The 72,089-nt window shown below is 40.9% G+C and overlaps 1 protein-coding gene across 1 annotated transcript; it reads left to right on the plus strand.

The window, feature by feature from the left end:
• Positions 1–755: 755 nt before the first annotated feature.
• PDXK (pyridoxal kinase) lies at positions 756–48,342 on the plus strand. The gene is made up of 11 exons (XM_085209287.1): positions 756–1,086; positions 18,712–18,766; positions 25,205–25,309; positions 28,943–29,026; positions 30,392–30,438; positions 32,491–32,576; positions 33,410–33,455; positions 36,047–36,158; positions 37,483–37,619; positions 38,143–38,209; positions 38,970–48,342. The coding sequence occupies exons 1-11, from the start codon at positions 994–996 to the stop codon at positions 39,080–39,082; spliced, it is 945 nt and encodes a 314-aa protein (XP_085065413.1). The 5' UTR covers positions 756–993; the 3' UTR covers positions 39,083–48,342.
• The last annotated feature ends 23,747 nt before the right edge of the window (positions 48,343–72,089 follow it).

Consider the following 72,089-nt stretch of genomic DNA (forward strand, 5'->3'; position numbering starts at 1 on the left):
GAAGAGGAAGCTCAGAAGAGACATTATCACTCTCTACAACCACCTGAAAGGAGACTGTGGCAAGGTAGGAGTTGGCCTCTTCTCCCAGATAACAGTGATAGGACAAGAGGGAATGGCTTCAAGTTTTGCCAGGAGAGGTTCAGATTGGACATTAGGAACCATTTCTTCTCAGGAGTGTTGAGGCAGTGGCACAGGCTGCCCAGGGAGGTTGGGGAGTCCCTGGAGGTGTTCAAGAGCCATGTGGATGTGGCACTGAGGGATGTGGGCAGGGGGCATGGTGGGGATAGGTTAGTGGCCAGACTAGGTGATCTTAAGAGGTCTTTTCTAAACTAATGATTCTATGATTCTATGACGTGTGCACTGTCCTCGGCATGACAGTGCGCTGGTGAAGCGTCAAGCCTTGTGCTTTGTGGAGTGCTGATCGCAAATGGTGGCTGGCAGGTGGAAATATGGTGTGAAGGGCAGAGTGGCTGACACCAGCGTGCTGGCCAGTGTTTGGCACAGCTATGGGCGCTGGAAACGTTCATGAGGCACCAAGTGCCTTGTGCTACCCAGTGAAGCAATGAAGGTGGCTAGAATGAGGGGTACAGAGCCATGGGCAGCTTGCACTGCTCGAGAAAGGGCTGTGGGCTCAGCGTGCCCCGGAGTCGTGTGACAACACTGCAGGAGGAGTGGGCGACCGGGTGACACTGGGCTGGCGAGAACCTGCGGGCGTCATCCGGCGCTGACAGCCGCGCACAGCAGACCACCGCCGGCGCCGCCATTTCGGCGGCGCCGCGAGAGGCGGCCCTTAGGCGTCCGCACCGATCGCCTGACAGCCGCGGCTCAGCGCGGCCACAGACCCCCGCGCTCCTCGCCTCCCTCCCCCGAGTAGGGTGACAGGAGGAGCGGGCGAGCGCGTGACGCCCGCGCCCCGCCTCCCGCTGCCGCTTCTGCTGCTCCCGGCGCCGTCGCCGCGTCGGCCCAGCGTGGGCTGGCGGCGGAGCTGCAGTCATGGAGCCGGAGCGCGAGTGCCGGGTGCTGTCCATCCAGAGCCACGTCGTGCGCGGCTACGTGGGCAACAAGGCGGCCACCTTTCCCCTGCAGGTGGGTGAGCGCTGCTCGGTGCGGGAGGCTGCGGGTCGGCCTCGTCCTGCCGAGGGCGGTGGGTAAGGTCGGGGGACGGTCGATCTCCTCACAGCGGGGCGAGGGAGAGGGGCCGGCGGGTGCCGCTGGCGGGCGGCTGCGGGAGCACCGGCGCGGCGTGCAGGGCGCCCGTGTGGGGTCCCGCGCTGAGACCTCTGCTGGCCGGGGGGTGAGCCCCGCACTGGTGGAGTTTGGCAAAGCTTCGCCCCTCCATGGAGTAGAAGACCCCCTGGGGGAGTGTGTGAGGTTCGTGTGGGTGTAAGTGAATCTTGTCCTTTTATGACCGTCAGGTGCCGACTTCCTGCTAAGGTCTGGTGGCTGTTGGTGTGCTCTGGGGTGAGCTTTGGTACGTGGCTTGTGAAATGCCTTCGTGATATAATCTGGCTGCTTACCATAAAGAGATTCTTGCACTGATGGGGTTGCACGAAACTTCCTGTTTAAGAATCTCATTACCATAACACAGTGTTGTGACATGGGATATCTGTGTTTAATAAACGCACTTGATTATGCACCAGAGCTGATAAATGGTGTGCTTGAGACCAGGCCTGCAACAAGCCACACATCATGGAATCACAGAATGGTTTGGGTAGGAAGGGAGCTCAAAGCCTTCAACCCTGTTATGGGCAGGGCTGCCCCCCACCCCCCCAGCTCAGGCTGCCCAGGGCCCCATCCAACCTGGCCTTGAGCACCTCCAAGGATGGGGCACCACAGCTTCTCTGGGCAGCTCTGCCAGCACCTCACCGCCCTCCGGGAAAGAATGTCCCTCTGACATCTAACACTTTTAGTTTAAAGTAATTCCCCCAATCTTATTACAGTCTACCCATGTAAAAAGTTGATTTCTCTCAGGTTTGTAATCTCTCTTCAAGTACTGGAAGGCCCAGTGAGGTCTCCAGTGAGCCCTTTCTTCTCCAGGGCTGAACAAGCCCAGATCCCTCAGCCTGTCTTTGTAGAAGAGGTGCTCCAGCCCTCTGATTATCTTCATGGCCTCCTCTGAACCTGTTCCAGCAGCTCCACTCCTTCTTGTGCTGGGGGCCCCAGGCCTGGATGCAGTACTCCAGGTGGGGCCTCACAAGAGCAGAGAGAGGGGGACAATAGCTCCCCTTGTCTGCTGGCCACCCCTCTACAGCCCCTTAGCAGCAGCAGCCAGCTAAGATGTAAACATGTCTTCTGAAAATTAATACATGGTTGGGGTGATGTACACAGGAAATCAACATATAGTAGAAAAATCTGTGTATGTGGAGACACGTCTGAAAGGCTGTCGTGATCTGCAGACCAGCTGTCTGTCCATCCTTTCCCAATGAATAATCTCTAAATTGTGCTCCCACTCCCGAGGCTTTTTCTGTGATAGCAAAAAGCTTTGCAATAATCTTCGTTCCAGAAATTATGAGGCTTTTCAATTGTTGTCTTCAATTTTGGTTTAGAGGATCTCTGTACTGCCCTGTTACTCAGACTTCCTCTGGCATATGAGCCTCTGTATGACTTGACAAGTTGGTCCTTGAAAGTGTCTTTAGCTCCTGGACTACGACACAATTAAATACTGTGGTAGTTAAAAAGTGACTTAGAGCTGGTTCTGCATGGGAGATTGTCAGAATTACGCGGTGGTGTTCCTCAGTGTGTAGCACAGATAGAATTTTCTAAGGTGGAGGAAAAAACAACTCTCCTATCTCTATAGGCTGTACTTGAAAATTTGTATGTTGGCAGCTTCTAATTAAGTTCTGCTTGCTAGGAAGTTATTTTCACCTTGGTATTGGTGGAAGAGCAGAAGTGGCTAGTTTCCAACAAGCGGAACTTCATTTTCCTTACATTTCTTTTTGTGTGGGATTTTTTTTTTTTTTAACCAGTGATAAGAATTATAAACCTAAGTCTATTAATTTATTATATGTTATACATGTATTATAATTATAAACCTAAGTCCAGTAATAAGGAGACCTGATGACAGTCTTGAGGATGAGTGCAAATCATCTGGCATAGTCACGTTATTTCCTCTTTTCCTTTGGCCTTCTGAACAAAATGAGGCTTCCTTCTGAGCTTATCAGGAAGCTGTCAGCTTGCCAGGAAAGCGTTTATGTAGATATATACGTGTGCATGCGTGCGGGCATGTGCTGCCTGATCGGCTGAAATCATGACAAGAACAATTCAGGAATTTGAGTTTGGACAGCAGCACTTAAAAAGAAACCCAGCCTTGGATTCATCTGCTGTTTGCAGAGTGCTGCAGCAGAAACTATCTGCTCGAAGGAGAGCTGCAAAGATGGGGAAGGCTCTGAGGGCAAGGTGTGTGAGGAGCTGCTGAGGCCCCTCGCTGTGCTCAGAGCAGAGCTGAGGGGAGGCCTCATGGCGGCTGCAACTCCTCACAGGGAGCGGAGGGGCAGCGCTGAGCTCTGCTCTGTGTGACAGCGACAGGGCCCGAGGGAACGGCATGGAGCTGTGTCAGGGGAGGGGCAGCTGGGGGTCAGGGAAAGGGGCTGCACCACAGGGCGGTGGGCATGGAACGGGCTGCACAGGGCTGTGGGCACTGCCACCAGTGCCGGAGTTCAAGGAGCATCTGGACAGTGCTCTCAATTATAGGGTTTGGATTTTGGGTGGTCCTGTGTGGTGTCTGGAGTTGGACTCTGTGATCCTTGTAGTTCTCTTTCAACTCGGAGTATTCTACAGCTCTGTAACTTTCCAGAGAAGTGAAGTGTACACAGCTATGTTTTGAATTATTGTATCAAAAAATTCAATAGCTTTTGCTTGCATGATTTTATTTATCTTTAAAATTTCTGAAGGTGATTCTGAGTTACTCTTAAAATAGTCCTAAGTTACTTCCCAGTTGTGTAACCTGAGTTGCTTTGGTATGAGGAAAAGCTTTAGGTTTGTCCAGTATTTATGAGATGAATAGTGGTAAAATGAATGTTAGGGAGTTGCTATTGTTAGTTAGGTAACTTGTTTTAAATCAAGAATGTGTCTCATACTTGACTTGTCATAGTTTTTCACAATATGAAATAAAAATACACGTGTTCATTACAACACGCATTAATCATTACTGTAGGTGTTTTCTTCCCCAGAGGGATCTCTTGTTTGTTAATTTTAAATATCATTTTGATTCCCCTTTCCTACTTGACCTTCCAGGTAGGAAGGAATGTGGGTATATGGCAATAAGCAGAGGCTGCGATGCTGGCAAGCAGAGTGAGAGGCCTCCACAAACCACAGAGTGAATACACAAGGATGAACACGTTTCTGTTTTGCAGAGGTACCTTATCCTGGTCACCAGGAACATCTCTGTCAGTAGGTGGATTTGAGATTTATATAGGGCACTTATCAGAAAATCAGCTCTTGTGAGTATTTTAGGCTGTATGTTCAGTCCTTGTGCTGCTGTGAGTTTCCAAATAAGTTTGAAAGGGCAAGGAAAAGACAAGGGAAGATCTCAGCTGATTTGATGTCGGCAGTGGACATTCACATTTGGTCCACTGGGCTAAGTAATACTGTCTGCAAGCCAGAGGCTGTAGATTTTTGTTTATGTGTAGGTAACTATCATAGCCAAATCTTGTACTTTGTTTTCTTATTCTGTGTTTGATAATGGCTAATGGAACATAATGGTGGTTTTGTTTGTTTGTTTGCTTTTGATCTGCCCTAATGCTCACAGAATTTGAGATAATGTTGTCTCTGTTATGATTTAGTTCTTGACTTCCTTTTCCATATCTGTTTACCTTGGAGATGGAACTAAAAGCATGGAGAAATACCATGTGTTGTTTGGCTCTGGCATCTGAAATTGTTTTCCCTGCATTGTATGAAACCACCAAAACAGCTTCTCTAGTACAGAATAAAAAAGCCTTTGGCTTGGTTCAGTGATTTCTGTTTTTCTTTTTAAAATTTATTTATGAAGAATGGAAATAGCTGTCTGTTTGGGTGTAATAAAGACAGGTGATTCTCATGCTTCTTAGACTGGTCCTCAGTGATTCTCCTCCACAGATAGTAGGCCTGTGGTTTTTGTTCCTTCCTTATTGTAAGAAGAAATGGTAAAACAACTTTGGCCAGCATAGCTGGTGATTTCTGTAGTATTTAAGGATAGTCTCCATCTGCATTGTTCAGACATTGATAGAATTTGCTTGCATGTGATGAGATCAAAATCACTGTAAACCCATTTCTAATGATTATCTGGTGCCACAGCAAAGAAAAGTTTCAGGCTTTTTAAATTTTTTTTAATTTTTTTTTTTTTTTGGAACAATGTAGTCAAATGTGCCAAGTATTGTACAGGGAAAGAGTAGGAATAAGAGTATCTCTGATTTAAGATGACTGCTTGTTCTGCTTTTCAAAAACTACTTCAATAGCATCAATTATATGAGTCAGAAGAAGGATGAATCAATCAAAGGCCTTTACAGAATAATAATAGGAAATGTATTTACTGTCCAACCCCTGTTTTTTGTTATAGATCAAAGGTTGAAAAAAACAAACTCTTCAAAAATAAGTGCAAAGAGAAAAGAATACATTTTCTGTTTGTAGTGTCCAAAGATTGTCCTAAATAGAGCATCTGAAGCAAGAATTGGGGCTTTACGTTCATATTATGGCCTTTCACTACAAGAAAGACATTGAGGCCCTAAAGTGTGCTCAGAGAAGGGCAGTGAAGCTGTGAAGGATCTGGAGCACAAGTCTGATGGGGTGCAGCTGAGGAAACTGAGATTGTTCAGTCTAGAGAAGTGGGACTGCTCTCTACAATCACCCAGAAAGAGCTGGGCGTGGTGTGATGGGCTGATGGTTAAACTAGGTGATCTTAGAGGTCTTTTTCAATCTTAGTGATTCTGTGATACTAATACAATAGAATGATACGCACTAGAAAAACAAATGACATACAAAGTTACTTCTCTAAAATCTCCCTTTTAGTGAATTGTCTCTTTTTATGTTTTATATTTACATCCCAAAATACTGATGATCTTTTCTTGAGGGGCTTCCAACTATATAAGGTTATTGATGTATGTAACACTCGAAGTGCACCAGGAGGATTCACTTGACGCATGATGCGTGCCTCTGCAGAAGCCAGACTAGCACATCATCTTGTAGCTTGGCAGCAGTGGCATAGCTTGTCATAGCAGGAGGGTATCCCTGAGCTGAAATTTGGCTATGCTGAACTACCTGATATTTTTCAGGTGTCTGTTCAGGACTTTGTATTTGTTGGTGCTAATTAACCCATGACTCTGAGCTCCAGTTCTTTAACATCTGTAACAATTAAAAATAGAGCAGGAGAAACAGTTACAACCTCTAACATGATTCATTTGAAAAACAACTTTCCTCTGGCACTTCTTGCCAGCGGAATGTGTTGGCTTCAGTTAGTGATTGAGGACTTGCTGAAAAATGGTAGAGCCTGCCCTGTGGCACAGTGAAAGCTGGAGGTGGAGTTTCTTAGCTGTGGATACAATGATTTCTGAAAGCATAAGTAAATGATTTTTCTGGTTGGTGGACCCTTCCAGTCTGATTGCAATTGTTCCCCTTTTCTCTTGTGGGACCAGTAGTACTTCTCAGAAGGGGATATGGGATGGAAATCTCAACCAAGAGTGACATAGCCATTATCTTTGCTTTGATGCTTCCCTTAAATGTTCTATTGTTTGTTAACTTATTTGTTTGTAATTAACACTGAATCACTGGTTTTCTTCCTGAATCTTACAGTGCTTTTTTGTAGCTCTTCTATGATTCTGTTTCTCAACTTCTGGAAAGTGGAAAGAGAATGAAAACAAGCTATAATAGAAACAAATGTTGGATAAATTCTCAAAATTTGATACTATTTTTGCAGAATGGTATGTCTGAGTTTACAGTGGTGCATTTAGCCAAGTTTGGCCTAAACCTAGTGAAATATATATATATATTTCTAAAATGGTGTCTCCATGTATCTTACAACAATCTTCCTTCCCAGCACCAGCTGGTTCTTCCACCTGTGCTATTTCTCTGCCCATGTCAATTCTTCAAGGAAAGCTGTTTTGTGAGACCGTGTGGTTAACTGCTCTGAAAAGTCATCCAGGTTATAAATAACCTTTTTTTTTTTTTTTTTTTTTTTTCCCTTCTTCATCAAGTTATTTATCTCATGAGTCAGTTTTCTGACCCAGTTCACTGCACAGCCCCACAGACGGTTCTTTTTGACGTAACTGTGGCTCAGGGAGAGAACAAGCCCCAGGCTCCTGCACCTGGTATTGACTCCAAAGGAAACATTCCTCAAAGCACACTCTGAAATAAGACATCTGCTTGTTCTGGAGGAATTGGTGAGGATGTTTAACTGTTCTTACGGAAACTTCATACTTTCCCCGTAGTGGCCTGGCTGTGATCTTTACAAATGTGACGCATTTCAGGAAATTGTCCTGTTCTGTTCTTACAGATATTTGTTATCTTGCAGATTAACATCTAAAGTGGTGGTAGGAGAAGGGGAGATCCATTCAGAGTCCACCTAAGAAGGCCAAATGTAGCGTATGTGCTGGATAAAACAAATCTCTTCTTTGCAGAATAGCTCCACTTTGAAAGCACATAATGTGCTTGCCAGGCATTGTTAATGGAGTGTTAGTGGAGTGGAGAACTAGCTATCCAAAATATGTAAGCAGTAGGATTAAAAATGAAATAAAAATCAGGAGGAAATAATATGTTGTTGGTTTTTTCTTCTGTGAATCTGATCCACTAAAAGAAAAGATGAGATTAAGTGCGTGCCTCAGCACTATTGCTGTCCGGTGGTCTGCCTCTCCTAATTAGTTTTTGTAAACTTATTTGTGTAGCACGCTGTGCATGATTCCAGTTGGCAAGAATTTGCAGTAACTAGCATGATGCTTTAGTCAAATTGCATCCAAGTGTAGAAGGAAATAGTGTGAAAAGGATGAATCTGAAATGTGCAGTGAACCTGCAGGTTCTATTCTTCAAAAGCATGGATCCGTAGAATCACAAAATGATTTGGTTTGGAAAAGATCTTGAAGATTACCTTCTGATAAACCAGGTCTCCCAGATCCCCATCCATCCTTGAAGACCTCCAGGTGTGGGGCATCCACAGCTTCTCTGGGCAACCTCATCACTGTTATTGTGAAGAATTTCTTCCTAATACCTGATCTAAATCTACTCTATTTAAGTTTAAAACTGTTTCCTCCTGTGTTCTGACTTACAGATGAACAGCAACTTCTGCATCTGAAGTTAGTATCAAAATTTACTGTTACCTAGTAAGTAAATCAGTATGTGGGAGAGAAAACATCTTTCCTGGGGGGAAGGCAGTCAGGTTTTCAAAATACCACCTCATTCTTCTTTCATATGTTTGTTCTCGACTGGAAAGAATAAAGGGAGGAGACAAATATTTCATTGTCTTCCATTACGTTAGCCCTTATAAATCACTGTCTTGCTCATCCGTCACTTGATCCCATCAGATGGATAGTGTGACCTTCTGCACATAGGAAGTTAATTGAGCATCTGTGCTACGAATCCTTTGACTCTGAGTTGGGTTGATCCCAGAGTGAACTGGTGTAATGCATAGAGTAATATTGATGGGCTTATACATCTTGAAGGCATAGGAGGTTATTTGTTTGAGTAAGCTTGAATGAAATTTTTTGGAATATGTGAAAAGGCAGCTGGCAGTGTTTTTTGCCAAGGATATGACCCTTGTTGCTCCTGAAGAGCCTTCAGAACTAATTTGTGACCTCAAGGATAATGGCTCTATACCTGGCACTCTCCTGGAAGTTGTAATGAAGTCTCTGGGCAGTGTTTCAGATTCTGAATTTGTAAAACTCGTTAAGACCAAATTAGACCCAGAAGGACTGGACATCATATTTTTAGGCATCTTTATAACAGCATTTTGCCCTGAACCAGACTCTGGAGTTTCAGTCATTCACTGTTTACCCCTATAATAGACTGAAGCAATCCAACTATAGCAAGAAAGGTCACGGGCATAGAAGGTGCAGCAGTTGTTACAGGTTATGAAGAACCAATGCTGCAGACAGATGATACTCCTGTAAAATGCTGCTTGCAAACCAAACGGCCATATTTAGAATTGCTGTGGACTCCAGATGAATCTCCTTTTTTAAACTTACATGTTTCATATGAACCCATGAAAAAAATGCCAAAATAATATCCTTCTCTTGCTGTGAGGGTGAGCAGTTCTAACTGGGTAGCTTATTTTTATGTTTGTGATTTTTGTAGTGGTAGGCTTTGTGTATTGTATTGTCTTTTGTATGTTTTTTTTTAAGTTGTCTCTTTTTTTATTAAGTATCAGGAACTATCCAAACACTATTTATTGTATCTGTTGTGTTTCCTGTGTTTCTTTCCTGTGTTTCTGATGCCTGCTTTCATGAAATAACTTTTTCTCAAGGTCATATGCTGTACATTTTTTTAAATTGGCTGTTATTTAATGATCTGTTTTTTGCTCTAGAATTTGAAGTGGCCTGTTTGGTACCTGGCTCTACATTAATGAATCATCAGCAATTACCTCCAGCACCTCTGTTTCTAAGCCAGCTTATGTGCTTTTGTATTTTTCTCTTGGCAAAATATCTCTAGTGCCTTCATGATTTGTCTTTGCAGCACTTTGTCAAATGCTGTACTAAAATACAGCTCTGTTATACCTACAGAGTTCTTGTTATTTACTTGGTAAGCTCAGAGAGAAAAGAAGGTTGGGTTAGTCAATAGTAATTTTAGTTCAGTTTATCAGCCCACGCCAGCCATTGTACCTGCTTCACTAATTGCCTTTTCCCTAGGTTTCTTTTCCCAAACTGAACTTGTTTTCTAATTTTCTCTATCCAGTACAATGTATGTTTCGTGATTCTGTAGCAAATGTAAGGAGAGCAATTAAGTGAAAGAGCTGGCACACAGCCAATGAGAGATGCAAGCCACAACTGGAAAAAACTTTCTCTTTCTCCTGCTTTGAATTAATTTGATTACAGAAATTCAGCCTTTTAAGCTATATTTATGTTCCAAGTAGTGACGTTCACTGGAATGACAGTGATGGTCACAGAAGACAAATTTCCAGAAGCTTGTACATGAGTGTCCAACGTTTTGACTTCCCTGGGCTGCATTGAGTGAAGAGAGATTGTCTTGGGCTGCATATCTGTAGGTTGCCCCAAAAGTAATGCCTCCTATTTATCTTCATGGAAAATACGACTGATACAAAGAGCATGATCCCCCTGATAGAGCAAATTCTCAGCTACAAAACATATCATATTTTATCATAGTCACCACACTGGATGTGTTTAAAACCCATTTGGATGTGGTGCTCAGGGATATGATTTAGTGGAGGGTTGTTAGAGTTAGGGTAGTATGGTTAGGTTGTGGTTGGATTCAATGATCTTCAAGGTATTTTCCAACCTGAGTGATTCTGTGATTAGCCCTATGCCTTTTTTGCCAGCAATGAACAAGAGCCTGCATGCCATGCTCATGAAAATCTGCCCCAGCCATAGTGGCCCACTGTCACTGTTGCAAAGCTGCCTTGATGGCGTGGGGCGGTGGGTAACCGCAGTGCAGGCTGGGCTGGGCTGGGCTGCATGCAGCCTGCGGGCAGTGCATTGGGCAAGCCTCATCTAGTGCCTAAGCTTCTGCCAGTGTATGAGAACCCTTGTGAGACAGTGGGTACTTCAGAGTGTATCGTGTCCTGAGGCAGAGGCTTTCTTACTGGAAAGTAGTACCCCCCTTGCTTAGCGGAAGGAAAAGGAAGAACAACACAACCAACTCAGTTAGCCTGTTTGACAGGGTAATTTTAACTGTGGCATTAATATTAATGCTGTTAATGACTTCAATTTAAACTCAGTTTTAATGTATCTGAAAAAAAATAATGGGTGGAATGGTTTTGATTTATATGGTATTGGGGTTTTGTAAACAAACACAGTTATTACTGACTAATTCAGTTTGTGATCTGTGCACACACTGTGCTAACTCAGCAGTCTGGGCACCTCCCGCAAGATTTCCTGAAAATTCTTCATTAATTCTGTCTACCTCAGTGTTGGTAACCCAGTTTTTTTTAAACGTGTCTTTACACTATAAAACCTGTACAGAAAAATCCTAACTTTATAAACCCACCATATGTGTATTTTGTTACCAGCACTAAAGCTAAATGTGCTTGAGTGAGAGGTCCTCTGAAGGAAGATGTGACCATATAGAGGGGCTCTTTGAGATTTTGGTTAATTTTCTGGTCTGTCTGCTATAAAGGCCACCTGCAGTTAATCAGATGTGCTTTGTGCAGTCTTGAGCGAGGCAGCTTTTGCATTTAGTACCTACATCTTGGTTCTGATGGACTGGTGGGTCGTGATTTTCAGGTGCTTTCCACTTGCATGGAGCACAGACCATTCTGTTAATGCACCCATCTACTTTTGCTTCTTGTGTGGCCCAAACCGATTTGTTCAAATGCCTTATGCCACTTTTCCTTGCTGTTGAATTTCCTTATGTTAACTGTACTTGTGGAGGCAAAGAAGACTGTAATTAGGCACTTATTAAATATTTGTTAATTAAAATCTGTAGCCGTAGTTAAGATGTTTTTGTTGGCATAAACTCCATATTCTTATGCTTAATAAAAATGTGTGTATATGTTTGCATTCGTATATATACATTTGATATGTAGGATTCCCTCTTAAATATTCATGTCTGTTTTTTAAAATGACACTCTGCACATAAAATAATACAAAGCAAGTATTACCCCATTACTTTGAAGGCTTAACTGGCTCTTGAATTTGAGGACCTTTTTTTCCCCTTCCTGTAGAGCCCATGGGCTTGTCATGTACTTCCAGTAACTACTGAAAATTAGGCACTATGTTTTGTTCTGAATATAGTGGAAGGATTTCATTAAAAGCCAATGTTTTCTGTGGAAAAATAGAAGGTTGATGAGTTTGATGTAGTTGCTGCAGCGGCAGGTGGCTGCAGGTGGCGAATAATGAAGTACAGTACCGTAGGTGTGATACGGCCCTGTACAGACATTGCAGCACACAGATGGAGGATGTATAGTGCAGTGTGGTTGAGTCTGAACATCATAACTTTTGCAGGCACAGAAGGGACCAGGATCTTGTTCCAAGCTGTATTCTTGGTGTGGGAGGAACAGAGTGTTGGCTTATCACATCTGAGGTCAAGTGATGCTGACTTAAGCACACAGGTTTGTAAAGTGATGGTGCCTTTTCTTATTCACTGTTGGCAGATAATATTGTTTCAGATGAATGGGATGAATGTTATGCTTTAAGGAGGGAAATGTTCAGTGTTTGGAACAGCATTTATTTTTCACAACTTCTGTCACTGAAATCTGTAGTAGTGCTGTGTTTAAGATAGCACGATTTTAGATCGAGTCCTCCATATGTCTTCCACATCCCTAGAAGGCAGCACAGTGGTTAGGAAGGGTTTGGAAATATAAATTATTTAGAGGTTAGATTGTGATGATCTTGTTTTGCTTTACAACTTGCCGTCTGGATGAGGGGCCCAGCAACTGAGAAACCCTCCAATAATGCAAACAGTTTATTTGGACCAGGAAGAGGAGTGCATACACACAAATGTCTGAACATGCCTTGCTTTTCAGCCTCTCCACAAGAATGTTTTATCTGCAGAGCCAGTCACTTAAGTTGAGGCAATGGATTTTTGTAAAGTATGGTGGGTCAGACTGCTTGCTAATGTCAATAAAGTTGCCTCCCCATCACTTCTAAGTGAAAGCAGTGTGATCTAACTGGGTTTCGTGATTTGGTAAGTCATTCCTAGGCATCCCAAACTTTTAGTTGTCAGGTTGGAAAGCAGCTGAAATTAATGACTGTTTCTGATAATGGACCTGATTGTAGAACTAGATGGACTTAAATGTCCCTTCCAACCCAAAGCATTCTATGATTCTGTGATCTTGCCAAGTACAGGAAGATAAATTAGTAGTATGATCCATTAATGGGAATTCTGCATGTAATTCACCAAGTACCTTTTTAGGCCCTGTCTGGATAGATTTGATTCAATTATCTAGTCTGTGTTAACCTTCTCACTGTTTTCAATTCTTCTACTTGGGTCTAACTCTTCAGTCTGTTACCATCCATTGGCACAAATGATAGGGTATTTGCTTTGGTGGTTCGTCATTTGAATGTTCACTGAAACAGTCACCCTTTCTATTTTCCATAAGGTTCACTTATAAACTGACTGTCTTGGTAAGCAGAAGTGCTGAAGTACAAGGGAATTAAGTATTATATAATAATGCTGCGTTTAATATGAGGAGAACTGGATGCATTCAAGTTGAATCCTCCTTTCAAAAATGGAGTCCGAAAGGTTTGCTTTAAGAATCTGGTTAACATAATCTAGTTAGCAGAATTCATAATCACAGAACCATAGAATTCTCCTAGTTAGCACAATCTTCTTTCTTCTTCTTAGCCAGTGCCATTTTCTTGTTAAATTGCATTCCCCTGGGAAATAAACTCATCTTTTAGAGATGTGAGCAAACAGTTTGCATAGTGAGATTTTCACCTGTGGTGCATTTCAAGCTCTGATCTGAATGTGAAACTCTTAATTGTGCGTAAAAGAAATGAGATACTTTACGTTCCCATTTGTGTGAATGTGAGCTTCATTTACAGCCCCGATTTAAATATTTTTCCATGGATTTGTGGTTTATGGGGTCATGTGGATTAATTGATTTTGCTGTGTTCTGGTATGATAAAACTTAAATATTCCAAAGTCAAGAGCTTTGAGGCAACTGGAGACAGTGGATGGAGGTTTCTGTTTTGCTTCATGAAATACAGGCGACAACCTGTGAAGATTTGTCAAGAAGAATCATGTTTACATAAGATTATATAATCTTTTTTTTTTTTTTCTTTACACTGCTTTTCCTTCTTATTATGCCTTTTGCATATTCTGGATTTTTCCTTTCACACGAGCTGCAGCACTGCTTTGTTTAGTTTCAAACCTTAGAATGAGATGCCACTGGAGGCATAAACCCATTGGCCAAGGAGGGTAATATGTACAGATGATATTGCAGAGTAGAGAGATACTTTTAATTGAATCTCAACCTAGCAGAACTAGGTCATTATTCTCTACAATTGCTGAAATTAAGTACTAATTAAAGTATTCAAGTTTAATTGGTCAGTTGCTCATTTAACAACAAAGGACACTGCGTCTTTAGTGACAAAGCCAGCATGGTTAATAGTATAAACACTATGTGCCACTGGTTTTTATCCTTATAGCCAAAGCTGTACAACAGGTAAAGCTTTTTGTGTGCAGACCATGTTGGTCAGAGCTTGTCCTCTTGGGTCTTGTAGGTCTCCAAGGAGAGTGGTTCCACAGCCTCTCTCTCACCTGTGTGAGAGAGCTCACGTTCTCTCAGTATGTGTATGCAATACATTGGGAATAGTTTGTTTTGCTATTTTCCAGTGTTTAGTTTGCAGGGAAGCAATCAAACCTAGTACAGTGTAGAAGTAAATCATGTGACAGGTTTCCTTTTGCGTGCTTCAGAGATTGAACAGGTTTCTCTTTTTTTTTTTTTTTCTTTTTCTTTAAACTGGATGCAAAAAAAAAAAAAAAAAAAGGAAAAAGAGGACTTTAAAATGTGATGCTTTTAAGTACACTTTTTTTTCTCTAGATTTTCAGCTCTAGATAAGGCTGGTAATGTTGCAAAACAAATTGTATGTAGAGTCAGCTACAGTAACAGCTCTTAGCATTTCTTAAAAGCATCTCTCAGAGTAAATAAAATTATTAAATGAGTATTTAAATTAGTCTTTACTCCGTGGCAAAGCTGATCTTGGAAGCTGACAGTTTTCTGTCTCAAGTGGTATTAACAATCATATAGCAAATAGGATTAGGAGCTTAAAATGGTTGCTTTTATTTGTCTTTAAACTGTCGGTACAGAATGTGGATAATACAAATAGAAAATAAAGTTTAGCAATCATTAAAACAGAATTTAAGATGCTGCATTTGCTTCAGAATCTTTTTCTATTGTTAAAGTCATGATTTTCTGTAATGTAGCTTTCCTTATCTTCTGTTTTGACAGTTCTCCCTTACACAAGAGACACAACTTTGACCTCTTGAAAGAAACGTGGATTTGTGGTCTTTCAGTTCTCATGGTCTCGGTTACTTGTTCTTGGCAGTGAAGGACTGGCATGTTTCAGTGTGTGTATGACTGAAATGTTTTCTGACAGAGAAAGGAAGGCAGAAGGTACAATTCAAACAAAGCTCTAACTCCTAACTCACCAAGAAATGCATAAATGTCAGCACATCCAAAAGATAATGAGAAAGAGTTCAGCCTCATTTGATCTCATGCGTAATGTTGGAGTACGTGTTTCATGGCAACTGTTTCTTCTAATGCACTCTACTCCAGTGTGTGTATTTTGAGTTAATCTTCCAGATTTTTTCCTGAAATCTGTCATACGGATCTGCCAGCCGTGCCTTCCAAATGCAAAACTCCTCTATTTTTGGTGTTTAGTGATTTATTTTTAGAAATGCAATAGTTCTGCCTCCTTTGGTGAAGATACTAAGAAGCTGTTGAAATTGCCCATTTTCTTCTGAGGCTTCTGTGTGACGTGATACGGGCCACGTTAGTTAGGGTCTTAAGAAGAATGCTGTTTGACACGTGCTTAGTCTGAGATGAAGTCAGTTATCTTCTTCCCTTGAAGTGCACTTATCATCCTTACCCAAACAGGCTTTGGGTTTAGATTCGCTCAGGATTTGCGGCTCTGTGGGCAAACGATATTTATGCAGACTGACAGCAGGAGGAGGGGATGGGAAGAGGAAGTGATCTCTGCTGGAGGGCCTGCAAGAGACCAGGTTGTCTGAAAACAGAGATAAAGATGTGCGTCTCTGGCAACTGCAGCCTGGACACTTGCAAAGTGTCTGCTGTCATCTGTGTTAGGACCATGAGGATAGTCAGAGGGCTGGAGCACCTCTCTTACAAAGACAGGTGGAGGGAGCTGGGCTTGTTCAGCCTGGGGAGTTGAGGGTTTTGGGGAGGCCTCATTGTGGCCTTCTTGTACTTGAAAGAAGCTTACGAAAGGAGGGAGACCAACTTTTTACATGAACAGATAGTGATAAAACAAGGGGATTTTTCACTGAGAAGGTGGTAAGATGCTTACACAGCTGCCCAGAGAAGCTGTGGTGCCCCATCTCTAGAGGTGCTTAGGGCCAGGTTGGATGGGGCCCTGGGCAGCCTGAGTTGGAGGGAGGCAGCCCTGCACACATCAGGGGTTGGGATGAGATGGTCCCAACCATCTTCACTCGAAGCCATTCTGTGGTTCTATGATTTCTAAAACCTGAGGCAGGACCATTACCTCGGGACCCTTATTACAGGGGAAAATGGGAAGCAATAGCAGGTGTGGACTACTTACAAGCTAGTATATAGAGAAGCAATAAATTAAGTATTATTGTGCATTTCTTAGTACATTCATTCATTGCTCTAATCGAATAGTACCTGAAGATGTTGGTTCAGATGTAGCCTAAATGAACATGGGGGGGATTTCCTTCAGTTTATGTACACTGAGGTGAGAGGAACATATGCATGAGTACACACACAGAGAAAAGTGACAGTTCTAAGGCCCAAAAGTTGGGTTGGTTTGAGAATGCAAGACTGATATGCAAAAAATTCAGGAAGCAGCGGGAACATGATGTGTCAGTGGGTGTGAGTTGAAACCATCAGTATCTCAGTAAAGGCATTTGTCACTCTGATGGAAGTGGCCAAGTGACACGTGTGGCTTCTGCTGTATTTATCAGGCCAAACATAGAGACAACTGCACTCTTCAGTGAACCATGATAAACCATTACCAACTTGAATTTGTTCCCTGCTGACTGAACACTGCAGAACTATTGTGTGGATCTGCCTTTGAAGTTATCTGCCATCCAACCTATGGGTTAGTAAATCATAGAATGGCTTAGGCTGGAGGGGACCTTAAGATTGTCTAGTTTCAGTTCCCCCATAAATCTCAGTAAGTCTGCTCTAAAGTGCCAGATGTTAAGTACTTGGAGATGTGTGATGTAAGTATTGTGTGGGAATGGATTAATTTGCAGTTATTGCCAAGATGATGGAAGGCAATTAGAACTTCTTAGGCCTGTTCTTTACAGGGAGAATTGAACATGGGATGACGTTTGTAGAGGCAGTTCTCTCATTCATGTCTTTGAAGAGCATGTGCAGACATCAGGGTTAAGGTCCTAACTATATTGCCATGTTCTCATACTGTTAATTTCTCTGTGCTTAGAAATAAATCCACCAAGAGAAACAAGGAACTGGAGAAGAGTAGAAGCAGAGGAGAGTTTTAACTTGATCGGGCCACAAGCCAACACTGTGCCTATCATTAATGCAAGATTACTTAGTTGTTTAGTTAAGAACGAACAGAAACCTCGATTAAATACTGGAATAGGGGACTTACTGTGTGAAGACCTGCATATTCTCTGAGCTGTAGTGTGGTAGAAATGCGGTGCCTGCAGGCAAAAGGAACTCTTCATGGCAGCACGTACCTCTATCTCTGTATAATGGTGCAGGGTTTGAAAGAAAAGGTTGTTACTTAATGGCTTTACGTGAGGAAGAAAGTACAAGCGCTAAGGAAATCTCCTCTCTGGTACAATCCACCCAGAGATTTTTAATGCATGTGAAGGAGTTGCCTTTGAGATGAAAAGGGAGAAATGTGCTGCGGAGTGAAAAAAACGTGACTGGCAAAAGCCTCCTCCATTCACTCCCCCTCCTCAGCAAATTGCCTGAAAATGGATCATAAACAGCACGGCGTCATTACTATTATCTCCTGCTATGACTCACTGAGCTGTATATAGCAGCTCTTCTTTTGAGGAGAATTCTTACTCAGAGCAAGTAGGCTGTGCAAGCAAATACAAAATGTCAGACTGTTATGTCACTGCTGCATTAGAATGTCTCTCATTGCAGATAACAGTGTCTAAAAATGGCTTCATAGGGAGTAGTCCCTATCTCTATTAAACAGGTATTGTCAGGTTAATAATCCTCATTAGTTTTTTCCTGATTTGGCACTCCTATTTTCATGATTTTTTGTCTCTTTTTGAGCAACAGGAATGCATTTCTTAATTGCACTAGCCAAATTACTTCAGAATTTGACTTGCTGGTAATGCAAGGTAGCAGATGGGTTTGGTGTGTGCCTTCTTTTTAGTTTGTCTTTTTGAAAGCTTGTTCCCTTTGATTGCCTAATTATTCTCCAAATTAATTATCTGGGATTTCTTTCAATTCTTTTAGAGCCTGTTTGTAAAATCCAAGTGTGTATCATCATGTTGATCCGTTGATTTTTTTCATCCTCCTTTTAGAAAGGTTGGCTTTCTGAAATACACACAGCATCCTCCCTCCATATTTTGCATTCTCTTAGTACCTTGAAATTCAGACTGCTTTTCTTAGCAAGGAAGACTAGCCAAGGCTTTCCTCACAGCTACCACAATTGGTGCTGATTGGGAAAACTTCTCTGTCCTTATCCCCAGATGAACTCTTGCCTGAGGATTCAGAGCTCTGTTTTGCTGATGTTGGTGCCAATGTCAGTCTTTTTCCATATCCTCTTGTGCACCAAATTACTGCATTGTTTATGTTGCGTGTGTGTTGACTCAGCTTTGACTTTGAGACAGCAGTAAAAGATTTTAAAATATGCGCTAGGAAATAAGAATTCTGCCCTGTATTTTGTGGTATTGGTAACGTTGACAAAGCTATATCAGTAAAAGAAATACTCGTATGTTTTCTTACAGGTTTTGGGATTCGAAGTTGACACAGTGAATTCTGTCCAGTTTTCAAACCACACAGGTAAAAAATTTATGTGCATCTTAAGACACTGCTCCTCAGGGATTTCAGCTGTACTCAATATGTGTGTCAGCTCAGCAAGTAACTGTGGAAAGGAATTATGTTTTATGGTTTCACTCCTGTTTTCAGGATATTGGACATAATTATAATTTTTGAGTCTATCAGAAATCCATGGATTTGGGATTAGAACATGATACAACACAGGGATGTTCAGCTCCAGGCAGCTTTTAGAAGTTTATAGGATGTTCCTATCATTTAAAAGCTTCAGTGGCAGTAGAGAAAAAGCACAAAAGTAGTAATAATTAAACAAGGACTGTGGGATCTCTCATGGCTCAGGCAAAATGCTATTTATTCTGCTTGTAACCTTTGGTACAGTACAAAGGTGTGCTTATGTTTATGTTTTAACAGAGGTTTTGATGCGACTTTAATGTATTTAGTTTGGAATTTAGCGATGTTTGTTTGTTTGTTTCATTTTTAATACCTGGGTAAAACTGTTATAATCTTCCAGAAATCAAGCAATTTTTGCATCTGAAATAATAACGAGATGCTCAGAATGGATCGATGTTTGTCTTGTCATTTCTGGGTTTTCGGTGTTAAGAATAAATCAATTTTATATGATGTTAAAAGAGTTTTAAAGAACTTTTATTAGACCATAAACTAAATGTGTCTGAAGGTAGGCAAGTTATGTTACCAATAAAATGATCAGATTCTTGAAGCAGAATGTTTCTGAGATCACAGTTCTTTAAAATATTTAGAACTCATCACAGGGGTTGGAAGGGACCTCAGGAAATGATCGAGTCCAACCCCCTGCTAAAGCAGGTACCCTACAATATACAGATAGGCATCCAGACAGACCTTGTATATCTCCATAGAAAGAGACCCCACAGCCTCACTGGGCAGCCCGTTCCAGTATTGTGTCTTCTGGTAGTCAGGAATCATATTCTCCATTTTTTTTTTTTCCCCTTAATCTTGATTGCCTTGGTAAATGTATTTAAAAACCCTCAAAGATTGGTGTGCAGTCTCCTGACTTCAGCAAACTGCTGTCGGAAAGAAAATCAGAATATGGTAGCACTAGTGAAGAGTAAATAAAAGAAGTTTGTATCTTGAAGTGTTGGTCATTTGGCTGAAAAAGGAAGGAGTGGAGAAGATAGGAAGGGGCACATTCCCTTATATGATGAGTCTAGTTTTCTGACAATAGTTCTCCTACTGGAACCTTTCCAACCTTTCTGAAATTGAAGGATAGATTCTAAGCCTAGTTTTGCAAAGCCAGAAGGCATAGAACTTCCCCTTCAAGAGAGAAAATAGAGCTGTGTTCTCATGTAGAGACTTCAGCAGTTCATTTGTGCATGACAGCACACAAGTTAATGTACGTGAGGTCTGTGCTATGCTGGGATTACTGAACATGAAGTGCAGTATTGGGCTATGGCTTGTGTCTGGAACAGTGCCACAATACACAGTGTATAATCATGTGCTGGATGAACTGGGAAGAAAACCATTGATTTTTCTTATGAGAACAACATCTTATTAGAAACTTTGCTGCAGTCAAGATTAAACTTCTCCTTCAAAGACTAGCTGTGAACATAGTTTCTAAAAGAATGTGACGTGCTGGAGTGGGTACAGGTAGCAAAGTATGTGATGTGGCAGTTTAAAACAGTGAATTTTCTTTCACATCTCCATCTTTAAGCTTAATCTTGTCAGTAAAAGATAAAACCCAGGGAGAATTCATGACTAACTTTCTTTAGTGAACCATTATTCCTTTAATAAATGATTAGGATAACACAGACCTTCTGTTTCTGCTGAGTCCTGCTCGGAGAATTCAGCTTTCTTTAGTCTCTGGTAATCCTGAGATTTGGAAAACATGTTTTAAATCAGCCCCACTGGAGAACAGTGTCGTGTTGCTCCGTGAGGCAATGTTATGCTATGATTGGAGTGACTCACCCTTGAATGCCATCGTGCTTTGTGTGGAAATAAAAGAATCTGTCATGCAACCTACATTGATTTTGGGCTTTTATTCCTTATTACTTTACTGTGTGCAAAAGCATCTACATGTCTAAGGTACAAAATTAAAAATCTAGTCTTGTCTTATTTTGATTATCAGTATGCTTTGAGGCGCACTTTTAATTTTTCCATGATTTGTGGTTTTGTTTTTAATTGGCAACTTAATGGTAAGCACGCATTGTGCTTGCTCTGCCACCCAGATTCTACCTTTTAAGCTGTTCCAGAAAAAATAGTCTGGCTTTGGTGTTGTGTGTTTTTCTTTTTTTTTTTTTTCCTTTCTAAAGCAAAGCACTTCTGACTTCTGCTTAGGGGGTTGTGTGGGCAGCTGGGTTGACTGGTAGTTCTGATATATGAGAAATTATAATTATTTCTTGTCGATGTGATTCTTCACAGTCTGCTACCTATATACAGTCATTCACAACTACAGAGCGTGGGACAAAAAGAAATAATCCCCACTTGTGCCTAACAGTGGCAATATTTTACTCCCACACTGAGCAGCTGTAAATAATGCTCCAGTTCTGTCCAGTGGAGAACTTAGAACTGCATTTCTGATTGAAGCCTTCCTTATAGCTGAAGATTAAGTAATGCTTTTAGGTCAGATTGTCTGCAGTGTTTACATGTGAATTTTTTTGCACAGCTGAGACCAGACTGCTTGTCCATCACATGTCCTAAATACCTGATCTTTCTTCCTTTTCCTCATGTGAAATACTTGCTTATTCACAAGTATCACAGAATCATGGAATCGTGGGGGTTGGAAGGGACCTCAAGATATCATTGAGTCCAACCTGCTGCTAGAGCAGGTTCCCTGCAATATGTCACACAGATAAATGTCCAGATGAGTCCTGAATATCTCCATAGAGATATAGTATCCACAACCTTCCTGGGCAGCTTGTTCCAGTGCTCCATCATTCTTACTGTAAACAAGTTCTTCTGCATGTTAGTATGGAACTCCCTATGTTCAAGTTTTAGGCCATTACTCCTTGTCCTATCGCTGCATTCCACCAAGAAGAGCCTGGCCTCATCCATTTGCCTCCCACCTCCCTTTGGATATCTAAAAACATTTATCAGATCTCCTCTCAGTCACCTTTTCCCCAGGCTGAGCAGACTCAGGTCACTCAGCTTTTCCTCACACAGGAGATGCTTTAGGCCCTTTATCATCTTTGCATTCCTCCACTGGACTCTACTAGGAGATCTGTCTTTTTTGAACTGCGGAGCCCACAACTGGACACTCGGAACATTATTCCAGGGATAAACAGAGGAAGCTCAAACCTCAGAACAGAATGTTTCTTGTTGGAAATAAAGAAATCTTACATGCCTTGCTATGCTTAAATGGTGACTTTGTTTTTGTTCTGTTTTTCTTCTGATGTGCCTGGGGTTTTTAGTCTTTTTCTCTTCATTCTTGGAAGTAATTGAGAAGCTTATAAATGCATTCCAAGGGAAAGAAAAATGTACCAGTGGAGGAAGGTTAAAAAGAAAAACACATAAATTCCTCTTGAGTGTTTTGGTGTACTACTAGCAGGTGAACAAAGAATTTCCCAGGAGAATAGTGGACAGGTTCATCTTTTTAGAGGAATGAGAGGCAAGAAGCATCATATCTCACATGATTTTTATTCCCTTGCCTACTTAGAATATATATGTAACATTTAACTGCAATAAAAGGCTATAATATAGTTAAGTAGAAGGGTTTACAGATGCTTTATAGTTTGTGTTCAACTATGTGTTTAAGTCTTTTTATTAATCCAGGAGACTAATGCAGTCAGCTTGAGCTAAGTGGAGCTTTGGGAAGCAGTATCGTGACTGGCAGCGTTCCTCTGCTTGCTTAGTCTGGCACTGAGTGGAATTATTCAGTGATTTTGTAACTGAAAGAAGAAAGATCCATCTTTCTTCCTTTTTAGAAGGCACAAGCCAAAATCTGAAACTAACATCCAAGATGTAGGATACATTTATTAATCTTTCTACTGTGCGTAGCCACCATTGGAATTTGCAAATGGGACCAAGTTTTTTTTTGCCAAGTACAAACTTGGAACTCATTATTAAGTTTTCTTGGCTGTGATTTTTGTACAGTGTGTGCAGATAACCAGATACTGTGAGACTGAGCTTTTGTGTTGCTGAGTCCCACTCTGATATGATTGCAGAGGGAGAGTCTTTAGTAAGTGGCAGTAAAAAGAAGACTTAAGTTTTTCTCTTCCTGTTTCCCAGTATCCATATGTAGTGGTATAGGTATGGGAATCATGTTTCTAGGATGCTGATTTACCTTTAGGTCTTGCCGCAGTGCAACTCTGGACCTTCAGTGCACTCATTGCTTGACGGGTATTCACATCCAGCCAAGAAATACAGTGGTTCCTCTTTATTGTCCTTAATTCTGGTGGTTTTCCACAAAGCCTTTACATGTTCAGGCTTGCTCTTATCATTCCTTGCTATTTGCAGCTGCACAGTGTATTTCTGACCTCCCAGTATCTGTCTGGATTCTTACTAGAGCTTAGCCATTCTTTTCCAGTTTCACATCAGTTCCCTTCATCTTCCTGGGACCCCAGGGTCCTTTTTAAGCAACAGTAACTGCCTTTTTCTTCTGTCTCTCTACAGATGCAGCTATTTGGCTGGAAAGTAAGATAAAGGCAGGGTCATGGGTTTATGCACTTAATTTGTTACGTTATATGAAGATACCCTGGGGAAAGGGCTCAGGGTGGTTTCCATGTCACCATCGGCATTGATTTTATTTCTTCTCACTCAAACATAGTTCAGCTCCCAGTGGAATCCGAGTTCCATGCAGAACCAGTGAAGGCATTGCCTGATTTCTTTTAAGGAGCTGTGGCTTCCTTTAGCTCTTCCCTAGAGGAGGGTGTTCTCCTCACATGCCTGGTGAATTAGTATGTTAGGAGGAATGAACTGAGCTTCTCCAGTGAATTCTGGACATAGTGGAATACAAACGCATTGTGTTCCTGTCCAAACTGGCTTTGGAGTGCCAATAGAAATACAGACTGGGGGAAAAAGCAGAGGTTAGGTTATGTCTCTCTAAAACTGTGTTGTGGCAGAACAAGCAGTTGTATAAATGGTGAGTAAGCCAAGTGCTTGAGACAGGTGTAGCCAAGAGTTCCTTTTATACTTGCAGCTAGAGGCATGCCTAGGAGTGAGATGTTGTCACAGTATCTCTGTTTGCTGGAGTGAAACTACTGTCCTGACGTGTGGGAATCTCCTGCTTAGCCCGTTTCTTTGCAAAGACTTTTAAAATCCATTTACTAAGGAGAAAATCCTAGAACTGCTGCAATCGGTCCCTTCGCCAGCTGGCATAGAGTCATGGTTTAGGAACCAGGCCTTCATGAGATGAGGAGAGCAAAATGATCCATCTGCTCACCCTGCTGTGGGTGTTTTTGCATTTATAAGAAAGGAAACTGAAAAATGTGTTTATCCTAGTCTCTGGGCACCTTTTAGCAATTACTTTAATAACACAGTTTAGAGCGATAGTCAAAGCCAAGAGTTTTTATCACAGAACTTTCCAAATCCAAGAGCAGGAATTAAGACGAAATACCATTTTCTCTTCACAGGGGTGGTGTGGAAGAAGATACTAGTGTAACATTTCACTTTTCCTAATCTCAATAAAAATAAAAGCTTTTTAAACAAACCCTGATCTTAACAAAGATTGGAAGTGTTCTCTTTTTCACTTCTCAGCCAAAAATACCTGCTTATAATTCCTAGGGATCATTCAAGGATAAGGATATTGTTCTGGTTTTTGGTGTCTTTCTAATACTCTTTTGCCTCCTCCAGCACCTTCAACATTAGAGTTGTCCTCTTTTCAGAATGCACTGTGAGATAAAATTACATGTTTAAAGAACATTCCGTGACATTATTCTGCTGTGGTCACTCTATGCAGTGTATGCAGCCAATGAAAGCTGCATCTGACTACAAGTGTGAAAGTTCTGCAAGCCTGCAGAGAGGTCTTCAGATAGACCTACAAGCCTATTTTCTTCTGGGTGAAATCTAGGCTCTGCCTAGTGCAAAGTTCATGGCTAGCAATTAAAGGTCATCCTGCTGTCTTTGTTATTTTTTTGGTTTTTTTTTTGTACTAATATGAAATAATAAAAATAGATTCCACTGATAGCCTCCCCATAATGAGGTCTAAAACATGTCTATCCCCCTCACAACAGGAAAGGAATAGTTATATAGGCTCCATGAGGAAACATAGGTGAGCTTATGTGTGCTCTACTCATTTCATTGATGAATGGGCAATCTTAATTTCCATAGTAGTGTCACTAGTTCCTCTGGGAAACAGTGGTGTTTGAGAATGGAGAAATTCTGCTGACAGCAGCCTTCATTCAACAGTAGTGCATTAGAGAAAGAAAAGCCTTTTGCTGGTGATGTCTGATACTGTCCCTCCAAGTGTTTGAAGTCTGTGATCCTGATTAGGATATCTTGCTTTTGTAAAATTACCTGTCTTTTCTTTTGCAGGTTATGCCCACTGGAAGGGTCAGGTGTTAAATTCTGATGAACTTCATGAACTGTATGAAGGACTTAAGCTGAACAAGGTCAACCAATATGATTATGTACTCACAGGTAAAAATAACTTGTTTTTTTTGTTTGTTTTTGGTTTTTTTTTTTTTTTTTTGGAGTTCACATGAAATGTAAATGAGCATAGAGATATCAATATGATAGGAAAAGGTATTTCACCAGAGGTGTAATGACAGAAGGATCGGTACAATAGAAAGGTGCTATAAGGGAAGAAGATTGCTTACCCATATTGGAAGATTCCAGGTTTGTAAAGGAAAGCTCCACCAAAGGGAGATCTCCAGAAGGAGATCCTTCTCTAGTGGCAGCCAGCCCTTAAATGGGCTAAGAGAGGTGCAGCTGAGTCCCACCCCTTTTGGTCACAGAGCTGAATTGCCTTCACCTGTGCTCTCGGGCTGACCCAGTCCTTTCCCCAGGTGATGAATCAGTGGTTCAGGACGTGATTCAACAGTTTCCATACATAATGCATATCCCTCCTTATTCCAATCCATGAAGTTACATATTTCTCCTTAGACTCCTATAATTCCAGTTGTATATTGTAGTCATAACTGCTTATGCTATTTAGTTTGAAACAGTGATTTGAATGGGTTAATTGATCCTCTTGTGTAGCTTACAGACTTGTACAGGCGAGTCGTGTACAGACTTAGTCATTCATTCACAAAATATTAACTCCAAAAAAAAAAAAAAAGAATGTCAGTATTATTTTTAAGTTCATCCTGAAGATTCTTTCTATTAAATTCTCATTAGTAGCTCTCTACTGTACAGTCACATAACTTTTATATGTAGTTATCTGTCCATGTTTTATCTACCTGATTTTCAAAAGGTTGTGTTTTCGATACAGATTTTGTATTCTAGTCTGTTGTATTTCTTGATATTTTGTTCTTGTAGGTCCTTTCATTTTCTCCAAGTAGATGCAGTTCTGTGGGGCATAATTTTATGCACCACTATGTGGAAAGTGTTCATAAATACTGCAAAGGGAACTTCATGTATAATGCTTTATAAAAACAGATTATAAGAGCATTTTTAATTACGAACTGCTTCTCATCCAATTCCTGTTTCTTCAGAGTAGAGTACTGATGGGGTTTCACCTCAGTGAGAGGTATGCATCTGGTTTAGATTACAGTATCATTTTTTATTGCAGTGAGCAGCCACTTTTTAAAGGTAAATAGAATTAAATTGCCTGATTTAATTAACTTCACAGCTTCCTCATGTAGGAAGGTGCTTTCTTTGTACACAAGGAAAACTGGAGACTTTAACTGAATGGATTTAACCCCAGAGCAGACATACTGGATTGAAGGATATGGTATATCTTAAAAGCTACTTTTCCTTCCATTTCAGGAAATCTTTCCAAATTAAAGGGGACTAAATAGATAATAGACTGAGTTAAATTTAAGAAATCAATTTCAGCATAAATGGGTTAATTAAGATTGAAAAATAAAAGAACATCCTTTCTATCATAGAATCATAGAATTGCTCAGGTTGAAAGACCTTAAAGATCATCGAGTCCAACCACAACCTAACCATACTACCCTAACTCTAACAACCTCCACTAAATCACGTCCCTGAGCACCACATCCAAATGGTTTTTAAACACATCCAGGGATGGTGACTCAACCACCTCCCTGCGGAGCCTATTCCACTGCTTAACAACCCTTTCTGTAAAGAAGGTTTTCCTGATATCCAACCTAAACTTACCCTGGAGCAACTTGAGGCCATTTTCCCTCGTCCTGTCACCAGTGAGAAGAGACCAACCCCGCTCTCGCTGTAAGCACCTTCCAGGTATTGGAAGAGAGCAATGAGGTCTCCCCTCAGCCTCCTCTTCCCGAGATGAAACAGCTCCAGTTCCTTCAGTCTCTCCTCATAGGGCATATTCTCTAAGCCCTTCACAAGCCTTATTGCCCTTCTTTGGACCTGCTCCAGCACCTCTTTCCTTGAAAGAAGACACACAGAGGACATTTCCCAGAAGAGCCAATTGTATTGCAGGAGTTTTCAGGAAATGTTAGTAGGCAACAAACAGTGTTTGAGATGTTTGGTTGTTTTTTGCTGAGGTGTTCCTTTTTTATTTTACTTTTCACTCTTGAAAATTGCCCCAACTCCTTTTCTTTTAGTGTCTTCTACTGGCAAAAATGTAGCAGATCAGAAATCTTCACCTATAGAGGACATTTTGAAGAAAAACTATTAAAATGCCTTTTAAAATATGATAGGTGTATAGATAGATAGGTTTGTGGTTTGTACAAGTTTGTTTAAAACTCCTGTTCAGTGTATTTCAGTGTAGACAATGAGAAGTGGGTGAAAATGGCACTCGCTTCCTATGATCTCATCTGTTTTAGTGTTCAGTTGATTTGTAGCTGACCTTAAAAATCTGGCTTTCTTCATCCAGGGTCAAAAGATTTTTCTCTTCAGAGACAGCGATTCACTGTGTTGCATAGCCATAGCTTGCTACCTCAGATGACCTGGAAATGATTTATCAAACAAATTGATTTATCAGTAGGTAGCATTTGACTGTAACTGCATGTCTGATTACTATAGATATCATAGCTGAAATGGAAATGATTCTCTTTAGTCTGATTCTATAAAATGACACTTCATTAGCTTTTGTGATTGTCACTTACTTGTGGATCTTCATCTCTTTGTTTCATTTGCAGTAAAGCATTCAAGGTGCCAGATAAACACGGATTCGCTGTAGTGCTTCTGAAATGCCTCTATCACCAATGTTTACTTTGTTTTTTATTAAGTCAGTCTAACATGACAGCCCATTTTAAAACAAAATCTTTCCTTGTCTTTTTTTTTTTTTTTCTCTGACTATCATTAATATGGACAGAGCATTTTGCCTCAAAATCTTGGAATTTTCTTCCATTTCTTCTCAGTGTGTAAAAATTGGAACAATTTTACAACTTAAAAAAAAAAATCTCTAAAAATACGTTTTACTGGATGAGCATTTCCAAGCTCCACTACCTTGCCAGAATAATGTTACTCCATGAACTAATGTAAATGAAAATGAAATTACTAATTAATACATGTTATAAATAAAATGAATATATAAAATAAACACAATAGTAAATATATAAATGAAGAAACAGGTATTACAAATTAATAACTATATGAATGTTGTAGTGCTACCATTGTTATTAGGACCTTGAGATGTAATAAAATTATTTTACAACTTATTTCATTGCTAAGCCTAAAATTAGGAATTTTACTGGTATATTGGCCGTTGCTCTGATATGGTCAAGATTAACTCTCCATTCAATTAATATGCTGGAAGAAAAAAATTTGCACTGTTTCTAACCAGAATATGAGAAAAGTATATGGAACTTAGAATATTTTGTTTGGTTACCATGTATGAAATATTGCTGGCTCAAACTGGTGTTTTAAAGAGAAGGACTTTTTTTTTTCTTTTGTCCAAACTGTTTTGTACATATTTCCAAGCATTTTGAATTCATATGAGCACTAAATGTATAATGCATATAGCAAATGAATTTCTGAATTGTATTTCTAGGTGAGTAGAGAGTGCCTTGATTTGTCTTCCACCTGTTATTTCTGAATAAAATACTAAAAAATGCCATTTTTTGTTATGCATTGACCCCCCCATCCCCTCCCCCAAAAAAACTTTCCTGAAAATCTACTTCAAAAGTATCTTTTTTTTGTTTTTTTTTTTTTTGTTTTTTTTTTTTCCCTAAGGATATACAAGAGATACATCGTTTCTTGCAATGGTGGTGGATATCGTGCAAGAGTTGAAGCAACAGAATTCTAACCTAGTATATGGTAAGGATGTGAGTTATAATTCTTTCTGCTTCTTTGTTCTATGTGCCCATTATTTTCATATTTTGGGATGAAAATGTCATTCTGATGTAACCCAGTATTTTGGCCATCTTGCTCTGATCTGGCTGGGACCAGCTCAGACTCCAGTGAAGTTTCATTTCAGCATTGCTGAAAATTGATTTAATTTTTGTGATATTATGCCTTTCAGTATGTTTCATATGTTATGAAATGTCCAAAGAAAAGCATGTATTAAGGAGTAACTGTATGAAAGGAAGTTTTGTGAAATCCCAGCTGGCTGTTGCTGTTTGTATTCATAAGCATAGGCTGGGAGCACAAATGGCTGAAGTCTGTTCTTGATTTCCAGGTCAGTCAAAAGTAGGATAGACTCTCCCACATTGCCGTGATTTGGTTTCTTGCTACATCCCACAGGTATATTAATGTGCCTTATAAGCTTAATAATTTAGCTTAAGCTCTGAGGCATGTTTAACTCTGGTCCCCTCTGCTAAGATTACCTGGGAATGCTTGAAGAGCAACAGACCTGTGAGAAGAGATTCCTTGAGTGTTTCAGTATGAAACTCAACCAGCATGGGCTTGAATTGAGCAAAGAATTCACAATAACACGGCAAAGTCAGTGGGATTTACTAGGATAAAGAACTGGGAATGATAGCTGAACCATCTTCAGGTTCAACCAACCGTGTTGTCAGGCATCTACAATGGTTAACAGGGTTTGCAGGGCACCATACTGATGGCAGATTTAGAGTTAACAAAGTACAGTTCTTGTTCTGAAGGTGTAGTGAAGAGATCTCCATGAACTTGATTTGCAGTATTGTGAAAGCTAAAAGCTATATTGAGGTATGAACAGAAAGAAGCACAGAATGGTGAGTAAGTGGCCAGGTGGAGAGAACTTAGCAAAACTTCTAAGACCCTTTATATTTAATAGTGGGATCATGTTGTAAGGAGAATCCGTTCAAACAAAGGACACTTGTTACTTATAGAAACTTCCTTAAATACTAATTAGACATTGATTTGATACTTTGCAATTTATTTTTTTTTTTTTATCTTGCTGAAGGCTCTCTTAATACAATTAATACTTTTTTCAAGTGCAAGGCTAGTCTGTTTCCATTCTTTCTTGGAACTGAGGACACTTAAAATACATTGTTAACATTGCTGAAGATTCAGGACAAATGCATGTTACTGATATTACATTAAATTAGAGTTTATGTCCTTTGTTCTGGATTTTCTTTTTGTTTCTTTTTAATACACGTAATTTTAATGTGTACATTTTGTGTGTATGTTGAGCAAGTATAATTTTGCACGTAAGTAAAAATAGGGCCCCATTTCTAAAACTAGATTTATCCTCTGTTACAGTGTGCGATCCAGTGATGGGAGACAAATGGAATGGAGAAGGCTCCATGGTTAGTACTTATCTTGGTATATTGCGTATTTGCGTAGAAGTTTATTAGTTTTTAAACGAAAGACTAAACCATTTTCCTCAAGTGTGGCTTTGAATCCCAGCATCAACTACATTTGTACTACAGCTACTGTATTTGCTTGAGTTTAGTATCAGGGAAGATAATGACTGCGTAGCCCTGAGACTTTTTAATTCCCTGCTGAGTACAGGTAGTCTATATACCCTGTTCAGAGGAAAATAGTCCCCTTCATCCTCTCCAGTTCTCTCATCTTCTGTCAAGATAGCAGTTCCAGCTGGTAGGCTTGCTCACGTTCTGTGACTATGTGAATTTGCATACCACCTGAGCCTAAATGAAGATGACTTATTTCATGTGAGTTGCAATGCCTGTTAGGCATTGGGCTGTTACAGTGACAGAGATGGAAAGGTTTGGTGTGCCAGTGCATTGCAAACAAGGAAACATTTCATTCTTAACATTAGCAGATTGTTTCTGTAAAAGTGGAATGTGGGAGAAGATCAGCAGTGATATTTTCTATTTTCTTCTGCCTTAGCTGGTCACACACACTGATTTTCTCTTTGTCCTTGTACCTTCTTACAGTTTACCTGCTCCTGAAAAATCACATGAAGTAACACTTAGTAATAAATTTGCCATTGATTTTTGTGGTCTCATGCTTTCATTTTATGTCTATTGCAATATTTATTGTCCTTGGCTTTGTCTAACAAGGCAGAAATATAGTAGCTGTAGATATGAATTAGCTGTAGAGTGACTTTGAAAAGCTCTTGGGAGAAGTCATAACCATGGACTTATCCATATCTTTTGGGTAGAAGACAAGATAGATGGAATAAGATGAGAAAGTTTAGCACACAACCCACCAACTCATTTCTGATGTAAAAAGTAATAAAACAATTATGTAAGAGGTCTTGATTTAGATGTGACCTAGTCTTGCATTCCTGCCTAAAATCAGGGTCCAGTGACATCATTACTTCATCAAGACAACATGAGTGAGCTCGGTCCCAAGATGATGGGTGTTCTGATATCACCTAATGGTCAATAACATAGTGAGGTTTTACCTGTCACTAATACAGCTGAAATAGGAGATGAACACATGGGTGAATCTGTATGTACGCCCTGTCCTACGTAGCTGATGTGCCTAATAGAGAAAATAAAACGTAGACAAAAGGAAAGATTAATCCTGATTTAGAAAAGGGGTGCTAATGAAGAATAGCTGCTAGTAAACAAAGAACTTTAATATAGGCTTTGTTAAATAGAGCTACAACAGGATGCAGGAAGGTGAGCTGAGGCCTGCAACTTAGCTCCTAGCTGGACTCCATTCCGTGCCAAAAGAGCTGATGCTTTTCAACTTTCTTCCAAGTCTGAAGAGCTTACAGTCTTTTAGGCTCCTGCTGCATCTGGGTATATGTCACCTGATAGAGAACCAGTCTGCCTTTGCTAATGGGCTGTATGTAGCTAAAGAAGATGGTATAGAGGTGGAACAGGAATGCAAAAGAGAGAGCATTGGCCCTCATTACTTAAAGTCACCAACGTATGTGAGTGCTTTCCCATTCCTGTGTATGAATGTATAGCATACCCTAGAAATATTGCACTGAAAAGAGGGGACAAAGTAACACAACATGAACCTTGCTTGTTCCTCAATCACTGCAGTGCAATACAACCAATGTATTGCAGTGATGCAGCAGAGAACCTCCATTCCATTGGTACAACAGCAAAGTAGTTTATTTTAGAGATATGGACAAGAAAAAGGTTTCCCATTTTTGTTCCTTATAGTGCTTTGTCATCTTGATAAGAGGGAACCCCAAAACTCTTCATCTAGACATCACTTCCTTTTAATGCAGTTTAGGTGTACTTAGTGATGGTTTCAATCACCTCCCACTGTCAGCAGCTGCAGGGTGCACAGCCGCTTTAATTCCTGCTACCTAACAGTACAGTGGGAGCTTTAAGATTACAAAGTGTCAGCATGAATGGTAGTTCAGGGAAGGAGCATGTCACTCCCATATCTGAAATAGCTGATGACATTTCATACTATTTTTTCTCCCTCAGTATGTGCCTAAGGATCTCCTCCCAGTCTATAGGGACAAAGTTGTGCCCGTTGCTGATATAATTACTCCTAACCAGTTTGAAGCTGAGTAAGTACTCAATTTCTTTTATACTCAAGTAAACCCAGAGATAAAAATGGGAGGCTGATACTCATTCTTCTATTTGTCTCAGTATAGTACTGTATGTATGTATATGTTGGGTTTTGGTTTTTAGCTGTTGCTTTAAAGTAGTGCTCTTCTTCAAACCTACTGTTCTATACTGAAACCAGGAAAAAAAAAAGGGGGGGGGGGAGATTTATTTCAGGAACACCATTATTTTATTTTCTCCAGTCTCTCATTTTACATGACTGCTTGCAGAGACTATATATCTAGGACAGGTTGAAAAAAGTACCTCTCTCCCCTCTCTTGTTCTAGCCATTCATGCAAAAAATTGTATTATATGTCATAATATAAAAACTGAAATAGTTTGACTAAAACTTCCTGATTTTGATTTAGAAATACCACCATGGCAACATCTGATGTGAAATAAGAATTTGCCTCATGTCCACCCTGTCTCTGTAACTGTGACTCTGTGGTCAGGAGATAATCTGTTATGATACATTACATGCTGTCCCCCTAAAGGGAGGGAGCAGCAATGTAGGAGATGGAGAGAAAAGGTTCGTAAAGTAATGTTAGGGTACAGAGTTTGGGTTAGAACTGATACAATCATGCTGCAGAAGCTCTGTGTATCTGTGCACGTAACTTCTAAAGACTGCAGTCTGGTACAGCAGACTGCGTAGTGAACAAATTGTTTAAGCCTGTATTGTGTAGTCTAAGCTTTCATCCTTTCAAAGAATAAACAAAGCTGTTATTGCCTGGGAGATGTGTGCTCCTTCAAGATTTCTGTTTTGTGTGCTCTTTCAAGATTTCTGTTTCATTCTCAGGTTACTTACTGGGAGGAAGATTTACACAGAAAAAGATGCTTTAGAGGTAAGTAGATAAAGGATAGGATATGCAAGATCTCAATCTTTAATTCTACCTGCAACATTTGCCACTTGTTGTTAACCTTGAAATCACTCTTTCTCTCCGTCAGTCGTTACAGCCTTGTACTGTCAGTGTGCAAAATATTCTGTGTTCTCATGTCAGACTTCTGAAGAAACTTCCTGAAAGAACTACAAATAAAGACAATGCAGTGTTAATGAGCAGGTCACTGTTTCTGCAGTGTAGGAGGGAAGCAGCAGCGTGCATGCATATCCATACTGCTGACAGTGTGGCTCCTTGTCATTGGCTGAGGTGAAAACCCCGAGGGATTCTGATCATTAGAAACCTGCATAAGTCGCTCCCTCTGCTGTCCACATGCTAGTCGTGCAGCAGCAATGCTGAGTGATAGTGATAGAGAATTTCTCATTCTCCCATTTGACACAGTTTGCTAGGAAGAGAGCTTGAAGAGGAAACTCTTGAAGAGGATTGACCAAATACAGCGTTGGCTGTTGTTCTGTTTCTTTTTTTGGAAATTGACTTGCAGGCCATGAGACCTGCATTGCAAAAGTAGTGCATAGATGAGAAAACGGATTGGGAGTGATGACCCTCAGGTAATTCCTGGTGAAAGGTGGGCAGATCTGGAATGCTGGCAGCTACTCTCATCATCCTACATTGATGATAGGTAATCTGCAAATTCACTGCATTGAGGTGTAAGGATTTACCCTTTTACACAAGTTGAATGACTTTTAAAAAGCTATAGGATATGGTGATGAAGGACAAAATAGGAATGTAGTTTTATGTTTGTTTGTTTTTAAAAAAGATCTGAGCTTTTTGTTTTGTTGACAGGTCAAGTGCTTTCATAATGGACTGATGTTATTTATTCCAGTTTGATTTTGAACTTCAAAGGAACACAAAATCTTTAAACAAACAGCAGCTGCAGAGGAACCCTGGAGAGTTGCTGGGCTCTGTCAGCCCTAATGTTTATTGTTTTTTTCCTCCAGCAATGTCATGCAGTGTCAGCTGACTACCATCTCTTCAGAGCAAAAAGCAGCTCCAAAGATCTGAGTTCTTTTTCCTTTTCAGACCAGTTTTATATTACTGCACTGTGATGGACGAGAGTGCTGAATGCTACTAGCTGCTAACTGTTAGTCATTTCTTCTATTCTCATCCTCCCAAGTGGAACCATAGTCTTCAGAACAACTCTATTGGCTGAGCACCTGTTGGTTTTTGATTTGCAGGTTACAGCAGCAAATGGTAGTTTCATTTGCTAAACAATTACAACTTTCCAACTCATGAATGCTATTCTTCTTTAAGATGGGTTTTAAAAATCTCTTGTGAAGATGGAATTAGACTTAGGAATGGAAACATTTTTAAAAAGTTGCTTGCAGGTTATTACATTTAAATGTGTCTTTCTCATTGAGCTGCATATTATATACACGTCTCTCCTTTGAAGTAATAATTCATGCTGGAATTTGTTCCCTTTGGAGATGGTAGGAGTTCTGCCATCTATTCCCAAGGTGACACGCTTTTACTGATTTCTTCAGCAAGACCAGTGGTGACGATAGAGGTTTTTTTAACAAAACATTAGGTGTAGCCTAAGTTTAATGTAGGGGAGGTTGAATCCCACAACCAGAAATAGATTAGATGCTTGTTAAATCGTAGATGAGAAGAGAAATCAAGTTTAAGGTTATTTGCAGGCTGATCATGTCAGCATATGCTGGTGAGCTCACTGCTTCTTTAAAACCCAACTGATGTCTGTGCAGAGAATTGTGACAGCTGAAGAAACTTGGAGGCTTACTAGACAAAAGACAGAGAATTTTTAAAAAGCACATATTAATCCTTACCATTCAACTGTTCATGTGTCATAGCCAGCCTGAGAGAATTTTTAGTTAAACACTTCTGGGAGAACTAATATTTTATGTATTTTATGCTAAACTCATTACTTAAAGTCATTCTTTCTTCTGTGAAATCAAAATCAGCCTTGTAACAACCAACTGTGGTGTCAGAAGTAGAGCATTAATGATTTTAAGTGAGGAATACATAGAGAGAAAAAACATCTAGAAAGGTACATAATTTACTGGTGAATATTTTGGATTTGTAACAGAATGGGAAAGGAAGATGGAGATAGGCACAGTTGTGCCTCCAACTCAGTTCTTTAAGTTGTTGTTTTTGCTAACTCCTAAAGATGTAACTAAACAATACTTCTGGGCCTGAACTTCTTACCTTTGTAGTATGTGTTTAAAGATACCAGCTCGGATGCTTATCTCTCTGTACTTGTTCTCTTCTTTTGGTAGTATGTTTTGGAAACATGATGCAGAGAAAAGTTTTGATAATAGCTGAAACAGAATGTTCTTTTCAGAGGAACATCCAAAGATAACAGAGAGATACTTGGATATTTGAACTAGTGTGTGCATTAAATATGAATGATTCCCCTATTTCAAATTAATACCTCTAATTCAAGTGAATTACTTGAGTGAAAATCATTCATTCTCTACGAAAGATGGCAAAATAATGTGCTTGTGAAAAATTGCTTTGGATAATGCAAGGTTTAGTCAACACACATTGCAGTCATTGATTCCTGCCTTTTTGCACGTGGGAAGGTAATGGATATGCTCCATGCCATGGGACCAGAGACTGTGGTGATAACCAGCTCAGACTTACAGGCACCGCTAGGAAACGACTACCTGATTGCTCTGGGAAGCTACAGGAAAAGTAAGTTACAGACTGCTTCATTAGTATGTTTGGTCTTTTTTTTTTTTAAAGTCTAGTTCAGTGCTTTCAGTCACTTTGTGAGGAAATGATTTCATCAGATCCACTTGTAGTTCAAGGAGATAATTCTCTAAGTGAACTTTTCCTTCTGTACAGTAGTACCAGGGAGCAGTAAGAAGAGGGCTGCTCAATGAGGAAAGACAGGCTGAGAGGTGGGGGTGACTATAGCATGTCTGAAGAAGGTAAGCAGAACAGAATGGTGGTGGCATACAGATCCCACTGACAGACCAGTGATCATCAAAGAAAGGTGAGACAACTTAGGTCAGAGATTGATCAGCAAATTCCAGTCAGCAATTAAGGACAGCAGGACTGGATGCAGGTACGCCTACCACACGGCTCAGGCACGGATGCTTGTGCCTCTGTGAGCATTTGTGCAGCTTCTGGGCTAGTGGGCAGAAGATATAGGAGTGGGTGTTCTATGTGAGGGTGATCAATGCTATTGAAACAAATACCCATAATAGTGGTCCTGACAAGCAGTAATGGTATAAAAGAGAACTTTTGGATGGCTTAGAGGCATTAATGAAAAGTTTAACTGTTTTGTTAACAGATTGTTCTTCCCTGATATTTGGTTGTAAAACTCCCTTCTGCTTGTTCTTTCTATTCTCTCTGTACCATCACAAAGAGTCACTGTATGTTTGGATTGTTGTAGGATGTTTCTACATGAGAAGAACAGAGTTATTGACGTGGTAGATAATCTTGGGTTTTTTGTTTGTCTTTGTGGTCTCAGTCTAGGCGCCACTTTCTGGACTGAGAAACAAACAAAAAATGTACTACTATTTCATCTAGACTTCACTAAGAATCTGTTGTTGTTTGTTAGTGTTTAGTACATGCCAATCTTGAGTAAGTTGTATAATTCCAGAGGCAATAACAATATGGCACTTGGATCAGATATTCTCTGCTGTTCCTACTCTAGAAGTTCACTAAATTCTGGTTGGGTATGCTCCACCTAGGATTCAGCAGATTCCCTTGCTCAGCATCTGAGCAAACTGCTGCTGCAGTCTAAATGAGACATTTTAGGCTCCCATTTCTGTATGAAAGTAATTGTGCTAGCTCCCTTTTCCTACAAAAGTGAAGTACATAAGTTGTAAAGGCTATCCTACTCAGCAGAGTTTTGGGACTGAACTGAAAAAGAACTTTGCAGTACTCCTTGGCATCTTTACATTCCAAACAATAGAGGAACTCAAATCTGATTATCATTTTTAAATTATAGTAAGTGCTGTTGTATTAATTGCTGAGTCTGTAACTTAACTGTGTCTCTGTGTTGCAGCTAATGCAGATGGTACCAAGATAACACAGAGAATTCGAGTCGAATCTCCCAAAGTGGATGCTGTCTTCGTTGGAACAGGAGACTTGTTTGCTGCTATGCTTTTGGCATGGACACATAAACATCCAAACAATTTGAAGGTATGGGAGAGGTTTTTCACCTGTCTGCAAGTTCAGACTTTGTTTCTTTTTTAATTAGTTTTAATCTATTATATTATTTATGGACTCTCATCTGATCAGAAATTTCTCTTGCTTCAGAGCAAAGAAAGCAGAATGTCCCTTTTCCTACAAGCTTTTAGCTTGTACAACTTCGCAAGGTCAATTTCAGTATTTTGTAGCTTTGACAAATAAGGTGCTCTGCCTCTGGAGAGTTCATTTTCACATTTATAAATACATTTTATCCTCACTTCATAATAAGCATTGACAACTGTTTATCTGTTCTGTTTCTTTCTCTTTTGTCTGTAGAGTCATTGATACAACTGTATGGTTTCTAATACTTGTATGGGTAAAGCTAAGAGAATCTAAAAAACTTTTTTTCCAAACTACCTCATTGTCACCCTGTTTGTGTCTTGCCAGTTGTTTTTGCCTGAGTAGTAGTATTAATAATATTAAACTGAGCAGCTCAAGTTTTACTACAACCTAAACGTGTTATGGTAATGTGCAGGTGGCATGTGAAAAGACTGTGTCAGCCATGCAACATGTTCTGCAGAGGACCATTAAGAGTGCAAAAGGTAATTCATTCAAACCTTGTTCTTCCTTTTCTTTATCTGGATTTGCATTGGCAGAAACATTTAGGGAGCCTTCTGGGTTTCCTGACACAGAAAAGTAGCTTTCAGTGCAGAAACTCCCAGAGAATTTAGAGAATTTATGGGATGAGAGCTAGGTAGTCTTGTCAGTGTATGTTCTTTACTGTGTCCTCCAGCCCTATTTTTGACAACACCAGACTGAAGGTGTCACTGTTCAGCTTATATTGGGACTACAGTGTGCTGACAGTGCTCGACTGCTTTGCAAAGCAGTGGCGAAAGAACTTGAGAAAATACTGAGTTTGATGTGCAGAGGAGATTCTGCTTTAAATATAGCTCACTCACTTTACTTTTTAGTGCATGTGCTTGGTACTGAGAAGGGCTTGTCAACCAGTAATAATCAGTCTGTTTGCTGTATTGGCCATGTGAAGAATCACTTTTTCAGCTTCTTTTACCTTTGAGTTCCCATGTCTATCAACTTTTAAGGAGATCCAGATGGGAACAGTGGGTTCCCAAAGCATGTCTTTGTGTCTTTCTAATTGGCAGCAGAGCTGTGTTCTTTTCTGGAGAGAGGTGCTGCAGAGCTGAGGTGCTGAGAAAATACAGTGCTGATCTGCATCTTCTATTTCAGAAACCTTTAGCAAGGGAAGTGGGAGGAGAGAGAAAAAATATAATGGGGTATCAGACATTGCAACTTGTTTACTTTTAAACTGCTGTTTTTATTGACCTTCTGATGTCATCTTTTTAGCACAAGCTGGAGAAGGAAACAAACCAAACTCAGCCAATCTGGAACTGAGAATGGTCCAAAGCAAAAAGGACATAGAGAACCCAGAAATCATAGTGAAAGCTACTGTGTTATAAAGGCTGTATGTCTCCAGCAACGCACAATGTATTGATGTCCTCATTTTTTTCCTGTAAATTGTAATATTTGCCTTAGATCTGTGACAGAAACCTGACTTTCATGAAATAGTGCCCAGCATAGGCAGATATCCACTCTCAAACATATGTGCTGGCCTTGCTCGGTTTTAAAAACAAAACAGAGTCAGTATGCATTAAAGCACATTACCAGGTATCAAAATGGCTGTCAAGTTCACTTTATGTGTGTAATTTCCCAGGGCAAGAGAGTACAATGTTCCTGCCTTGCCAAAGACTTCAGATGTGAATTTGCTAATGGAATGCTTGACTGACCGGAGAATATATTTCAAGATGGCATCTAGTGCCAATGGAGCTTGCTACAAGCTCCCTTTTCCTGGAGAGATATGGTTACCTACTCTGGTATTCAGTATCTCAGCTGCTACGAAACTAAGCAGGGTTAAACTACACACACAGCTCTGGATGTGTGTAGAGGTACTTTGCAGATGTTTGGCATTTAAGTACTCTGAAGTGACCTTGAGGTGTCTGTCATTAATGTTATTGATAACTGCTCCCGTTTCTTGTCTTATGAACAGCTGCACATTTTCGGTTTTCGCAGGTACTGGCTGCTAATTTCTAATGTCCACAGGTGCCCTCAAGTTTTTCTTCCAAAACTCTGCTCCAGAAATACTTTCATTAATAAGAGAATATATTCATTCAGTAGCACTGACTACAAGTTTGTAGATTTACCTCTGAGGCCAGGTTTGACGTTTTTTTTTTTTTTTTTAACTAAGGACAAATGTTATTTAAGGACAAAAGAGAAAGCAGCTCCTACTCTGAAGGCTGACAGCAATCGTTTTTTCTTCATGGATGTATTTACACTGTGTAGAACGCTTCCACTTAGCAATAGTGAGCACGACTGGCAGTTTATCAATGAAGCAATGTGGTAACAACAATACATGTGGCTTAGGAAATTGCAAATGTTTACCAAATTCACGACAACATACAAAATTTGTTTATAATGTAATTCTCTGTAACTTACTCTGATATCACAGAAATATGTTCTTATTTATCTCTTGAATATTTTTCATTTCATTTCATGAAATTCAGCTTCATTAGCCTTCAAAATGGAATTTTTACTAATTTCAGTGTCTAGGATATCACAGCCACATATTATTACGCCAGTAGGGAGATAGGCTGACAATACTGAACGCTCATAATTCCTGTTGATTTCTGTATGGGACTGAAGTTCTCACTTCTCCCAAGGGGAGATCTAGTGTTTTTAGATCCAAATTCAGTTGATATTTTTTCCTTAGATGTCACAGGCAGATAAAAATTTCACTTCTGCTTGAAGCAGATTTCTTCAACAAGCAAATTTGCATTAGGGGAAGGGGCAGCTCTGGGCCTTTCTTGATGATGTGAAGTTCACTGTTGGATGTCTGCCAGATACTTTTCCTGCCCATTCCTCATCACACCTGCTTAATTGTCACTTAATAATGTGGGAGTCCCCAGCAGAGCTGGTTTGGAGATTGCTTTTGCCACTGCAGACTTCATTTACCCCACCATTTTGTGGATATTCTGTCGTTGTAAAAGTTGATTGGTTTCACTTAGAAGAGGAGTAATTTATTCTTAAAGTTACTTTTAATTCAAGAGATTTTTATTTTTAGAGTAAGATTTCATAATTAATGTACTTCTGAAATCCCTCATTTTCAGTACCTCTAAAGAAAATGAAATTTAAGAGGTGAACACACTTTGCAGTGTATGTAAGAGGCAAAATCCAGGTTTTTACTCTCCACAACTAATACTGCTATTTTCTCTCATACGTTTGACATTAATCATTTAAAAAGAAAAGAGATTCGAATTTTAAGAAAAAAAAAACACACAGAAATGGACTACAAAATGTGACTCTGCTGCCACGGTTTATAGTAACCTCTGCCATGAAATAGCTTTCTATGAATAATAATACTGGTGATGTGAACAGTCACTAAAATTAGCAGTCAGTAACAGAGATGAATTCATGGCAGATGTCCAGCATGTAAAAAGACATGAACTGTCTTACCAGCGTGTGTAAATCTGATGGGAAGGAGTGAAAAAGAGAGAGCCATGCACTACTCGGTGTCTGGTGGGAAGATGAGAGGAAGATGGGCATAAATCAAAATACAGGAGATTCTGCTGAAACATTAAAAATGAAAAGAAAGAAAGAAAAAAAAAGAAAAAGAAAAAAGGACTATGAATGTGAGTGAACACTGAAGCAAGTTTCCCAGAGAGGTTGTGGAGTCACCATCCTCGAAAGATATACAAGTATTGAGATTCTGAAGCTCTTCACATTAGGGGATTAGCAGTAGAGAAAAGCTCCAAATTGACCTTTTTTTTCCTTTCTTTTTTTTTTTTTTCTTTTTAAGCAGTGTTAGCTATGCACTGTCAAAATTTGCTGTCAAAGAAACCCTACCTGTTCTAAGGCTGTACTACAGAAAAGCCCTTCTAGAAAGGGTGAGACAGCACAATTGTTTTTGGCACTAAAGAAGTAGGCTTTCAGAGGGGAATTGAGAGAAAGGCAGATCTTTATTTCATTGAAATGAGCTTGGAATTTAGGAAATATAAAGGTACCTTACAAAGAAGGTTTTATGTGTTAACCACAATCAACCTTGATCTTACCATAAAAGAGAAAGTGAGGTGTTTTCCGGAGCAGCTTATACCCATCAGATGTGATCTCCACCTACTGCTTCAAAGAAAGGAGAGTCGCTCCAGTAATCCACACCTTTCTTGAAGTGGCATAGCCATGCTGTTCAAGGGATGGACACAGTAAGGGTAACTTCAGGGGGGAAAAAAAAAAAAGAAAAAGGTAATGTTACTAATGAGCTCAACTTGCAGCAGTCCATGTTTTGTATTAGGTGGGCTCTGTATCAGTTGGCTGCTTCTGCTTGAGTCCTTGGGAGCTGCTCATGTGGTACCTCTTTTAAACTCCCACTGCCCTGATCTAAATTAGTTTGTGTTTATGTATTCTGGGAATAATTGTGCTTAACATCTCTTGCCTGGAACAAACATCAACAATCATCTGTAAATATATTCTGTAGCTGACATTTTGAAGTTACAGCAGGCAAACAGGTACTTTTGAATGTCAAGGTATACATATGTAGTACTTAGATGCATCTTTATTGATTCAGGGCTATAGAGCACTTTTCCATGATATCTGCAGAACAAAATTCAAAGTCTCAGTGCATTCCTGCCTCTCATATTATCCATGGATAATATCTGTTAAAAAAAAAAAAAAAAAAAGCCACATTCTTACTGTCTGGTGCTTCTTGAAAGTATCTCAGCATTAGACAGCTGCCCACTACTTATGAACTTGGAGAAAACTCATCAGAGTTGTCTGATGCACTTGCAGTTGCCTAGGTAAAACAAAAAGGTTAGCCTAAAGCAGGTTAGGTCCCAAACGATTACGAAAGAAAAAGCACCTTAGCACAGAAAGTGGATCTATAACTAATGAGAAGTCTTTCGTGACTGCCCTAACAGCACAAAAGGTGGCTGTAGCCCACTAGTCCGTGGCCCATGCTCAGCCTTGAGACTGGTTGGGGAATGCCAGCTTCAGTGCTGTGCATACTCCCCAGTGTCCGTGTGGAGGGCACGTGTACATGTGAAGTTAGTGGGAGGTACACATCTAATACTGAAGGGCATGTCCTCATGGGAATGGTGAGCAGTTTGTGTTTGAGTTCGATTGACTTCCCTGCCATTCTTCACTTACTTGGAAATTATTTGTGTTGGATCCTTTTTTCTGGGTTGATTTGTTCAGTGTATGTGCTCAGCCATTTTGATTACTGCACTCATTTATGAAGCCATTGTACGGAAAGACCAAAACTTGTTTACAAATGTTCTACTTGTTTCTGGGCCTGGATATAGATTACTGCATACCTAAATTTCCCTTTTACCTCTTTGAGAGACACATGCATAAAGACATTGTGCTAGAATCAATACTGTTCACACTCAATATAAACATTTAAAGAATCTACGGTATGAAATTGTTAACTTTTAATGTTTGTTTGCTAATTTATACTGGAAAATCTCTGATCAATGTGCTGTACAAAATAATCGGAGGACCAAGGTTTCCAGCTACTCGTACTGCCTTTTTGAGTATCTTACTGTATCTTGATTGGATGGCATTCTTTCGTTGTCTGAGATTGTTCTGGTGATTGTACTGATATATTTAATTTTAAACTATGTGGCAAGGAAGATTGTAATAAAAGCATCTACATTTAATATACTGTACACACAAATTGTTAGATCCTATTTTTAATATGTTAATCATTTCAGAATTAAACAAATCAAGAAGAGTTTGATAGTCTTGCTGAATAAGTGGATGTAATTAAAGGTTTAACTAGATATATCCTGGTATAAAGGATGGATAGTTAATGAAAGAAGGTACCTTTGTGCTCCACAGTCATCTCGTTGCAAGGAAATAGGTCTCTAGAGGAGAATAACATCCTTGTCTTCTTAGATTTTCTCCTGAGAAGTTTCATGGGAAGACAATTGCTGATACCTGCACCACTGCTCTTATATGCCTTGTACGTGTATATGCAGGACCTCCCCATGATGTGCTCCTTATTGCTGCAAAGGTGAGAAAAGAGGCTTGAAGTAAGCATCACAGTTCATTTTCAGGTCTGTTTCTTGTGCAGCACTTAGCAGAACACCTCTTCACACAGAGTAATTTTTATCTTTCTGCATAGCATATGAGACTATGCAGTTGGAAACAACTATTTCTGCACGTCAGAACAAGTGCTTCTGTCAGCACTCTACATTGTGTATGCTGTGGCAGTTTGCAGGAGGAGGAGAGCAGGTATCCAATTTATGGAGAGCACTGCTTATTGGAGAAGATTCTTATGCTGACTGGAGAAGTTAGGCTTATATCACAGACAGCCACTTCTCTGACTAACTCTGCCCACTAGAAGTTGAGACATGAATGTTACAGATTTTAGTCACTGAATCCAAAGCATTTCTCCATAAACTGAAGAAAAACAACCCATTCTTTTTTATATCGCAATTCATCCTTGATTAGACATTCAACTATTAGAGTCCCAAGAGAAATTACTTGGAGAATAGCTGTCCTTTTTGAAAGATGTGCTTTTGATGATTGAAAGCCTGCTGCTGAGCAGTTTTGTAGCCTGCTGGCATTCTAAACATATCAATTAAACACATGTAAACCATGGAAAGTAAGCTTTGACATGATCAATCACAAGCCTGAAAACAGCTCTATTTTTTCAAAGAAGTGAGTAGAATGGAATTTATGTCTGTATGTAGGAGCAGACTGAAGTTAAATCTACAAGGTTCAATCAGAATCTTGGAGTGATCCCTAAACTGCCAGGAAGGGTGCTGAGTGCAGGATGCTAGGTAGCTGTATACATCTTTTTTAGGAAAACCCAAGCTAGTTTTCTCATTTTCCAGGAAAAAAAAGGATGTGGCTTAGTTTTCAGCAGCCTAGGAATGCTCCTGTCAGCTTCACCAGTACCAGATGACAGTCCCGACACCACCAGTCGACCGTGTGGTGCTTGCTGCTCCAGCAACAGCAGATCTCGAGGCAAATGGGATGCTCCCAAGTATGTTCCTAAATTAGCATTCCCGAGTTAGTGCCTCGACAATGCACATAAAAGTAATAAATACACCTTTTGCAGAGTAGTGAATAAGGCAGCACATAATTAACACAGAGAATACCAGCAATATGAGAAGGCTGAGCCATATGTTACCACTGAAATCATGTGTATTCATTACCTATTGCCCTTGTGGTTGCATTGCTATTTAGAAAAATCAGTGTGTAGAAGAGTGTAATACATGTATTCTGTGTGTATGTGTGCGTGTGTGTATGTTGAGGCTTTATTTGCAATGTGGTGGGGGTGGGAAACAAAATTTGGGGGCTGGCTGTGCAGGCCTTCAGGGTGTACGTAGAAAGTCTTAAAGAATTATATTTTTATAGACTGTGACAAAGCTTTGGGTCCCAGCCACACTTAGGCTTTTCTTCATGAAAAGTAAGATGATATGGAAATAGAGTCAGGTGGCTGTAATAAAGTAGGGACAGTACAACCCCACCAGCCCTGGACAAACTAAAATAACTTAAATAAAAGATGCCTTTTTAAGTAATATTTTTTTAGTGCTGAATTGTTAAACAAATAAATATTTATGAGCAAACTTTCTATGTACTTCAAGTTTGTGTGGTGCTTTGTACTGATTAGGTGGACCTGTTCTATGTTTACACATCTCAATGATTGTCTTTGAGACGTATGTAGTAACTCAATGAATTTTATGCCAGAAAAGCAACGATGTTCTGTGTAATTGCAAATGATTTAATTTCTCATGAAATTGTAGGCTTTTGTAGTGTTTGTGTGTTTTCTGGTTGTTGGTTATGAGTTATATTCTTTCTGCAGTAAGGCTTGTATGCTTGATTGTAGAGAGAGGCAATAGGATGGTAGATACTATTGTATAAAAAGAAAACCCTAAATATTGCTACCTTATCCATGACAAAATCAGGTAAGTGGTGACCTAGAATTTAGATTTTGCAATGGAATAAATACCAAATACATCTGGGGCAGAATAAAGATAGGTGAGGGATTTATTTATTTAATGTGACAGGACTGGGGGATCTCACTGGTCCTTAAAAAGCAAACAAGCCTAGAGACTGGATTGTCACTCACTGGCCAAGCTAACTTCATTGTTTGCACTGAATGAATGCAACAGAGAGATGAGTGGGCTAAGTGGGAGAAAATGTTGTTTCTTTTCTTTCCTTCAGTCTGTCAGTTGTGGCACTGTAAAGAATTTAAAGAGAGTGATCTGAATTTAAATTCAATACATACATTGGCTTTCAGAAGAGTTGAGTTACCAACAAAATCCCATTCAGGCACAGTGCAAGCTGTTGGCATGTTTGAAAACAAGAAAGTGATTTTTTTTTTTTTTTAATCTCACTGTAGTCTTATTTTTTCTTATGGCTGGGAGATGGGCTCAAGCTTTTCAATCCTGATTTCTTTTCTCTTTATTTTCTCTTGTTGTTTGGTCATTTGGAGATTTTATAGGAAGTCTGAAAGGGTCTGTGGCATAAATCATTTTTCAGAGCAAGGCCCTCTGCTGCATGCTGTGCTCCTACCACAATAAGGATGATAAGGAGAGACAAAGCATTATTCAAAATGTTTCCTTTTTGAGAAACAAGACAGTATCCTTACCACATTCCTCAATAAATCACTCCTGCAAAAAAGTAGGGGAGAATTTGTCAGTTTTTTCTGTCATGATTTTCCAAGTTCTGGCTGCGTTAGAAGTATTGCTTCTTCTTTGCTGAATTAGCAAAAACTATATGACTTAGGTGAATAATTATTGCTGGGGGAGAGACTCGGGAAGGGAGCAGCCATGTTTCACATGGTTGACTGTGCTGTGATTTCCTCCCCTGGGGAGACACAGAGGAGTGGCCCTGAGTTGAGTGAGTGATGAAGGCACTGTGAGCTTATCCTTTCCTAAATGCAGTACCAAAACTTTGATATAGCACAACTCTATTCACTTTGAAGTTAAAGCATACGATAAGCAGCATGCTGCTGTCCTTGCTCTGGTGTGTGGAGCAGGATGCTCATTCTCTCCCTTTTAAGAACCGTGTTTTGCCATGAGGTTTCCCTAGTCTTCCTCTGCATTTCCTGGAGAGAAAGAGACACCACGAGTGAGTCGTTTGGGTGATTTAGGCAAGTTTCTTGTGCTCTAAAAAAGAAAAGTACAGAATTATCAGCTGATATGGTAGATTTCTCTTACCCAGCTCAACTACACCATAAAAACACATCCTAATCTTCCTTGTCTATCACTTGTGCTGTCCCTGGTCCTTGCCTGACCCTGCAGTGAGTGCAGTGGGGGAACTAAACCAGTGGGAACTCATCCGTCCAAAAACCCTGAAGTTTTCAGCTCCTTTAGCTCCCTGAACATTCTTCCAGAGAACAGATGAGTGTGATAATACAAGGATAGGGTTGGGAAGATGTGACTGGGCAAGAGATTAGGTTTGCTGCTTTTCCTGGCAGTTAGAAGCTGGACAAGCAGAGTCTAATTGCAGAGCTGCACTGTTAGCATTAATGAAAATAATCCTGCTCAGCTAAGTACTTGAAAGAAGAGCTACGTATGTAGGAATCCAAGTTTGGTGTTCTATCTAGCTGCAAATCCAGCAAAAACATTACAGTACTAACAAGAGTTACTGTGACTGTTCATGTAGTCTATATGATGCTTTTACCTAGCAAAGTAGAAAACAGCATATAATAAGGCAGTTATCCACCTAGGAAACATAGCAGTAACATCCAGGTGGAGAAAATTTAAAGTCTGCTTTCACAGCCACTTGCATGATGTTAGGTTTGGTCATGTCTGGCTCTTTTCCTTCCCTTCCCCTCTAAGTAGTCAAATCAATTAGTAAGATAAGTTAACTGGGAATATGTAGCATTGCTATTTATTTTTGCTTGCAGATTTTTAAATTTTAAGATGCCAAATGTCTCTGGTTCATAAGGAGTTTTCAGAAGATGCCTTGCCAAGTGATGCAATGCAGCCCATCGCAGGTGACTGGGAGCACAGCATGGTGCTTGCCATTTAGTAAATGGCACTGGGATACCACTCACAACGGTGCTTCTGCAAAGCACATGTATTCCTGTGCTGACAGCCACTGTGAATACATGCCTTGCGAGGGAAGGAAGCCATAGGATTTGTTGCTAGAGATGTAGTGGCACAGGGAAATCCTGGAAAATTCAATCTCAGATGTTGATGCTATAATTCATTGTCAGTGATTGGGATTATTAGTGTCACATAGCCCTTTCAGTCTTGTTTTCTTACCAGAAGATTGGGTGTGACACTGTGTATGCCACTTTAACTTTTAGCTGGGTGAATGGGACATGTGAATCAAGATTGTTAAAAGTGTGGGAGAAGGATAGCTGTGAATTTCTGTAAGATCTACATGAGTAGAGAACTGTTGTGTCTAATTCAGAAATCATGAAATGTTGGCCAAGTAAGTGTCATGTCTTCAAGAAGGACTAGCATCTGGAAGAGGGCAATATTTAGGGTTTTTGCCCAAAGCACATTTAGTCCTGCGTTACTGTTTAGTGAAAAATGCCCAGTGCAGACACCACCAGAGCCTCATCTCGTAGAGTAATGCTGTAATAAAGAATGTGGTTTTCTTGTGGAAGTCTTAACCTCTTCTTTTGAAAATAACTGAATATTTTCATGGTGTACAAGTGAAATGTAATTTTTTTTTTTCAATAAAATAAATTTCCTTTCCTAAATGTTTTCTTTTTTCCTTGGTGATGTTTCCCTTTCTCCGTTTAACTGGGAGCACCCAGCTTTACTGGAGTTCAGGATGGTGGGACCCATGTGCTGGCATTTCCCCCCACTCTCACAGATACCTCCCTTGTGTTACCCAGAGCTGAGCCCAGTACCTGTTCAGCTGAGAATTACTGCTGACCGGTTTGCCTTTTGCCTTGCAGGAGCTGTTGTCACCTCTGCCTGACAGTAGAGTGGCAACTCTCTTTCTCCCAGCCCACACTCCAGCGTGGGTGCGACTTATGGCAGTGGCCTCTCAGCACGTCTTCAGAAGAGATGTGTTGGAGCAGCATGGCTGCATCCTTCGGCTGACAACATCTGAGGACTGGGAGCCTGGAGGGGAGGGAAGAACAATTCCCATTGCCACCTCTTGACTCCAGAAAACAGGCAGGGAACCAGGGAGGAGCATTGGAGTGGTTGGGCACTGGAATGGCCTGCCCAGAGAGGTCGTTGAGTCAGCATCCCTGGAAGTGTTCAAGAGGCATCTGGATGAGGAGCTGCGAGATATGGTTTAGTAGCATGTGGTAGCAGTGGTAATGAGAAGACAGTTGGACTAGATGATCTTATAGGTCTTTTCCAACCTTGTGATTCTACGATTCTAAGATGAAGGCAATCAAATCTGATAGAATCATAGAATGGTTTGAGTTGGAGAGGACTTTTACAGGTCATCTTGTCCAACTCCCCTGCCATGAACAAGGACATCTACAGCTACATCAGGTTGCTCAGAGCCCTGTCCAACCTGAGCTTGGATGTCTCCAGGAACCAGGCATCCACCACCTCTCTGGGCAACCAGTGCTTCACCACCCTTATTATAAAAAACTTCTTCCTCTAAATGTCCCCTCCATTAGTTTGAAGCCATTTCTCCTTGTGCAGTCTCATGCCATTGGGAGCACCGTAACTGCAGAGAAGTCAGGCAGGATGACAAAAGCCCCTTCACCAGCACCAGGTGTCCGGCCTGTCATGACAAGTAAGCCCTGAGGGCAGTATATACTGGGCCTGAGTGTCGTGAGGCAGAACTGCCCCCACAGCTGGCTTGTGAACTTTCTGCTGATCCAGCAGGCAGGCCGAGTGCCTGCAACAACTAAAGCTGGCAACGTTAAGAGTTGTGATTAATGTTTAAACCACGTTTGGCTAAGTTGCTGCTGCAGAGGAACTGTTGCCCTCGTCGTAAGAGCAAACACAGCATAATAATCCACAGCCCGCTTTTGGAGGTCACCAACATTGTTCTCCAGGGTTGAGTAATTCTGGAGATTTTGGCTGATTGGGAGTAGAAAACAGCTTATGAGGAGCTGGGGAAACTGGGGTGGTGTAATCTGGAGAAGATAAGGCTTCTCATCACTTCTACAACCACCTGAAAGGAGGCTGCAGTCAGGAGGAGCCAGCCTCTTTACTCAGGTAATGGTGATAAGACAAGTAGTAATGGCCTGAAGTTGTACTGAGGGAGGCTTACACTGAGTATCAGGAAGAAATTCTGTATAGAGTGGATGGTCAAGTCTTGGAGTGGTCTGTCGAGGGAAGCAAAAGAGACTCCATCCCTGGAGGTTTGGCTGTGGATTCAGCTCTCAGCAGAAAGGCTCTCTGCAGGAGTCCTGGCATTCATGGCAGTATCAACAGTGAGACCCTCCCCCACTCTGCTTTGTATAGGCAGGTCAATGAGGGTACTGGGAATGGGAAAGAAAATGGAAAATAAAAATCCCTGCAGTGATAAACAGAGAAAAACACCACTGAAAGAAAAACAATTAGAAGTCTTAATTAAAAAAAGAAACAACTCAAGTTTTGTTCTCACGTGTTCAAAAGGAAATAACCTTTATTGTGGTGTATCCAATGGAATAGTTTGGAGAACACTGTAGATGAGCTGGTTTGCATTCTCCTGGCCTGTCACGACATTGCTGCTCTTGCACAAGGGATAGAAACTTCTTGGTCTGAGTAGACCAGCTGGTGTGATCAGATTCAGCACTTGGTGGCAGTGCTGCTGTTCTGGATGAACATACCTCCCAAAGTCTCATAAAAACTGTGTGCATGAACTGAAGCTGATGAGATGTTCCCTGGGAAGTTAATGGTTCTTCTCTGCTGGGAAGTTAAGCGCTTGTGAGCTTATAAAATATGAGCTATCTACAAGGCATCTCAGATGCAATGGGAGGATTTTTGGCATCTTCATGCTCCTTCCCAAACTGAGGCAGGTAACTTGGTGCAGGGAAGGCAGAATTTTTGTGATCTTTCCTGGTCGTTGTCATCTCTGTATCCCATACTTCTGCCCCTTAAACAGGGAATAGCATTTCTGTGTTGTAAAGAAGAGCTATGTAAGCTCACTTCTGTGCTAAACACTCAAATGCCACAGAAGGATTTGCAATCATGTCAGTCAACAGGATGAATATGGACTGTCAGGTTATGGTTGGGGTGCTGTCCTCATGTTATCTATTTTGGAGGCCATGAGTGAGTGGTTGCCTGCCTGCTGCAGATCTTAGTTATCTATAAGATGGATAAATATCTAGAAATATCTACAAAATTGATATGTAAAGCACGTGTTTAGTTGCCTGAAACTTCACCCCGTATGGGAAACCCTGATGTTCATGTGGGATTCACCATGACAGTTCAGGTGCTGTGTTGTTCAGGAATTTGGATTGTAGCTTCATTTCATTAACCTCATCCTGAGATGCTGGCTTTGGAGTAACCACATGACCCCACGTGTTCTACCTTATGCAAAAGGTACAGCGTCACCGGTAAGGGAGTCTGAGCTTGGCTTTTAAAGTGTCCTTTGACCCTTTTTGCCTCTCAAAATGCTGTTTTAATCAGCTGCCGTGCTGTGTGGGCTTGCAAAGAGCCAAGGCAAGGCTGAGAGAGAAGGGCTGTAAGTTGGCTTCATGTTGGATGTTAGGAAAAATTTCCTCTCAGAAAGAGCAGTAAGGCAGTGGCACAGGCTGCCCAGGAAGGTGGTGGAGTCACCATCCTCAAAGGTGTTCAAGAGCCGTGTGGATGTGGCACTGAGGGATGTGGTTTAGAGTGGTCACAGAAATGGGCTGACAGTTGAACGAGATGATCTTAGAGGTATTTTCCAGCATTAATGATTCTATAATTCTATGATTTTAAATGGAAGTGACACATAATCCAAGGCATTAAGTCTTGACCTTGCTGATTGTTTTTGGTCTTAATTTGTTGTTAAATGACTGAGGGTTTTTTTTGCCTTTTTCTTGAAGGCTCTTGCTCCACCTCTGAATGGTGGGATCAGCCTGGAGAAATCCTTTAATAGGCGATGGGGGAGGAAGACAAAGCCAACAGGAGCTATCACAGTGTATATTGCCTTGCCAGTGCCTTTTCACACATTTGCAAGGCACCTTCAGTGCTGCCTCTGTAAAGTGCTGCAACTGCAGCCAGCAAGCTCTGCTCAGTTGCCAGTGGGCAGAAATCTCTTTTATCCTGTAGGCTAGCCGGTCTGCAAAGCTCTCTACCATGCTGGACTGGCGTGCTGTCTCAGAGCCTTGTTTTGGAAACTTTTGAAGATGTACAACTGTAGTTGAGGTGCAGGCGTGAGCTTAGGTCTGCAGCTCTCACCTCACTGACCTCTCATAGTGTGTGGTGAGGTGGCCCCTGAACCAAGTATGGGACAGGCGCAGGCTAAACAATAACTTGGGAAATGGAAATGGAGGACTGCATTTTAATGGAACTGCAGGGTAGAACTGTTTGAGGCATCACCTCAAGTGCTGTATTAGTTTTGGGCCTCTCATACAAGGAAGACATCGAGACCTGATGCATGTCCAGAGAACATCTTAACAGTGCTATCCTATCCACAGTCTTGTCTGGGTCAGGCTTTCTGCTTACCTGCTGGCACCCCCTCCAGATAAATTGTCTTTTGGTTTGCACATACTGGTGGGTGCCTGTGTGGCTCCATGCTGCTCAGTACCAGTCAAAAGCCGTAGCATCACTAAAGTAGAATGGAAAAATTAGTCCTATTTTTTTTCTTTTTTTTTGTGGCTTAGAGTCAAATCCTGCCCCCCCAGTTCTTCCCTTGGACAACCAGCTGGTGCTGCCCATACAGCCCCAACATGCAGTTATAGCATGCTAGGTGATGGTTGCAATAGCCTTGTTGTGCAGTAGGGAAGAGTGTGTTTAGAGCAATGACTTTAGAAAGCAGTAGGAAACACCATGCCAGGTTCTGTTGTTTGCTTCAATGGCCACTGTTATCTACTGTTATTTTTTTTTTTCCAAGATGGAACTTTGAGTTAAAAAAAAAAACAAAAAACAAACAAAAAAAAACAACAGAGAAAGGCCTTGGGAATTTCTGATTTATTAACAACTTGTTAAAGTAGTAAATCAGTAATTGATGCTCTTAAACATTAATCTTGTGTTTTCTGTTAGCTGGGTTTCTTGAAGGCCTCATTAACCTAACATCTGGTACATAGATGCAGTTCTGAAGGTCTTAAAGGGTTCCTGCAATATCAAGTCGTGGCAGGGAATGTGTTAACATATCCAGATAATTAGTGCAAGGCAAGTAAATTCCTGCTGTTCTGCAGAACTGGAAGGACTGATTGATTACTGAGTAAAGGACTGCAGGATAAAGGTGTCTCCTTCAAGGCAAGGGGGCTCACACATTGTTTTCTCATTCTTCAGTACAACGCTCTGCTGACCATTCATGCAGGCTAGTAGATTCCTTCATTGTAACCCAGGGGTTATCTCAGCACATACAATTACCTGTTTCCTTCAGATATGTCAAAATCTGTGCTTTTAATTACACTTCCCTCAGATCTCAGACGTACATAATGCTGAAGGAGCTTTTCTGGAGCCCATACCAACTCATCACATGCCACCCATAAGGCAAAGGTGGGACTATGTTGGCCAAATGGAGGAATGTAAGGTCAGTCTTAGTCTCAGCTCTTTGGATGTCTCTTCCTTACACTCCTATGGAGCTCATTAGCTGCCTCTGTTGCCTAGTCTCTTTTGTCAATGGAAGGGGCTGGTGGGTGATCCAAGCCCCAGGGAGGCACCTGGCACCCAAAATGGCACTCACATGCCCTCAACCATCAGGTCTTTGGGATCCTGAGCAGAGGCAGGCCATGGGCTGTTTGTGTGCCTTCTGCATGCTCACATTCACAGTGCTCTCTGCCACCTCTTCCTTGGAAGTTGAACAGCTAATTACCTCCTGCCGTTCGTTATCTAATCAGTCCTGACATCCCTCTTGCCCTTTTCTTCAATGTATAATTTTGGGGGGATAGCGACAGATCACTTTCACATCCCAAGGACTATGTGACCCAAAATTAATTAAAAATACTTTCAACTCTAGCCCCATTATAGCAGTTCTCAGGCAGGTTTTAACGATCTACACATACTAATGATCATTTCGCTGATGATCTCATTTACTACAGGATCTTCCTTCAGAACACCACAACGGAGAGACAAGAACAGCTTTTAATCAGGGTGGTTCATTAGCAACAGCAATCAGTTGGGCAGGTAGCATGGCCACTGCTCTCCTTGATGCTTGTGCTCATTAGCAGGGATGTACAGAGCAAAGCAAGCAGAGGCCTTTTTTTCTTCAAAGTATTGTTACAGATTGAATTCAGCCAGAAAGGTGTTCAATACTACTCTTCAGAGTTTACCATACAAAATTGTTTTGGGTCATCATTGTGAGCTCACTAAAGACAAATACTTGGAAATCATAGAATCACAGGGATTGGAAGGAACCTTAAGAGATATCAAGTCCTCCTGCTAAAGCAGGTACCCTGCAATAGATCACGCAGGTAGGCATCCAGACGGGTCCTGAATATCTCCGAAGAAGGAGACTGCACAACCTTCCTGGGCAGCCTGTTCCAGTGCTCCATCATTCTTACTGTAAAGAAATTCTTCCGCATGTTAGTATGGAACTACCTATGTTCAAATTTTAGGCCATTACTCCTTGTCCTATCACTACACACCACCAAGTGTCATCTGATGCTTTGGATAGATTTTTTTTAAACTGAATATTGTTTGGGGAATGGGATGTATAAGTATGCTCTCATGAGTATGTTAAAGAGTTTGATGGAGTCTGATGAAACCTTTGTGAACCTGATAACAGGTCTGCTGGGAGGTGGCAGGATAGTGGCTGGAAGTATTTAGCCTGGCTGGTAGGGAAATTCGATTTCTCCAGGAGAGCAGGGCTTTGTTTGGTCTTGTTGACAAATAATAACCTGATGACAAGTTCATGTGATGTTGTTCCTTTTTTCTTCTCACAATGAGGATAGCCTGAGCACATCAGTCAAAAAGCGTAACAAACAAGACTGAGAAACCAGATCAATCCAAAAGCCTAATAGAGTTCTGCTTTATTCAGTAATGAAAAACCAAACCTTGCTTCTAATGTTCATTAAAGAAACAATAGAGAGACTGGAGTTCTTGAGATGAGGATCTGGGCTGCCATTAATTGATTGTAGGTTTGTAGAACCATTAAGTCTGGAAAAGGCCTACCTCTAAGATCATTAAGTCCAACTGTCAGCCCACTCCACCATGCCCACTGCCCATGTCCCTCAGTGCCACATCCACACAGTACTTGAACATCTCCAGGAAAAGTGACTCCACGACCTCCCTGGGCAGCCTGTTCTGGTAATGGCTGGCATTAAAAAAAAGAAAAAAACTTTTATTTTTTCAACAAAAATTGTCCCTGCAGGTGATATTTCAACCTGCTCTGAACTCTCACGGTGAGAGCACAGACTGAGTGTGCCTGGAGGAGGAAAATGGGAATCCAGATGTCACAAGAAATTTTCTCACGTTATAAGGAATTAACTGGACCTAAATACCCAATGGAGCTGCCATACAATCTTTTTAAACTGAAACTTTACTCGGCTGAGACTTTTTTTTTTTACCCTAGGCACTATGAAATGAGAAGATTAAAGTAAAATCTTCTGTTGTTGAGCTGTATATAAAATGAAAAGCATTTTCCTAACAAGTCTTCAGTCACATCAGCTACTTTGGAAGATTCATGTAGGCCTTCTGTTTTCCTGGTAGCAACCTTTAATTGCCGCCTTCTGGCTCCACAGAAGCAGCGGATGTGGTGAATGAGAGAGCTCAGCCTGCTCCTTCCTGCACTGTGCGGTGACCGGCCAGTGCAGCCCATCTCTGGTTAATCCAGAAACAGTGCTCATTTTATATCCTTTCCGTCCATGGTTTTGCAAGAGGCCTGCCAACCCCAAGCATTTTGTCCAGCTGCCAGAAACTGCACGGCACTGCCAAGCTGCTCACAATGAGCTCCACAGACCCCACTCTCCAGTGATATTTTGTTCAGTGCTACAAAAATCTGAAAGCCTTTGCAACAGGGCAGTGTGGTTAGCTTAGAAACTGCTTTTTCTGTGACCTCCAGTGCTATTTTAGTACCATGTTTTTCACTCAACGTGCTCAAAAGTTTGTTCTCTCTGAATGCCCGTGCTGCACATTGATGCTGAGAGCAAATTGTAAGAAGGCAGAATGCTGCAGAAGACTGCTGACTTACAGGCATGCCCAACCAGCTGCCCATAGGCTGCATTTGAGAGCAGGTTTCAAGATGGCCAAAAAAGATAATCAATTTTTTTTGTATATTTGTGATTCTGTTTTCAGTTGTGAATTTTCAAATGGAATGTATCAAGTTCCAGACATTCAACTGTGTTGAAATATGCGATCATATCTCTTTACCAGACTTCCATAATCCCTCTCTTACCAAAGAGGAATACCCCTCACTTCGCAGTCATACCTAATTCACATCACCTCTTTTTGGCAGTACATATATTTGTGAACAACTGTTTTCAAGGATGAAGCACATTAACTATATTATATACTTTATGGAGACTGCTCCAAAAGCAATGCCTCCAGTGTTCTGATGTTTACCCACAATGCCAGAGGCAGATGTTGGTGATATGGCAGAAGAGGTTGAACCTTCTCACCAGTATCCCATTATGTTTTGTTGCTGTGTGGCAGATGGCAGCAGAGGGCAGTCTGACGCAATGGCAGCCAGTATGGAAGTGCATATGAAGGTGTCACTGAGTTCCTCTGTGCAGAAAAAATGGCACCCACTGACATTCGTTGACATTTTCAGAATGTTGATGGAGATCAAACAGTGGATGTGAGCACAGTGAGGCAACAAGTGATACGTTTCAGCAGTGGTGACAGCCTCTGGTGTAGATGTTTATGAGCACAACATGCAGCTCTTGTTCATTGCTGGCAAAAATGCAGAGCTAACAGTAGTGACTATGATGAAAAACAGTGTTTTGTAGCTGAGAATTTGCTCTATCAAATTATATTATTTTTCTCCTTGTATCTGTTGTAGTTTCCATGGAGATAAATAGGCAGCATCACTTTCGGAGCAGTCTACATATATATGGCCCAAGACAATTCCTCTTCACTTAGTGCAGTCCAGACAAACCAAAAGGTTGACCACTCATGGCTCTCACTATGAAATGAGATGTTTTAGCCAGGCTGCTTCTCCCCGCCCAGATACACTCCTGCCCTTCTGTTCCCCAGCAGCCTGGTAACTCAAGTTACCAAAGCTGTGATGCTGAATGCCATGCGTAGACCTGCTATACATAACTTCTGAGGAGTGGTATTTCCAAACACCTCCCTAAGAAGCCTACACCACAGATCACTAGGTTTCACTCTGGTTATGATTACTGATTTTGCTGATGTTCCATCCATTGGTGTAAATTGGGTAATTCCCCTCCTTTGCTTTAAAGAGCATATGTGGAATAGCTGTAGAGCAATCTGCAGTTGCTGCACCCCTGGTCTCCTGCAGGACCCCACTGAGAGCCCCTTATGTTGGGATCCAGGCAGTGAGGAGAGTAGGCCCCACCTGCACTGCCCTGAGCCTCACACGCAGTCCAGAGCTCATGGGCTTCGCTTGTTGCTCTGCCACACAAGATAGATCTGATTCACTGTTATCCTTCTCAGGTTTTTATCTTCTAGCTCCATAAAAATGTCAGGCACAAAACAGAGGAGCTTTTCAATTTGCTTAGGGCTGAACGGATTTTATTTTCCATCTGTAAATGATATATTTGTCCTATTATAATCTAGTTTGGGAATCTGCCATTGGATTCAGTGAGGCCAGAATTCTGGTCTATATTTAAATATTATTGAAGTATTTCAACGTACAAAGTGATTTCTCTTTAGCAGGAGAGCTAACTAAATGAAATAAATCAATGCAATAAAACAATATCTACCATACAAAACAGAGTTCCCTACTACCAGAAATGCTTTATGACATATACTGATTGCTAACTGCACCCTTACTCCTTTAGCCTGGTTGAGATCTGCAAAAATTGGATTATTCTCTATAAAGTTGTGTCAGTTTTAATGTCACTTCTGTAACTTCTTCCTGTATTTCCTAGAAGACTACAGTGATGCCTGTGTGCAGCTCTCAGGGTGTTTCCTGATTCTTGCTGTATTACTCCTACCAGCTGTATTCATTTCAATGCGTTTATCTTCCATATGTGTACATTTCTATGAAATGAAACTTGTAAATCTAAACATTTTACAGAAATCATTATTTTCAAAAGGATTTTTTTTTTCCTGTTGAAAAAGCAAATGTTCTCAATACAGAACAGAGCGGGTCAGGATGCTTACTGGAAAATGCTATCTAGATAACGTTAATATTGAACACGTCACTTTTTATCAAGTCAGGCATAACCGTTATTCAAGTACTGCTGAAATAATGCAAAGCATGTGACAGTTGTATGGAATCTGCAAAATAATAATGAAAAATAAGTACTACCTTTCTCTGAACTGAAAGATGTCAACTGATCAAATCAAATGTGCAAACATAGATCATTTTGGCAGCTGATCTTCCAACTGTACCGTAAGCTGATATCAAACACTGTATCCTGTTCTATCAGCTCAAATTCAGCCCCAGTAAGTGATAAACAATAAAAAAGGTAACAGTGCTTCTCTGATTAAAAGACATGTTTCAGCAGAGATAACTTATTTTTCAAGATGGGAAAAATGTAAAATCAAATTACCTTCTCAGAAACATCTCCAAATGTCTGATTTTTGTTTTCTAGAGAGAAATTCTCCAGGCCTTAATCACGAACCTCTGCACAAGCACCAATAACCACAGCTGCACACAAAGGCACAGCTGTGTGGGTGCACCCGTGTAACTGAGGGGTTTCTGTGGAAGATGTCTGAAACAACAGCCAGGACTGAATGATCGGGCACAGGGTTGTTCATATCACTAACTGTGACAATTCCATTAAGTATTAGAATGAGTTCTTTTCTGATACCTTTTCCCGTTATTACAATGCTTAACAAGGTAAGGTGGAAGGTGTATGCATGTCAGATGGCTCCCAGAAATCTTCCACACTGCTATATGATAAATAATAAAATGGAGTGTCCTGGCAGCAAAAATAAATAAATAAATAGATAAACACACAGAACCTGCCTTCCTGGAATTACAGCAAGCTCCAACAGCTGAGCTTCTTGCATGTTGCAATCAGCAAATAAGGCAGCATGAGGAACAGAATTATCAGAGTTGCCATGTGATTCTTCATTTTAATCTCAGGAAAGAAGTCCAGGAGCATGTGAGCAGAGGGAATGAGCCACCCTCATTAGCTGTGATGTTTCTCATTCATCTCTGGGGAAGGCTACTGATCTTGCTCTGGAAGGAAGGCTACTCAGGAACTTCTCTCTAGACATACTGAGGATGTCATTCCCGAGTGTTCTTCCAACCCATTTCTACAGCATTAACATCAGTGGAGTAGCTGCAGGTAGAGATGCTTGGGTAAATTTAAAAGGCAGGAATAAACAGGAGGGTTAGATAATGGTTTTAGAGTTGCTGCTTTTGAACATGAAACACTGAACTGAAGGAAACTATTACTTGGTCTCAGAGGTTCCCCTGCTGTGCTTCTCGGTGGGCAGAAGTCAGCTGGTATAAGCTCATTCTCATCAGTGTGCTACTCAGCCAGTGGAGAAACAATAGTTAAGCTTAAAATAGCTACAGGTTATTTTCTATGCATCCTTTCCCCAGCTTGGACCCACATTGGCTTTCTAGAAATGAATGAATTATTCCTTCTGTTCTAAGCCAGCATTCCATGGCTGAGTGCAGGGAGCTGGATAATGCACCCCTTTCATTCACATTTCTGACTGCCAGGCCTTGGCTGCCTCTCTGAATATGCTTCCTTGCTTAGTATCTTCTTATAATAAGTATATGCCACCTATATGTTTCCTGTGACTCAGCTCTGTGCTACGCAGCCTCATCTCAAGCCCTGGGTGCAGCAATATAAGAAGAGCATAAAGCTGTTAGAGAGCATCCAAAGAAGGGCTACAAAAATGGCAAAGGGTCTGGAGGGTAACACTCCTCTTTAAATTATAGGCTACTGAGTATAACATTTGTAAATAGAGAGGAAAACTTGTGGGTATTTTTTTCTTTCCTCGTGATGGATAGTAATTGCTTATAGTGTCCTCCTTCCAGGTTCTCTCTTTAATCAGCTTTTGTAGGCATTTAAGCTGTGCACATACTCCACTATGCTTAAGAAGTATGCTTTTAAAGAGCAACAATCTCCTCTGTATTTCCCCATGTCCCTCAGGTGATGATCGTTGATAACCTCTGAATCACTGCTTTTTCTTCTTTTTTATTTCTGTCCTTTCTTCTACGTCTAGCGTGACTCCAGAAAGCTACGAATGGTACTGTGATATACAGTAGCTTTTCTTTGCTGCTTATTCTGGGATTTGGTGTTTTGTTACAGTGTATTCATAACCGATGAGATATGTGGGAAAAAGGAAAGAAATCTAACAAGTTAGGGAGAACCAAGGAGCAAGGGAAAGAGCAAAAAACACTGACTGGAGTCTCCGTTGCCTTAGTTTGTAAGGCAACTGGGAACACCCTTTCACAGAAAGCACTTTTCTGAAGAAGGAAACTGTGTATGTGGGAGTATCTATTTGAAAAGAATGTTACAGTACTCATTTCACTCTACACGCCTTTTATTTTTAGGATTTGGGGGGCTATGGGATGCAAGAGAAGGTTGTTGGTAGTAATCAGAAAGCCCCTGCAGAGCGTATTGTGTATGCTGGTGGGATTGTTTTCAATATCTACACAGCATGATTTTAATAGCTAAAAACAATGTTATGATCATATCATGCAAGCCAGATGGTCAAAGTTCAGCCTGTAGTCAGATTTGATCGACTACTATGGGGGGCAAATAATCAATGACCACTGAAATAATGTCTAGGAGGCTTCTGGGGTTCATTTTGATGCATGTGGCCAGTCTGTAGGGACTTCTTTGCAAGGGGCTGGAGAAATAAATGACATTCAAGATGTTGAGAAGAGACAGCAGAGGGGCACTGCTTGGACACCGACCGGATAGCCAGGCTGCCCGATGAAAGATTGGCCATGAAAGATTCTGAGTACAGACAATGGACTTGCACTCATTGGAAAGGCAAACACAGCATGGTGTAATCCCTCAGAGATGGAACTCCATTTAAAGCTCCCAAACAGCTGTAACACATTACTAAATATCTCATGTGCTCAAGTAAAAAGTATTTTCTTGGCTCCTTGTCCCAACATCTCCCCTCTTCTCCTCACTTACTTGGTTTTATTTTTCTGTAGATGGATTGATATTCATGGCTTTCCTCTGTAATGGAAGGTGAACACAAAAGCTGTTTGTTTCAGAGTCATTTAACTGGAGAAAAAAATGATTTGTCACCTGTAACTCTTAAGGAAGTTTGAAGAGAATATTTACCTCAGTGAACTGAGTGAATAAGGCATTAAATGAAGCATGTTGAGGTGATGGGAAAATGGCTTCTTGCTTTTTAATTTTTTTAATTTTAAAATGAACACAGAATTCATACATTCAGAAGTAATGTCTGAGGAAATGAGCTTGGGAAACCTGAGGTGAGTACAGATATATTCAATAATGTGTGAGATATTGAGTTGCTCAAAAATGTGAGAAAATGTTTGACATAAGGAAATGCATAGAAATAAAAGAGGATGAGAGGAATACTTGAGGAAAATGCTATTTCTTTGATCTGTAAAATGTAGGACTAGCTGCTTAGCTGGGACATTTTGGACTCTTTCCATTGAGTCCCTTAGAGACATGTAGCTTTGCAAGGGTTATGAAGTTGGATCCTAATGCAAGAAATGTTAAGGGAGAAAGTTAGAGTCATTGTCACCACAGCAAGAATAAAACTCTGGCTGTTGTTTTTAACTCACTATTCCATGTATCTGTAGTATGTATTACACTTACATGAATTAGCACTAATCTGGAAATCAAAGTCTGGAAAATCAAGCTTAACTCCAAGCCCAAAGGTAGTCTTGTTAGTCAATAGAGGAGTGAAGGTAAGAGACAAGGAAGCAGCAGGGCATCTCAGGAAAAGCAGAAGAGGAAGTAATTGAAAATGTATTCATTTACTTTTGTTCTTTCTTGAGAGTCAAGATAAGAATGCATCTGTAGGGATAACTGGAATATAGACACAACTGGTAGCTTATTGAACCAAATTAATGTGGATGTTCCGTAAGAAGGCACTGGCTTTCAGATTTTCATAGCTGAAGACATTGCTTCATATTGTATGTTTTGTATCCCCCAGTCATGCTTACTTTTCAAACACATAGTGAAATCAAAAATCCTTCAAATCCGTGCAAAGCTTTCTTCAGTCTGAGGGAGATGTAGGGGAGAAGGGAAATGAGAAAGGGAGAAAAAAAGGCCTGGGATAACATCCAGAAGTATTTGACTACAGGATTCTCCATCTGCTGAGAACAGAAAAATGTCTTTCTAACATGAAGAGCACACAAAATGCTGATGAAGTAAGCATGAGAAGCGCTATCAAAACAACAATTACTTGGTGAAAGAAATACAAGTTTTCTGGGCTGAAAGTGAGCTGAAAATGTAAAAAAGTTTGTTGCCAAACATTAATCTGAAGAACTATTTCTGCATACTTCACAGTTGTCTTCACAGGTTTTCATTCTACTAGGCATTCTCTGGGAGAGCTGTCTTCTGACATGAAGACTAGAGATGTGCTCATCAGGTTTTGGGGTGCTCTGTTCACTGGAAGTAGGAGAGAGACAGTGCTTATCCTCAGTCAAGACACTGTGCTAGTATTCATATTTATCTGTTTATCTAATAATCTTATTTATCCTGTAATGCAGCATGGGAAATAAACAGGAGGAGATGGTAATTCTGGTGGAATTAGAAAACTGTAACCTCAGAGACATGGTGGGGTGAATCATACAACTGGAAAACTACAATTGAGGGCTACAAGCTTTTTAGAAGGAATAGACAAGGCAGGAGGGGCAGGGGAGTTGCTCTCTATGTTGTGAAGTGGATAGATTGCAAAGAGCTGCCTCTGAGAAACAGCCACAGTCAGATTGAGAGCTTGTGGCTTGAAATCAGGGATCAGACCAAAAAGAGGTCATCTGGTGGTCGAGGTCTACTACAGTCTGCTTGTAGGGTCAGGGGAACCTGTTGACAAGGCCTTCTTGCTTCGACTGCAAGAGGTTGTACATTCGTATACCATCGTCCTGATGGGGGATTTCAACCACCCAAAAATCTGCAGGGAAAACAACACAGTGAGCTGAAGGCAATCTAGGAGACTCCTGGGGTCCGTTGAGGATAACCTCCTGATCCAGATGCTGGACAGCCCAATCAGAGGAGAAGTGTTACTGGACCTGGTGCTCACCAATGTGGAAGAGCTCATGAGAGGTTAAGACTGGAGGCAGTCTGGAACGTAGTGACATTTTCCTGGTCGAGTTTGCAATCTCGAGGAAAAGTGGCCTGGCAAGAAAATGAAAAGGGAACTTGGCTATCTCTGAAAAGTAATGATATGAAATAGGCCCACCAATTATAAGGCTGAACAGAACAGAAAATATGGGTTTTATTAGTTTCTCTTTTTGCCAACTTACCTTCTTCAGGGCTTCGCTAGAATAGGAAGGCTGTAGCAGAACTGCTGTAATAGGCGCAGTGTTGAAAACATGATATAAATAGCCAAACCAAGCTTGAAGTGGAGGGAGGTCAGAGGGTTGTTTTTTTGTTTTTTGTTTACTGCTACTTAAGTGAACAAAATACTATTTAGTCTGGGAAAAACAATATTATTTCATCAAATAGTTTAATAGTTGCACGCTTGCACATTTATTTATTTCCCACCTTCTAAAAGTCTTTTCCCTATTCTTCTCCCTGATTCTGGCATTTTTAAAGTATGTGTATTTTAAATGCTCCAGATTTGTCTCCTTTGTCCCAGATGGGATTTTCCTTTGCCTTTTCTTTTGTCTGTGTTCTGCATGGAACAGAAGCTGTGTGGAATTTGGGGCTATTTTAATGGAGAAAAAAAAAAAAAGAAAAGAAAAAAACTGGGAATTAATTTACTGACTGACCCTTTGTTCTGTGCTAGTGAAGTGATTGCACTAAGCAGCAGGAAAGGGGGATGCTGAGATCTCAGAAAAGAAACAGCCCAGCAGCCCATCTCTCCCCAGGCAGACTGTGCATGTAATGTTAGTCACTTGGTGTCAGCAGTGTTGTCCCACCCAGGTGTGGAGAAACTTTGGATTTACCCTCCCTCCAGAAACGCAAGTATGATAGAAAACTCTGAGATTTAAAATTTTCTATACATTTGTTTGTTTTTGATCACTCTTATTTTTGTATCCAAGCTTTCATCATTCATTTCAGTATAGTGAAGCCAGTGTCCATCAGTCCTTGGGTTCTCTGTTTTCCTGTTTTGAAGAGGAATTTGGCACATGGTATTTTGTCCTCTTCTAGGTTTCACAGTGTCTTCCACCTGTCACGGATGGAAGCCTCAGGAATAACCATGAGAAGCTGTGTTAGTGTCTTTCTCTGCCATCTCCTCTGTGGCTCCAGAATGCCTTTCCCTTCATCTAACCTGCCTGCTCTTACCTCTGCCAGTGTGCTAATAGTGTTAGCCACTTGGTTGTAGTTCATCTTTTGTATAAGAGTAACATAATAAAATGACAGAAAAATCAATAAGTCTTCACAACCCATCAGTGAATCAAATGAGTCTCAGCAAGGCAGTGAGTAAAGCATTTAACAGGCTGTAAGCTGATTCCCTCAAAATCTGAAGAGAAGTAATAACTGGAAGATTCCAAATTAGCCGTACATATGACTGGCCAAGCTATTTTGTCGATAAAAAGAAAGGTACAAATAAGATAGCTTGGGAAACACTAAAAGACCCCTCAGCTCTGGACCTCGGGAAATCTTGGAGAAAGCGCTGCTTCTCCTGGGCTACCAGAAATCTCTGAACATATTCCTTCTGTGCTGATGAAAAATCCATTCTGTGTCTCCCTACCTCAAACCATGACTATCTAAACTGAAGGCAAAACATCTCTGGGAGTGCTGTGCTCGGGGACCCTCCAGGGAAATGTTTTCATTTCACTCATCATGGAATGGGTAGGATGAAAAGAACTCAGATAAATTATACAATTTCTTCCTCCTCAGCCTGATTCTGTTCTTTAAAAGACAGTAGTTTCACAAGCTGTGGAGCTAACTCACGTCTGAGCTTGAAGGAGGAATTGCTTCATTACTGGAGGGGAAAAGAAGGTGCAAGATCAGCTGCTCTTTTCTCTCCGTAGCAAACTGTACTGTTGGTACATTTTGAGTTTTGAAGTGGATTTTTTGAGTCATGATATTTTCCTTGCTCGTTTGCTTTATCTAATCTCAGTGGTTTACCCCATCTCTTGTGTTTTTCCCCATACTTCTCCTCACAATGAGGAATTGCTCACAGCACATATATTGCAGTTTTGTAAAGTTTTGCAAAGTCTCTTTTGCCAGAAGAGAACTTGACCACAAGCATACCAGTGGTCTGCCAGGAAAAGTGTCAGCTGTGCTTTTTGATTCCCTCCATCTCGTTCCTACATATATGTCCATCAAGTGTGCCTGGACTGTAGAGCATGTATGCACTTCAACTGGCTACAATGCACTATACCATGGCTTTCAGCTGGCTGCCTTAGTTTCTCTGGTGCTGAAAAACCAGAGCAGTATTCGTGGTCTAACCACTTGTAGCACTCACTGAGTTTCTCAGGGCTTTTTGCATCCTGTGCTGCATATGGTGAAGGTCAGCTAGTGAGCTGGATAATTTAGTGTGTATTATGTAGGTCACTCCAAAAGTAACGCTGTCTATTTATTTCTGTGGAAAGTACAACAGACACAAAGAGCACGATAATATTATTTGATAAAGCAAATTATTAGCTACAAAACACCATTTGACAACACAAGTCGCCACCACTAGCTTTGCATTTTTACCAGCAATGGACAAGAATCTGCATGCTGTGCTCATAAACATCTACACCAGAGGAGGTGACCTGCTGTCACCTGCATCACCCACTGCCTCACTGAGCTCACATCCACTCTTTGGTCTCCATCAGTGTTCAGCAAGTGTCAACAAGTGTCAATGGTGGCATTGTTTCTGCATGGAGGAATTCAGTGACACACCTTTGCTTCATATGCACTTCCATGTCAGATGCCACTGTGTCAGAGTGCCCCTCTGCTGCCCTCTGTCACACAGCAACAACATGGGATGTTAGCGGAAAGGTTCAACCTCTTCTACCATCCCACCAGCATACGCCTCTGGCATTGTGGGTAAACAAAATAAGAGGCATTGCTTTTGGAGCAGCCTTCATGAAGTGTATAATTTTATGAATATGTAAGTTACAAAACACTTTAATTTTTAATCTGTAGGTTCCATTATGTCACAGGAAATAATATGGTTTTGCCTTGGGGCAGTGAAGTCTGGCAGTGTAGCAAGCATGCTGTGGTAATGTCTCCGATGTACAATGCAGTTTCTTGGAATTTTGCTCCTTTGATTCTCTAGTGAGTGAGGGACATGGGCCTTGTGAGCCCCACTGAAGATGAGGCCTGAGTTGTTGGACTTGCAATTGCTTTGTGTGTCCCCATCACAGTAATAGGTTTCTTGGGCCCTGCTGCCGGGAGCTCGGGCCCCTGGCAGACCTCTGTGCTTTGTTGGCTGCTCATCATCTGCAGGCCACTCCAAGGATTTGTCGTGAGCATTTTCAAAGCTATCCTGCTTTATTTGCTTCTTAACAGGACTGATTTTGCACAACTCGGTCCTGTTAATTAATAGACAATAGCCCTAAATGGTAACGGCTCACACTACAAGAGCCAAATGTTGGCAGAGTACTCTCTGGCTTTGCTTTGAGATGTCAGTGAGCAAACATCCTGTACCTCTTTCAATTTACTTGAAGGTTGTTCCTGACCATATATAGAGCTGAGTTACACCCCTACTGGTGAGAAATAACAAAGGCAACAAGAAAAAAATTAGGGCTGAAGCTGATTAATTTTCTGAGGCGGACAGCAAGGAGCAGTTATGAACAAAAGCTCCCAAATCTTTATCGTCAAGGCCAGGATCAGAAGATACAGACTGGCTTTTCTGTAAAACTCTAATTCTTAAAGTTAAATGGATAGAGGTCAAAAATTAAAATGGGAGGGATTTCACACGATGAGATTGATATAATGATCTTGGAACTTTCCAAGCAGCACTGTGGAGAATAAGCAGAGTCATGGGGCAGCATAGCTCTCAGCCGCAGCTGCGGAGGGAATTGTAGGTGATGTTACGTTGTTCCATGTTGGAAAGAGGTTTGAGTCAGACCAGGTTAATCAGCATTGTGGCACATGGAGTAGAACCATAGAATCATTTCAGATGGAAGGGACCCTTAACAGCCACGTTATCCAACTTGCCTGCAATGAACAGGGACACCTACAGCTACATTAGGTTGCTCAGAGCTCCCTCCAGTTTGACCTTGAATGTCTCTAGGATGGGTCTTCTGCCCCTCTCTGGGCAGTGCTTCACTAAAGCAGTCTCTGCCATCCGAGCCAGTGCCTAAAGGAGAAGAATAACAAACAGTGTGACTGGGCTGCTGGCTTTGGCTGAGGAGTGGGAAGAAGAATTAGAAAGCACAAAAGGGCAGAAAACAAAGGGAACCTGAGGCCTCGGTGATGTCCTTCAGCCTGGTGAATGTTATGAGAAAATATGATCAGAGATTATATTTGTAGATGCTGTAAATAACTCCTTCTGCAGCACTAAAGCAGAGAGCACAGCTGAGAAAAAGCAGCTCCTGGTGTCATCCTCGGCCATGAGCAGGGGATCGCTGCAGACATAAATATCACTGGGACATTTCAGCATGGAGAGCACAGTGCGCCCAGATGCAGCAGGTCCACAGGAAGAAAAAAATCCTGCAAAGATCTCTGTGTGGAGCTTCAGAAATGGGCAAAAAGTACAAATGAGAAAGCGCTTTTAAAAATAAGCTTTAAGTACCTGATTTTTGCTTTAATTCAAAGGTAAACATTTAATTCTTTAGGTAAACATTTAAAAATATGTTGGAATTCACAGTAGGAAAATATTACGTGTTGAAAACAAATTTCAAAGTTGTCACAAATAAGCAGCAAAGTAAACGAAAGTAGAGGACAAAGAAGATTTCTTTCAGAATAGACAAGAACATCCAAATAAGAAAATTATAAAACAATACATGTTCTGGCAAAGGAAATGTAAAAGTATAAGAAAGCAATAGGCAATAAGACATTTATTGGGAGCAGCACACCAAAGGCATGGAACTAATAATGAGAAAATCTTCAAACTTGTCAGAAACAGGAGGTGTCTGGCAGGAGCAACACTGTAGCTGATAAATGATCAAAGTGTAAAAAGAAGACAGGGCGATGGAAAGCCAAATGGATTGCTCCCTGGTGTTTGTTCCAGTGCTCAGCAGAATTGCCATCCTGGAAACTTTAATTGGGCAAATCTGGGGAAAGGTCTCAAACTGAGGTGACATTAAAAGACTTTTTAAAACAAACCTATGAAACAGTTAACAACAGATCAACAGGACCAGATGGCACTCGCACAGGAGCTCCTGAGAAGCTCTGATATGAAATTGCCAAACTATTAACTGTGATGAAGAACTTAGAGCTTGGATTGGCTCTGCTTAAATTAGCCTCAAGGTCACAGGGACTGGGACATGTGATGCCCACTTCTAAACAGGTCCCTAAGAGGACCCAGGGAACTGCTGACTCATACATTCCATTTTCATTTGAGGGGCATGTGTGAGAAGCATTATAAAAAAGGAGAATTAGTAGACATATTCAAAAACACAGAATAAAGGAGAGGAGTTGACACAGCTTGGAAACCATGGCTCATAAGTCTACTTTTTTTCTTTAGTGAGAATCAGTGTGCATGTAGATAAAGCTAATCCAGTAGATACAGTGTACTTGGAATCCTCAAAGCTTCTGATAGAGTTTCTTCCCTAAATAAACTGAGTTGTCACAAAGGTGGAGGTTTGTTTTATGGATTAAAGACCAATTTAAAGACAAAAAGTGTCAGTTTTTACAACCAGGCAAGCCACCACTCCAGGTCATAAATGGATGCATTACTTTGGGTAATCAAAATCACAGCCAGTTGTGAAGAGCTAAAGGAAGATCTTGTGGTACTGACTGGCTTGAGAATTAAGTAGTGAATGACATTCCACGTGGCCACATGCAGAGTAAGACACTTTAGCACACAGAATTTCATGTGCATACTAGTAGATCCTGAGGAACTAGCAGTGAGGAAGACCATATTGCTGATTGAGGCAATTCCTGCTAAACCCATAGCAGCGTAGTAAAAAATGTGAATGGATTCTTCAAAACCAGCAGGAAATAAACAAGATCCTGCTTTGTTAGTAGGATGTTTTGCTACTCTGTGAATCTATGGTGCATTGTCTGCTTGGTAGCTTTGTGTTGCTGTGTTTGTGTCATCATGGGAATGATAGAAAAGAAACCAGAAAAAATAGAGAAAAAGACGGAAAAGCTGGTCAGAAAAGAGAACATTAACACAAAAATGACAGAGGTAGCTAAGTCTGACAGAGGAACATGGAGAGGTAAGACATGACAGGGGTATGTGACCTCAAGCACACTGTGGAGGAAACAGGAAACCTGCTTCTTCCCATATTAAAAGAACTAAGGGGCAGCTGCCAGATCAGCTGGATGCAATTTCCTACTGCCAGTCCTTCAGAGTCATGAGCTTATTAGTTAGCCCTTTGCTCCAACCAGATACCAGCAGCAAAATATAGTCCAATAGCATCTCTGCCAAATTGACTTTTCCAACTCGGTCCTGATGTGATCACAAGAAAATACTTCTTTTTTTTTTTCCTGTGACACAATGGTGCTTTAGCTGGGACTGATGAGTTGTACAGAGCACTGCAGCTACCACATGGTATGGAATTCACGTTTCACAGGGCTGATGATGCTACAGCTTGCAGCTTCTATCACTGCTTTTGCCCATGCACTTTCAGTGCAGTTGCTGCACAGGAGGGAGAAAACATATTTTCAAAGGAAGAAGATACAACTTGTAAGGGTATTTCCAGGCAAACTTCTGCTGATGATCACTCCCAGAATAAGAGATCATTTCGACTTCTTCTGTTAAGATTCAGTGGCTTATGACTCTTATTAAGCAAGATTACTAACCAGTGATCATATGCGAAGTACAGCATCTGATGGCATTTGTGGTCATTAGACACTATTTTCTGTATTAATTAAATTGATATGTTACTATTTTTCATGCACTTTTATTGCCATTCAGTAACATTTTATCTGTGTTGGTTTGGTATCCGGAAGTCAGGTGAAAGTTTCCAGAGGTGAAAAGGATGTATGATTGTGAGGCCAACAAACCAGACCAGTTAGCAGAGGCTGAGACACTGCCCTGTTCATCTCTTCTGGAAAGGCTGTAACATGCCTGTGTGTTGGGAGGAAGAAAGACCAGTCAGAAACAGCTGTATTCCCAAGCCTCACGGCACCATATCATTTAAATAATGTTTGATTGTAATTCTTGAATGTTGATGCTGCATCTCAGGAAGAGTCCTGTGACACCAGGTGTACCCAGGGTAACCTGGTTTTAAAAAAAATCACTGTGTGTGATGCAAGAATTAGAGTTGCTTGGAAAACGAACTACTGGGATGATACTGTCATGTGTAAGGCATGTTACTACTTTCCAAGATGAGTATAAGGAAAAAATTTACACTGTGCAACGGGACATAAGGAACAGCAGCAAAAAAATTATGCTTTGCATGAAGCCAAATCACCCTAAGTACAAATGAAAGAATTAGAATAACTTTGCATGGCTTCACTATGGAAGACCCAATGGAAAGGACACTGTAGCAAGGTGGTGTTCAGCCTCTCTTCCCAGGTAACAATGACTGAAGTAAGGGAATGGCCTCAAGTTGCACCAGGAGAGGTTTGGGATATGGATATTAGGAAACACTTCTTAGAAAAAGTGGTGAGGCATTGGAACAGGCTGCCCAGAGAGATGGTGGAGTCACCATCCCTGGAGGTGTTCCAGAACTGTATGGATGTGGCACTGAGGGACGTGGGCAGTTGGACCTGATGGTCTTAGTGGTCTTTTCCAATCTCTGTGATTCTATGATTACTATCCCCTTGTAATGCAGTTAATGCTCTCTAACATTCCCTGAATTAATCCTACATAGAATAAACTGGTCATTATTTTAGAATCCAGGTATACAGGAAAATGCATATCCACCTCTTTTTTTCCACTTGGTCACTGAACAAATTAAATGTGCTGACACCTTGAAGCTTTGATTTGGAAAAAATAAGAAAATCGTAGAGCAGTGGTGTTAAGAAATTTACTTTGGGTGAAGTGATCAGGGGATTAAAAAAAAGGGCAGGTAAAAAATCTTTTATTTTAAAGGGCCAATCTTTGTGAAGCTTGTCCTCTGCTTAGAAGCTTAACTGCAGTATTTGCATCTTTGATTTGATGACAATGAGGGGTTTGGATGCAAGTGAACAGAGAAAAATATTTAAGAAAAGGCAAATGTCATAAGAGGAGATAAGTGCAGCAGGGTAGACACTAGGAGTAAACAGCAAGCCATTGGCAAGGCTGATGTCCCAAGACGAAGAAAATTCAAGAAAAAAGTAAAAATTGTCAAGAATCAAAATGAGATGGATTTCAAAAAGGATATGAATAGAAATAGAAATAAAAAAAATGTAATAGCAAAAACAATATTAAAAACCGCCAGCCATCAGGAAGATGAAGCAGTGGGGCTGTCATGTAGTGAGGGTAGAGTGGAAATAAATAGAGTCAGTTTGTCACCAAAATGAAATTAATATTTTACTTTTGTTTTCAGCAAAATCATGGTGAGGAATACAAATAGGGAAAAAAGCATAGTGGGAATGAGAAAACTATTGTTTCTCAGATGACTGCAAGTTAGAAGTTGCTCAGCGTGGTTCAGGATGTGTTGGGAAAGCATCAGGTGGAAAACTGTGGCCTTGGAGCTGCATGGGAACTGCCAGGGCTGTTCTCTAGCTGGGAGAAAGCAGTGAATTGGGCTGAGGGGGAACTGGGACATTTTCCTGATTCACAGAATAGCAGAATGGCCTGGGTTGGAAGGGACCTCAAGGATCATGAAGCTCCAACCCCCCTGCCACAACAGGGCCACCAACCTCCCGTTTAATACTAGACCAGGCTCCCCAGGGCCCCATCCAACCTGGCCTTGAACACCTCCAGGGATGGGGCATCCACAGCCTCTCTGGGCAGCCTGCACCAGCACCTCACCACTCTCTGAGTAAAGAACTTCCCCCTGACATCCAACCTAAATCTTCCCTCCCTCAACTTCAAATAATTTCCCCTTGTCCTGCTGTTATCTACCCTTTCAAAGAGTTTACTCCCCTCCTGTTTGTAGGCTCCCTTTAGGTACTGAAAGGCTGCAGTGAGGTCACCCCGCAGCCTTCTTTTCTTCAGCCTGAACAAGCCCAGCTCCCTCAGCCTGCCTTCATATGGGAGGTGCTCCAGTCCCCTGATC

The sequence above is a fragment of the Meleagris gallopavo genome, chromosome 1 (assembly GCF_905368555.1).
Source record: "Meleagris gallopavo chromosome 1, MGAL_WU_HG_1.1, whole genome shotgun sequence".
Classification (NCBI taxonomy): Eukaryota; Metazoa; Chordata; class Aves; order Galliformes; family Phasianidae; genus Meleagris; species Meleagris gallopavo.

What these genes read in the sequence shown, in the direction of transcription:
- PDXK (XM_085209287.1), top strand. Translation starts at nt 994, where the DNA reads ATGGAGCCGGAGCGCGAGTGCCGGGTGCTGTCCATCCAGAGCCACGTC. An exon ending in GGAATGGAGAAGGCTCCATG is followed by an intron (nt 30,439 to 32,490) that starts GTTAGTACTTAT and finishes TTTCTCCCTCAG; the next exon opens with TATGTGCCTAAGGATCTCCT. An exon ending in GACCATTAAGAGTGCAAAAG is followed by an intron (nt 38,210 to 38,969) that starts GTAATTCATTCA and finishes TCATCTTTTTAG; the next exon opens with CACAAGCTGGAGAAGGAAAC.